The 72,089-nt window shown below is 23.5% G+C and overlaps 7 protein-coding genes across 10 annotated transcripts in view; 2 read left to right on the top strand and 5 right to left on the bottom strand.

Annotated features, from left to right (window-relative positions):
• The first annotated feature begins 10,028 nt into the window (after positions 1–10,028).
• On the top strand, positions 10,029–11,947 carry LOC122711707 (protein Peter pan). Its single transcript, XM_043930718.1, has 6 exons — positions 10,029–10,162; positions 10,345–10,625; positions 10,745–10,955; positions 11,047–11,373; positions 11,451–11,784; positions 11,859–11,947. The coding sequence occupies exons 1-6, from the start codon at positions 10,145–10,147 to the stop codon at positions 11,945–11,947; spliced, it is 1,260 nt and encodes a 419-aa protein (XP_043786653.1). The 5' UTR covers positions 10,029–10,144.
• A 429-nt stretch (positions 11,948–12,376) lies between these two features.
• LOC122711686 (centromere-associated protein E-like) lies at positions 12,377–23,091 on the bottom strand. The gene is made up of 12 exons (XM_043930694.1): positions 22,981–23,091; positions 22,711–22,873; positions 22,332–22,566; positions 22,011–22,245; positions 21,541–21,872; positions 21,317–21,434; positions 20,925–21,237; positions 20,589–20,805; positions 20,398–20,527; positions 13,104–20,318; positions 12,696–12,866; positions 12,377–12,621 (listed from the first exon to the last, which is right to left on the bottom strand). The coding sequence occupies exons 2-12, from the start codon at positions 22,862–22,864 to the stop codon at positions 12,397–12,399; spliced, it is 9,345 nt and encodes a 3,114-aa protein (XP_043786629.1). The 5' UTR covers positions 22,865–22,873; positions 22,981–23,091; the 3' UTR covers positions 12,377–12,396.
• A 2,469-nt stretch (positions 23,092–25,560) lies between these two features.
• On the bottom strand, positions 25,561–41,031 carry LOC122711629 (rootletin). 3 transcript variants are annotated; one of them, XM_043930608.1, is made up of 27 exons: positions 40,904–41,031; positions 34,349–34,441; positions 33,385–33,609; positions 33,116–33,318; positions 32,659–33,040; positions 32,446–32,598; positions 32,065–32,367; positions 31,700–31,936; positions 31,467–31,603; positions 31,244–31,404; positions 31,038–31,168; positions 30,612–30,974; positions 30,097–30,456; positions 29,831–30,023; positions 29,406–29,765; positions 29,141–29,326; positions 28,805–29,049; positions 28,529–28,744; positions 28,261–28,462; positions 28,071–28,183; positions 27,847–27,984; positions 27,643–27,750; positions 27,394–27,573; positions 27,091–27,303; positions 26,634–26,942; positions 26,178–26,558; positions 25,561–26,101 (listed from the first exon to the last, which is right to left on the bottom strand). In XM_043930608.1, exons 1-27 carry the CDS (start codon positions 40,910–40,912, stop codon positions 25,820–25,822), a joined length of 5,883 nt encoding a protein of 1,960 aa, XP_043786543.1. In that variant the 5' UTR covers positions 40,913–41,031; the 3' UTR covers positions 25,561–25,819. The 3 variants fall into 3 exon arrangements, with proteins under 3 accessions (XP_043786543.1, XP_043786542.1, XP_043786544.1); XM_043930607.1 differs by having other exon boundaries at positions 27,808–27,984; XM_043930609.1 differs by lacking the exons at positions 34,349–34,441; positions 40,904–41,031 and adding an exon at positions 33,693–33,735 and having other exon boundaries at positions 27,808–27,984.
• Positions 41,032–42,711: 1,680 nt separating this feature from the next.
• Positions 42,712–44,268, bottom strand: LOC122711708. Its single transcript, XM_043930719.1, has 2 exons — positions 43,693–44,268; positions 42,712–42,996 (listed from the first exon to the last, which is right to left on the bottom strand). Exons 1-2 carry the CDS (start codon positions 43,834–43,836, stop codon positions 42,778–42,780), a joined length of 363 nt encoding a protein of 120 aa, XP_043786654.1. The 5' UTR covers positions 43,837–44,268; the 3' UTR covers positions 42,712–42,777.
• Positions 44,269–49,468: 5,200 nt separating this feature from the next.
• On the bottom strand, positions 49,469–51,781 carry LOC122711703. The gene is made up of 2 exons (XM_043930715.1): positions 49,639–51,781; positions 49,469–49,541 (listed from the first exon to the last, which is right to left on the bottom strand). The coding sequence occupies exons 1-2, from the start codon at positions 51,363–51,365 to the stop codon at positions 49,469–49,471; spliced, it is 1,800 nt and encodes a 599-aa protein (XP_043786650.1). The 5' UTR covers positions 51,366–51,781.
• A 1,052-nt stretch (positions 51,782–52,833) lies between these two features.
• Positions 52,834–55,749, top strand: LOC122711706 (probable E3 ubiquitin-protein ligase bre1). The gene is made up of 6 exons (XM_043930717.1): positions 52,834–53,005; positions 53,307–53,670; positions 53,741–54,323; positions 54,393–54,529; positions 54,617–54,785; positions 54,932–55,749. The coding sequence occupies exons 1-6, from the start codon at positions 52,980–52,982 to the stop codon at positions 55,054–55,056; spliced, it is 1,404 nt and encodes a 467-aa protein (XP_043786652.1). The 5' UTR covers positions 52,834–52,979; the 3' UTR covers positions 55,057–55,749.
• A 2,241-nt stretch (positions 55,750–57,990) lies between these two features.
• The window catches only part of LOC122711649 (WD repeat and FYVE domain-containing protein 3), a 16,633-nt gene continuing 2,534 nt past the window's right edge, over positions 57,991–72,089 (bottom strand). The window contains exons 6-45 of one of the 2 annotated variants that reach the window (XM_043930651.1): positions 71,923–72,089; positions 71,661–71,842; positions 71,067–71,418; positions 70,868–70,959; positions 70,516–70,799; positions 70,181–70,447; positions 69,810–70,100; positions 69,343–69,716; positions 68,955–69,244; positions 68,660–68,875; positions 68,171–68,572; positions 67,530–67,666; positions 67,276–67,459; positions 66,917–67,188; positions 66,605–66,834; positions 66,306–66,473; positions 66,005–66,213; positions 65,732–65,919; positions 65,492–65,640; positions 65,192–65,390; positions 64,758–65,118; positions 64,475–64,679; positions 63,982–64,402; positions 63,696–63,905; positions 63,439–63,627; positions 63,052–63,345; positions 62,709–62,944; positions 62,364–62,619; positions 62,061–62,272; positions 61,841–61,973; positions 61,619–61,772; positions 61,298–61,532; positions 61,006–61,229; positions 60,669–60,922; positions 60,381–60,608; positions 60,122–60,313; positions 59,632–60,050; positions 59,296–59,550; positions 59,000–59,197; positions 57,991–58,841 (exon numbers count right to left, since the gene is read on the bottom strand). The exon at positions 71,923–72,089 is cut by the window's right edge and continues 20 nt beyond it. In XM_043930651.1, coding sequence (XP_043786586.1) covers positions 58,727–58,841; positions 59,000–59,197; positions 59,296–59,550; positions 59,632–60,050; positions 60,122–60,313; positions 60,381–60,608; positions 60,669–60,922; positions 61,006–61,229; positions 61,298–61,532; positions 61,619–61,772; positions 61,841–61,973; positions 62,061–62,272; positions 62,364–62,619; positions 62,709–62,944; positions 63,052–63,345; positions 63,439–63,627; positions 63,696–63,905; positions 63,982–64,402; positions 64,475–64,679; positions 64,758–65,118; positions 65,192–65,390; positions 65,492–65,640; positions 65,732–65,919; positions 66,005–66,213; positions 66,306–66,473; positions 66,605–66,834; positions 66,917–67,188; positions 67,276–67,459; positions 67,530–67,666; positions 68,171–68,572; positions 68,660–68,875; positions 68,955–69,244; positions 69,343–69,716; positions 69,810–70,100; positions 70,181–70,447; positions 70,516–70,799; positions 70,868–70,959; positions 71,067–71,418; positions 71,661–71,842; positions 71,923–72,089 — 9,444 coding nt within the window. In that variant the 3' untranslated portion in view covers positions 57,991–58,726. Of the gene's footprint in view, positions 58,842–58,999; positions 59,198–59,295; positions 59,551–59,631; positions 60,051–60,121; positions 60,314–60,380; positions 60,609–60,668; positions 60,923–61,005; positions 61,230–61,297; positions 61,533–61,618; positions 61,773–61,840; positions 61,974–62,060; positions 62,273–62,363; positions 62,620–62,708; positions 62,945–63,051; positions 63,346–63,438; positions 63,628–63,695; positions 63,906–63,981; positions 64,403–64,474; positions 64,680–64,757; positions 65,119–65,191; positions 65,391–65,491; positions 65,641–65,731; positions 65,920–66,004; positions 66,214–66,305; positions 66,474–66,604; positions 66,835–66,916; positions 67,189–67,275; positions 67,460–67,529; positions 67,667–68,170; positions 68,573–68,659; positions 68,876–68,954; positions 69,245–69,342; positions 69,717–69,809; positions 70,101–70,180; positions 70,448–70,515; positions 70,800–70,867; positions 70,990–71,066; positions 71,419–71,660; positions 71,843–71,922 lie in introns of both variants that reach the window. The other variant, XM_043930650.1, reaches the window with a different exon arrangement.

A 72,089-nucleotide genomic window follows, 5' to 3' on the forward strand; every position in this document is an offset into this window, starting at 1 on the left:
TGAATAATTAATTTCTGCTTTCATTTTCTTAATAAAATTACATTACAAGATTCAAAAGATTCAAATTCAAGATCGAAATCGAAATCAAAATCGTTCTATTTAATAGTAATGGTCCATCGTAAAAGATTCAAGAATAAATACATCATTCAGAATTTTATTATTCTCGTTCCCTCACAATATTCTTTACACGATCAGATTAATTCAATTTATATGATACACAGAAAAATGAAACTGAATTTATTCATGAGATTAAAAAAACAAAAGAAATTAAGCAAAAAATACCATATATGATATAAGATTGTCTTACCAATAAATTTTGCAGATCACTTATAAATAGTAACACATTAAGTTTATATTTTAAACAAATATACATCATTACATGATCATATATATATTTATGTAAATTTGTATAAACAATAACGTACAATATTAAAAAATAAAATAGAGATTTGATCTGAAATAGAAATTGATATGAATTATATCATATATATGGATATATATCACATATCTTAAATAATTTTTTATATCTTCTTATATATCATTCTGCAAATTTTTGTACATTTAAATTTTCCATAAACATATTATATTTTATATAATTTGTGCAATTTACACGAAAACTACATAAAATATAAAATATAATATAATAAATATAATAAATATAATAATATAATAATATAATAATATAATAAATATAATAAATAAAAAATAAAATTGTATAAATATCATTATATTATTAAAGTACTTCAATCGCTATTTTAAAAAATGAAATTCCAAAAATATTCTAGAAAAATGTGGAGATTTATATAATAAAAAAAAAAAATGAAAAGAAATAATCAATTTTACCATTATTATATAGTAATATATATAGTAAATATATGTATATTAATATATTATTACATACTATTATGATATTATTACTAATTAAATAAATATTATAAATTATTATGATATAATATATCAACCTTTTAATGTCATGAGTCACAGGTTAGAAATTCATAGAATATATAAATCTAGAAATATATCAAGATGCATCGTGATCTTCTTTCGATTACTTTCATCGGTCAACCATTCCACTTTCTCACTTTCGATTATTGCAGTGATGTCTGAGATGCAAAGTTAAAACGGCGAGAATAACGTTAGTGTAAACGGTACACCCATGAACTGTTATCCTTGCCGAGGTACTGATGAGGGGACCCACTGGCCCAACGATCAACTCGACTCTCAGTTCGCTCAACAATGTCGTTTCGTCAACACTTTCGAAAAGTATCTTTCATCGCTATATTAGTTGTCTTATTTTCAGGTATTTTTATTTTCTTTTTTTTTTTAAAGTCATATCGTGATTTAAAATAACTAATATAAGTAAATTTAATTAAAAGATAAAAAAAAATTCTTTCAAAAGATATTTTGTATAATAATATTAGTGAACAAAATTTATATCAGGATAGTCAAATTGCATTTTTATGAAAGTATCCAATCCTTTTGATGAATATAAAACTTCATTACAATTTTAAAATATTAAATATATATATTAATAAAAAATATATAAATATATAATTTTAAAATTATATTATATTATATGTTATATGTAATTTTAAATTTTAAAATGAATATTTATATTATAATGTACATATTTATATTTATTTTATATTATATATATCATATTTAAAATCTAAAAATTTTTAATACATATAAAAATTATAAATATATATATAATATATATTAAATAATATCTAAATAATATATAATTAAAATAACAATTGAACATCGAGGCTAATATAAAAATATTTTAGACATTTTTTAATTTTTGTAATATTTAAATGTTTTATGATATAATTATAAGAAAATAAAAAATCACTATAAGATAAAAAAAATTAAAAAAATTAACATAACTTTTTTTCAGAGAAAAAAATATAACAATATAATTATATTAAAATTAAATGTTAATCAAATATATTAAAATAAACTTAATTAATCCAAAAAATCATTAACCAAAAATATTAGTAATGATCTGCTAAAAAGAAATTCTTGTAAGTCATAATTCATAGGAAATAACTGCATAAAATCACATCTTATTTTAAAATAAGAAAAATAATTCCATGTCCAATATCTTTTCTAATATAACATAATAGTAATACAATAAAATATTTGACAAAATATAAATCTATAAATTAGTTAGATATCCTAAATTGCTTTCACGTTCATTAACATAGAGATGCAATTGAATCCTCTATACGAGATCTGTTGGCATTGGTAACCAGTAAAAGAGGCAGACGACAGCAGAGAATCAAGAATACCGGTCGGACGAACATAGAAGCGGGTGAGAGTGGGACAAAGATAAAAAAAGAAAAAGCAACAGCGAGAGGGAAAGGGAGGGAAAAGAGGAAGACAGAGAATAGTAACGCAGAATGCCCGGACAACGCTCCCGTGGAGCTGGGGCCAACTAACGGTCCACACCACCACCATTGGGACCATCGACTTCGATGGTCCTCATCCTTCTCCTTCTTCTCTTCCATTCGTCTTTCATTTATTCGTTTTTCTTTCCTCTTTTGCCTCTTTGATGTTTCCACAATATGCATTTTAAAAAGTGCGATAGTATTCATTGCATTACAACTTGAAATTTTCTCCTAAAGCTGATTGAATCAAATAAAAAAAATGTGTACATTAACATTTATAAGTATTCGCTTATAACAGAATAGATATTTGTAGATATTGTTTAAATAGATATATAAAATATTATAATATATATATACACATATATATATATATATATAAACTTTTTTATATATATATAGATTTATAGATTTATTAATTATATATTTATTAGTTATATATTATAGTTATATTACAAAGCAATATTTATTAACAAATGATATTGTAATAACAATATTATTGTAACAAATATTATAATAAAATTGATACAAGAAATGAGCAAAATTATTTTTAAAGATAAATATTTTTACTTATAAAAGTTATATATATTATATGAAGGTGTCTATAATATATATATATAATAAGAATATTTTTGTTGTGGATTCTTTCATATCAATGTTTTTATAATATAATAATAATTTCTTAATATAATAAAAATTTCTCATCTCTAAAAATAACAAAAATATTCAAAATAACTAAAATTATTTTAATGGACCAATCTCTATAGAAATAATAAATATAAAGACATCAAATTCCAAATGATTTAATTTCTATCCTTAAAAATAAGAAACAAATATTCAAAAATAGATATTTAAAAAGTTATTTAAAAAATTATTATTATTATATTTTATTGTATTATTATTATTATTTTTTATTATATATTAAATATTTAATAGATATTACTTAAAAAAAATTATAATGTAAATATATCATTTATCTTTATTTAAATGTCTGGATATTTATAATCGATAGTGTACATACATTAATCTTGTTATGACTGTTGACAATCATTTCGAACAAATCTCTTCTTTGTAAATACTTTTTTCTTCACTCTTCAGAGTTTCTATTGAAACGACAGATAAATAAATGGATTATTGCGCCATCTGGTATCAAATTAATAACTAAATTCAGTTATTAATGTAATACATTAGTCATAGCCACTCATCATGATTCATTTTCTTCCTCGATCCTTCAGATACTATTTATTTCTATTCAATTCCTTCGCTCCTCGTAGAGGTTCCCCGAATGCGTTGAAATGCACCTTACATTTATGTTAAATTTTGATATACATGATTGTTATTCAAAAAAAATACATATCGTTATTAATTTCTGTTTTATCTTTTCTTTTTCTTATTTTATATCTTTTTCGATTATTTTACCTTAGGATTAATCCTATATGAAAATTTTTCCGTGAGAATTTTCTAATAATTAATAATATGTTCTTCCATGTTTAATATTTAAATTTTTATTTTATAGGACATTTATACCGTTTTACTTTGCTTTTTAAATTACTTTCAGAATTTTTATGAAAACGAAGATTTTTATTTATTTTGTTTTTATTTTTCAATGTACTGAAAGTATAATTTAATATTTTTTTTATTAATAAATTTGTATACAAATCATTAATCATTAATTTAAAATGTTTATTACATTTTCTATCAGAAAATAAAGTGAATTTTGTATTTTGTACATGAATATATATATATATATATATATATATATATATAATTATATTCTTTAAAAAATAATCCTAAAAAAAAGTATCGATATATCCTGTGATCCATACAATTCATACAATTTCCAAATAAAGAAATTTTTCCTCTGCATAGTCAGATTCGAAAAATTCTCGTATTACGAAAGCTGTCTGATCTTCCACATATTCTAACTATTATTAATGTTCATTTTATAATCTCGTTCTATTCTTCTTGGTACCTGCTCTAGGTGCAAAAAAAAAATGGTTTTTGTCGAGCCGCAAAAGCACCGCAAGACAGTCTTCCTAAGATACTCGATGAGAATCCTTAGGTCTTCCCGAGACATTCCACCGGACTTTTTTTCTATCTCTTTTCCATCTTGCCTTTCTATCTTCTCTCCTTTCCTTTCTTCCTCTTCCCTTCTCTTTTCCTCCCTCTTTTTCTCTATCTTGTTTTCTCGCCGTTTCTGACAAGTGCGTACAAAGTATAGGTTATGACTTGTTGCTAAGAGCTATACAGACAGTGCACAGATGTACAAACTTGTATTTATCAAAATTATTTGCAAAATTTTCATTTTAATTCTTTTTCTTTCATAAAAAATTATAAATGTTAATTCTATTCAAAAATATATTTTTTTCTGGTTAAGTTTCTCATAAGATGATTTCAAAAAAATAATATAAATAAATCGACTATAATTGTATTTTATGTATACAATTTAGTAGAAATGATACTTTCAAACATTTAATTTTATATAATATATATAAAACGTATATTAAACGATTTAATAATATATTTTATTTATTAATTTATGTAATTTATCATAATTGTTATTATAGTTTTTTGTCTATATTATAGTTATATTTGTTTCGACTTAAATGATTAAACACAAAAATTTTAATAATAAATTGTAAGTAATTTTCCTGCTTCAGTATTCCTGTAAAAAAAATAACTAAAGTAAAAGACATATAATACAAGACCACATTTGTTACACTTTCATGGTCCAATTTACTTTTTGAGCACAAAAAACATCAAAAATACAACGAAATATAAAAAAGAAATATCAAGACCAGTTACGCAGTTATAAATTATGGGCATTCTTAAAACCTTTCAAAGAGATTATCTACGCAAGAATTCAACGTTGTCGCGCTGTAGGTGGTGCATCAATTTTTTCTATCTTAATAATGAAATTGAAAAGCTATTGAGTTTCACATATAGTATTTGTCAAATTATAATAAAACTATTAGATTACATTTAGTTTAATATTTTCTAAAAAATTGATATATTTTCATAAAAAATCTAAATGATTCAAGACATTATATATAATAATTATACATTAATATTATTAATTTTTTTTCATTAATATTATTAATGAAAATTTACGAATTAAACCATTTATCTATAATATTAATATATTAAGAAATTTTGTTATATAATTCTAAGTTTGATAACAAAAAAAATATATTTTAATAAATTTATCGATTATAAATAAATTATTTAAAATTATAAAATTTGTAATTATTAAATAATTTATAATTTATTCAATTCAATAATTAATCGATAAATTATAAAATTATACAAGAGAGTTCAAATATAATTTTTATATAGATATATAAAATATATTTCTCAATATAAATATTCTTGATAAATGATTATTAATATATATATATTATTAGTAAATTATTATATATTTTTTTTTCATTATTCGATAATAATAATTTGGTCATAGTTGCAATTTAAATAAATCATATTTATTTAAGATTAACTTATCTATTTTATATATGATGTATCATATAATATTATCATGATATTATCATTCTTAAATTTATTTTTTTGTTAATTATTCATTAGATATAAAAAATACAATATAATTTTTAATCGTGATAATGAATTAATAATAAGCTTAAGATACTAATTAAATAATTATTATGTATAAAAATATTCTAAACATAATTATAATTATATTTTATAATTAATTGAAATGAATTTTCAATAAATTTCATTGTCTATTATTAATTTAAGAAAAAAATTTTTATTTCTATATCTAAAAATATATATAAATATATTTAATACACTCAAAAATCTTAAGAAATTTAATATGAATAAATATACCATAATGTATACATACAATTAATCTTCATAAGATTAACCTTAAAAAAAATTAAAATTTCTCGGAAGAAATTTCTATAAAGAAAAATCTGCAAAGAACTTAGTTGAATATTGAACAAAAATTTGATGAAAAATTGGAAAAAAAATGGACTTCTAAAGTAATTCACTGTGCAAGTATCCAATGTACACATTCACAAAGATGCATTTATATATTATTATGTATTCAGTCGACGTTTTTTCCAAGAAAAGGTAAAAAAAAATTTTCAAAAACGGTTTCATTCGTGGCTGATCCGTCGTTGTAGCCATTTCACGAATATATAGCTAAGAGCAGATATTTTGAATTTTTGTATTACTCATATTGGATATCGAATTTGAATATACAACAAAAGTTTCGAAGACAGATTGTAAATAATCTATCCAGGTTAGCCAACTTATAAAATACATTTATTTATACATATTGAATATTTAAATATAATTTCAAATTTAAATATATAAACATATTCTGTTTGTTAAATAATACTTAATATTATGGAATAATCTCAATTATATAATTTTTTATAGTTCTATTAGTTGCATATATTAATTATATTATATCTTTTAATATATTGTTACATATTATTTCTTATCAACAAGTAATAATTTCATATTTAATTTCATATTTCATATTATAAAAGTTTTAAAAATTGTAATAAAAATGTAAATTTCTGTTGATTTTATTGAAATGAATAATATTTTTCAATGATTTAAATACATTTCATATTTTTCATTAACGAGATTTCAAAAATCATAAATTTATTGTATCAAATGAATATAATAAAATACGATATCAATAATATTTTATATTAATTTTTATATTTTAAATAAAAAATCATTTTATAGTAGAAAATTATTTCAAAGAAAAGATTTACAAAAATTTAGATTCGCAAATATCAAAATTCGATATTCCCACAATCGAATTATATAATATACCAAATATTTAACTAATAATTACAAATGAAAATAAGCAACTTATTAATGAAAATATGTTATTAATTAAATATATTTATTAATTCTATTTTTAATGTGCAAAATAAATTGTTAATAATTGTTTGCTAAAGAAAAAATTGCAAAAAAAAATGCATCAAAATCTAAAGAAAAAAATAAAATTGGAATCAACGATAATTATTAGTGAAATGTATGGTACTAAAACTATTAATTATGATCCCTTTCCACCAAAACTTCCGTCTCGAATAAAAACTACGAATCTTAATGATTTTAGCACAAATTCATCATTATGACAAATTGAAGATATCAATTCTTTTATCACAAACAATTTTAAAATTCCTAATTGATCTATCAAGTAAGTCGAATTCTTCTAGTTGTAGGTGTAGTTCTTCTAATTATTCGGTTTCAATAACAATAATACTATTACTTTGAATTCTACTAATATTTTCAAAAGAAAAGAATAAGATTTAACTCAGAAATAAGATTTAACTTAACATTATACTCAAGATTTAAAATACACGAAGAAATAAATATACTTTATATCCTAAAATTTAAACGAAATATTAATTTAAATACAAAAATTATTTTTAAGTAATAATATAATATTACTTAGATATATAATATATTTTATTAATGTAATAATTATATTTTTTAATAAAAAAGATTTAAAAAATATATATTTATGTTTTTCATTATATAAATAATTTATATTTAAAGAAAAAATTATAAAATATATATAACATGAATAAGTCAGATTATAATAATAATAAAATAACATATTAATAAAATATCAAATTAATTCTATTATTATCTTAAAATAAATATAATTACAGATTATGTTCTATATGAGAGATAAATGCATTTATTAACATTCCATAAATAATCATAAATTCACATAAATTCATTATCAATAAAGTAGAAGTACCAACTATTTTAGAATAGATAACTATGTGTCTTATGCTGACTTCAATCCTTTTACTTAAGTACAAAATTTATATTTTTATTCATTTTATTATATATTTATTCATTTTGTTAATACAAAAGCTTATTTATTATATAATAAAAGGATAGATAATAAACAATAATCTATAAAACATTTATACATATAAATATTAGTAGAAGTAATACTTCTTAAGAATAAATTATGTGTATATATATATATATATTCATAATTTATTTTCATTTTTAATTCCTTAATTTTTCAATGTGAAGAACTTTTATAATAAAAGAATAAAAAAAAATAGTTATAAAATATAAATTAAATATTTTTATTAAAAGATTTTCATTAATATTAAGAAAGTGAATCAATAATAATAATTTCAAATAAATATTAATATATATAATTATATATTCATAAATCTCGTATATATTAAATAGTGGAAGGGCAAGTTTCTATTTTTCGATTTCCTTAAGCAATGTTGGTAAAAATCACGGCCGGTTTCTAACTTGGCATATGGCAGACGTTACCTCGATGCAACCGATGCAATATACCGCGATTATTATTTGCGTCACCGTTAACAAATTATTATCCTCAAAATGTTACTGTCAAGAGATTAAGCTAAAATTAGAATAAAAAATTTGTTTTTTTCTTTAGAAATTTTGATTATTGAAAGATAAAATGCAAATTTTTCTATACATTAACTTTTCTAACCTTAAATTTTTCTACGATATCAAATAGTTTTTACAATTAAAATATTATTATAAAATTATTTATTTTGCTTTTATTTAATATTAATGTTTAATGTAATATTAATATTTTAATATATTATATTTCTATTTGATTAATCAATTAAGGTTATGGAATGGAAAAATAAAAAATCAAAAAATGTTAGAAAAATTTGAATTATAAATTTAAATATATTTATTCATACAGCAAATCGAGATGAATAATAGAAAAATAAATAAGTTTCTTAGTGATTTATTTTGCAATATAATGGATATCGTTAACATTATATCAGATCATAAATAAAAGATGTGAGATTGATAACGGACGTTACTAACGTTGAGAAAATTGCAGAGTAAAGAAAAGCAAAGACGTGGAAGTAAGATTATTAAAAGAGTTTATATCCTCATTATTGGCGACGTAATTTTAGTGTATAACAACTCAAGAGGTCCCCGGACATGACTAAATAGATAAAGATCGACGCACTAGCCATGAACTTTGCACCGTGAGAAGAGTTTTCTTCGCTTAACAAGTTACACCGAAGTTCCCGCGCTTTCAGACAATGAATCCTTCCACGCGGTGAACAACCGTAATCATTTCCAGGATTCATAATAGAATGAGAAGGGAAGTTGGATGATTTCGCGATCTTTTATTGTACTCTTTATATAACTTTAGATTTTAATAAGTTGAAAATAATAAAACATAAAATAAACGAAGAAAAAAGAAAATAGAAAAAAGCATATGTGTAAAAACTTATAAAAAATTATATTAAAAATATTATTTATATATATATATAATTTATATTAATAGAAATTTCTATATTTTATATGAAAATTATATAAAAGTGAACGATATTAATTATTATACTATCAAATTTTTATTAATAACTGCATAAAAATATTAATAAATATAATATAATTTTAACGAGAAAATATTATACATTAATATCTATTTAAAAAATATAAAAGTATTAATCATAATTTAATTATTAAAATATTTATTAATAATTTATTAATATTATAAAATTATTTATTAATAATTTAATTACTAAAATAAATTTCATTTTTTGACATTCAATAAATTTAAATATTTTTCAACAAATTTATTAGAAAGTAAAAAAGAGGAATAATAATTTTTTAATTTTCATTATAAGTTTTTATGTTGTGTCTAACCTGTTTTAAAATTGATAATTTCACAACATTGTGTTGTATATACACGTGATAATAAATATTCTAACCTTAATTTTAAAAAAAAGTAATTTTAAAAAATCATGGGACGCCATAAAAAGGTAATTAATTATTAATTATTTCATTTGAAAATTTTTTCAATATATAAATTAAAAAAATAATAATAAATTAAATAGCTGATAAATTTTCTATATAAATGTAAATATATTTTTCAATAAGATAATATAATTAATAGTATAAAGTTAATAAAAATTAGTCCTTTATTTAATTGTAAATTATTTAGGGTCGTTGTGTAAAAAGAAATAAGCAGATTAATACAGAAGAAAATCCAGATATAGTAAAAGCACCTCATTCATTTGTCATTCATCGTGGAATACCTGGAGAACATATTATTGAGCTTACAAAAAATTTTCGTAAAATTATGGAACCTTTTACAGCAATGTCTTTAAAAGAAAGAAAAAAGAATACAATTAAAGATTTTGTATCTATAGCTAGCATATTACATGTTACACATATGTGTATATTTTCAAAAACAGAACAAGGAATGTATTTTAAACTTTGCAGGTACCAAAATTAAATATAAATTAAATTTTTGTAAATTATATCATAAATAAATTATTAAATAATTAATTTTTAGAAAATATAATTATTAAATATATAATTAATTAATAAATGTAAAATAGGTTACCAAGAGGACCAACACTTACATTTAAAATACATAGTTTTTCATTATCACGTGATGTAATATCTTTAATAAAAAAACAAATGGTATATGAAGAATTATTTAACAATTCTCCGTTAGTAATATTAAATAATTTTAGTGGAGAAGGTATGCAACTAAAACTTATTGCTTCTATGTTTCAAAATATGTTTCCTACAATAAATTTGACTACAGTGAGTTTCATTCTAAACAATTTTATTTTAAATATTAAGTCAAATTAAATTATAATTTTATATTATAAAATATATTTTGATTTTTTTATAGGTTAATTTAAGTACCATTCGTAGATGTTTGTGTTTAAATTATAATACAACATCAAAAACTATTGATCTTAGGCATTATGCGATTAAAGTAATACCTGTTGGTTTGTCAAAAGGTGTTAAAAAACTAGTTCAAGCTAAAATACCAAATTTATCTAAATGTGAAGATTTTTCTGATTTTTTAACAAAAGAAACAGTTTCTGAAAGTGAAATTGAAGATGATCCTTTGAATCACGTTACATTACCACAAAAATTATCTTCACGTGGTAATCATGCAAATAATAAAAGTGCAATTAGACTTTCTGAATTGGGTCCTAGATTAACATTAGAGGTCAGAAATATTTCTTTTTATTAAATAACTTTAAAAAATATTATTACAGAAATTAATATTCTTTAAGATATTTTTAGTTAATAAAAGTTGAAGATGGACTTTTGGATGGTGAAGTACTTTATCATGAATATATTTATAAATCTGAAGAAGAAAAACTCTTAATAAAAAAAAAACGAGAAGAAAAAAAGAAATTGAAGGAAAAAAGAAAAAAAATACAAGAAGAAAATAAGAAGAGGAAAGAATTACAGAAACAAGAACATAAAGAAAAATCTTTAAAGGGAATGCAGAAAAAGAAAGAAAGTGAAATATTATTACAAAAAATTGCAAAAGAATCAGTTGAAGAAAATAATATAGAGGAAGATGATGATGCACAATATTATCGTGATGAAATAGGAGAAGAACCTGATAAAGGTAATTTCAATCTTATATATTTAAAACAATTTTGATTCATTGATATTTTATATATAATTTATTTTTTGTCATAGATTTATTTGAAAGAAAAGTTGGTAACAAAAGACTTAAAAAATTTACATCTAAACATAAGATAAAAAAACAAAAACTTAGCAAGTCATGAAATATTAAACGCTATGATAATTCAGCACAAATATATAATATCAATTTGTAAAAAACTTATATATATGAACTTATAATATAAATATTATTTAATAAATTTTATATAAAATTATAAATTCAATTTATATTTTTTATTTATTTATAAAAACAACAGTTATTATATTTTTATTATAATCCATTATAATTTTTTAATAGTTTCATTAATTATTTTGTCAATTATTAATCAAAATATTAATTTTATGACTAAATCAATTATCTTTTAATAAAACCATACATTTACAAAATTAAAGATATGATATGTATAATTCTCAATTCAGTCACTGTTATTTACAGTTTTTATAATATATACATATAATACAGAAAGAGAATAAAAAATTATACTTTTTACTTGTTGGTCGTTGATTAAAATACATTTAATGCACATCCTTATCCTTAAAAACGAAAATTAATTTATGGATTTTTTCTATCCAAATGTCTGTTCAATTTTGTAGCACTGCTATTCTGTTGATTAGATCTATCTTGCAATACTTCATGTGGTTTTAAAGAAAACGAACTTTGTATTTCTTCTAGTTCTTTTAAACGATCCTGCAATTCTCTTATTTGTCGAGCTCGAGAACGACATAAGTCTTTCATTAACATTTTTTCTTTTTCTAATTTTTCTATTTTCACATGATCCTATTTAAAAATTATAATCCAAAATAAGTATTGTAAATATTTTAAAAATTAATATATTAATATTTTTATATTACCTCGACAACTCCACTATTAGTACCACAAAAACGCACAGTGTTATTAGGTATTGTTTGACAAGCTTGATCTTTTCTATTTATACGCCATCGTCTACAAATGTCACATTCCCATGCATTAATATCATTCACAGTCCTTTGTAATTTCTTTACTTCATTATTTAATTCTGCATTCTGTTATATAAAATATATAAAGTTAAATATTTTTAATAATTGTTATAATTTGAGATTTTTGAGACTAAACTATATTCAATAAGTTATAATATTCATCAGTATTGCAATTAGCTTCTTCAAAAACTTGAATTAAATCAAAGGAAATTTCAAATTATATAAAACTATATAAAATTACCATTCCTATACATTTATAAACTAAATATCAATCTTTAATTATTTTTATATTTTATAACATACCTTATTACGAAACGCAAGTACAAGTTCTTCTAATTCTTTACATTTTCTTTGATATGGAAAATTCTCACTTTGAATTTGTATTTCTAATGTTGCAATTTTTCCATTTTTTGATACTAATTGTAATTCTAATTCATGAATTTTTTTCTTCAATTCTTCATATTTATTCTCGTATATTCCAACGTCTCTATCAGATATATTAGTTTTATATTGATTCTTTTTACTATCTTTGAGTATGCTATTTTCATGTACTTCGATTCTTAATTTCGTTTGAAGTTTCCTAATTTCATCTTTAAGTTTTCTATTCTCTAGTATGAAAAATTCTAATTTTTGTTTTATATCATTATTTGATTCATCTTTTGTTGAATGTAAATCTAAATTAGATAAATTTGAAATTTCTCGACTATGAATGGATTCTATTTCATTATCAAACTCATTTCTATTGTATTGTATTTGTATTAAACTCTTATTTTTTATTGTTAAATCTTGTACTTTATTTATGTATTCTTTAATTTCTTTATCTTTTTGGTTCAATAATAATTTATGTTCTTCTAATTTTTTTATTATTTTATTTTTTTCTTCTTCAAGTTCTTTTATACGATGGTTTGCATCTCTTAAATCATTCTGTAATTTTTTATTCAAATTTTGTAATTGTTCCATATGTATTTCTTTAAATTTATTATCATCTATCTGTTTCTTATAAAAACTTAATTTTGTTTGCAATTCCAAATTTTGCTTTATTAAGTCGCGAACAATATTTTCATTTTGCGATTTGATACTTTCTTCTACATTCATTTGTAATCTCATTCTAAGCGCATCAACTTGATCACGAAGTTTTTCATTTTCTTCATTACAATATTTTAATTTCTCTTCTAATTCATTAATAAGAACATTTTCAGAAAAACGAGAATACAATTTTTCTTCTAATTTTGAAATTTCAATATCTCGTTCTCTAATTACTGCTGCATATTCTTCTAATTCATCATCCAATTCCTTATTTTTATCAATTAATTTTTGTATTTGTGTGACATGTTCTTTTATATCTTTATCTTTTTGATTTAATAATATCTTTTTATCTTCCAATTCTAATGCAATTTTATTCTTCTCTAAAAGAAGTGCATCATATTTACTTTCGTCTATTAATGAATTTGAAGTTATATGTTTCAAATTGTATAATGAAAACGTTTTCTTCAATTCATTATTTTCTTGTAATATAAGTTCATATTTACCTTTAATATCAATCAAATCTTTTAAAGTCTGATTTTTAATTTCTTGAAATTCCGCGACGCGATTACTTGCGCCTTCCAAATTGTTCTGCAATCTTTTATTTAATTCTTTTAATTCTTCTATTTCCGCTTCTGCTTTAATTTTGCTGGTACTATTTCTAATTTTTCTCTCTAACTTTATATTTGTTTCTTGAAGTTCTTTGAATCTTTCTTTCAAACTATTCAATTCTTCTATTATTGAAATATTCTTATTATTCAATTCATTTAAGTGTTTACTTAAGCTAGCATTTTTTATTTCTTCCATATTCAATTTATCTTTGATAATTTCCAATTGCTCTTCTCTTTCTTTTCTTAATACTTCTATTTCTTCTTTACATTGTTCTATGGTCAATTTTTGATCTTTAATATGCTCCTTTAACATTTCATATTCAGGTAAAATTGTTTCAAGTTTTATTTTATATTCAGATAACAAATCACATTTGTTTTTTAAAATTGTTGTAATTTCTTCAATATGCGAATTCTTTTGTCTCATCTCTTGATTTATTTCATTATAAACTTGTGTAAGTTGTTCAAATTCTGCATTTATTTTTTCTATATTTTCATTTTTCTTTTTTATTTCAGACGAATTTGCTTCTATGATATTTTTCAATTGTTTTTCATTTATTTCAAGTCCTTCAATAGTGTTATTTAATTCAAAATTTTTTGTTTTGTAACATTCTATAGTTTGAATGAAATTGTTTATTTTTTTTTCATACATTTCTTTTTCAGATTTAAGTTTCAACTGTAATTCTACTTCTTTATTTTTAAACATTTCTTGTGCTTCTTTTTCTCTTTTCTGAGCTTCAAAAATTGCCTCTTCTTGTTGATTGTCAACTTTATATTGTTTATCAAATTCTGCTTGTAAATATATAAAATCTGTTTCTAATGTCTTCATTTTTTCTTTCAACATTTCATTTTCATGATTACTTTCTTTTAGAAAATGCTCTAATTGAAATATTTTATTTTGATATTCTTTATGAGAACGTTCTTCTTCTGTTAAATCTGTTTGAAGTTTTTCAATTTCTGCTTCTAATTCTTTGGCCCACATAACGGTACGTCTTTCTGTATCTATACATTGTTGTTTTTCTTCTTCTACTTTTTGTTTTTCCTTTTCATATGTTTCTCGTACAGTTTTAATTACTTCTTCTTCTTTAGATAAAAGCGTTTGTAAGAAAATTACAAAAATTTCATTTGCAGATTTATTTGAAAAATTTGGTAAATTTACATTACATTTAAGTGAACTGAGTTCTTTAATTATACATTTTTTAACATCATTTAATTCCTCATAAAATTGTTCCTTATCATTAATCAATTTTTTTTGTTCATCAAATAAATGTTCTTTTTCTATTGTTATTTCATTTAATTTTTCTTTGATATTTTGTAGACTAGTGAGCTCTTGTGTTAAATTTAAATTTTCATCAATATATTTATTTAATGTGTCATTTAATTTTTTTATATTGTTATCATTTTCTTTGATATATTGTTGATATTGCAGGACCATTGAATCTAATTCATTTTTATATTTCATTTCTAAATTATTCTTCATGTCAATTATTTCTGTTTCATTTGCTTGTAATTTTTCTATCAGATTATGTTTTTCTTCCTCTTTTTCTTGCAAAAGTTTTTCGAAATTAATATTTTTTTCTTGATATTCTTTAAAGATGTTTTCTTGATTTGTTATATTTCTTTGAAGATCGTTTACACATATTTCTAATTCTTTAATCTTTAATATATTATGATGTTCCAATTCTTTATTTTGTAATTTTTCTTTTTCGAATTTCTCACATTGTTCTTTTAAATATTTTAACTCTTCTTCTTTGCATTTAATTGTAGTTGAATTAATTAACTCATTTTTCTGGCTTGTAATTAAATCTAATTCATTTTTGAGAGAAAAAATATGTTCATTTAATTCATTAATCAAAATATTTTTCTTCTCTTCTTCGACTTTCAAACCTTCTAATTCTACTTCTAACATAATTCTTTGTGTTTCCAATTTTTTTTCTTGTGTAGTAAATCGATCAATTTCTTTATTCATATTAATTAATTCATTTTCAAGAATTTGTATTTTATTTATTGCTGTGCTCTCGTTATTTAATATTTTTTGTTCTAATTCTCCATTAACATTTTTTAGATTATTAATTTCATCTAACAAATTAATTTTCTCAGATTTAAATTCATTAAGTATAGCAGTAAAATTTATACTATTTTCTTTTATTTTATCTATATCATTTCTTATATGATCAATATAATTTTGAATTTGTTCTATTCTATTTTCACTTTTGTTTTTCTTTGATTGAGACTCTTGAGTATTGGATGCATTTACAGTCATATCGCTTTGAAGTAATTTTGAGTCAGTATACTTATTTTCATACAGAATCAAGAGTTTATCATGTTCGGTTTTTAAAGTTTGTAGCTCGTCATTCAAATTTTGAATCTTTTTTTCAACAAAACTGACATTCATTTCATCAACAAAAATAACATTTGAAGATAGATCATGTTCACTTGAATTGAACTCCTGATTTACTTTATTTTTTAGAATATCAGTGTCCATACACTTACGATCGTATTTTATTTGTAAATCTTTTAACTTTTGGTTTAGAATTTTTGTTTCAAGTTTCAAAGTTCTGTAACTTTCGTTCATATTTCTTAAATGTGCACATTGATTACAAGAAGTTAATTTTAAATCACTAAGCCTTTTATTTAGACGCGTCAAATGATCGATTTTGTTTTGCAATGTTATCACTTTATTTTCTAATTTTTCGTCAGTTTCTAATATTTCTTGTTCAATTTCATTAATATCCGTAGTATCATTAAATATCTTTGATAAATGTAAGGAATTATTACATGATTTTTCATTTTGGACAGAATCAAGATTATCTATACTTTCTAACAAGCTAGTGGAGAATTTTTCATTTTCTTCAGATAATATTATTACTTTTGTTTTTAATTCTGCAATTTCTAGTTTTAAATTATTATTTTCCGTCTTTAAATGTTCTATGTCATTTTCAGCAACATTTTCATTTAGTACTAATGATTGTTCTATTTTGATTTTTAATATATCGCATTGTTCCTTTAACATATCATTTTCTTCAATCTTGTCTATTAATTCTGTAGAAAGTTCATTATTCTCCATTTGCAAACACTCATTTTGTTCTTTAAGAGTAACTACTTCTTTTTTATAAATGCAATCATGATCATATAAAAGTGATTTACTTTCTTTGATATTTTCAAGCTCTATATTTTTTTCTGCAATAGAAGCTGATAATTCAATGTTTTCTGTTGTTAATTTATCAATTTTATTTTGATATGATTCAAATAATTCTTTTTCATTATATACTGTTGGTATTTTAGAATGCACAGATTCTAATTGATCATTCAAGGCCGCTAAATCACTTTGTAAAGAAATTTTTTCATTTGTAACTTGAGAAATGCGCGCATAAAGTTCATCAATTGTTTTCTGAAGATTAATTTCTGTTTGTTTCGCATTCTCTTGTTCTATAGTTAATTTAGTAGTCATTTCCATATTTTCAGTTGTTAATAAATAAATGGTTTCTTGCAAATTCTTTATATCTGTTTTAAGGCTTTGAACATCGTTTTTGATATCTTCCAACTCTTGACTTTTTAGTTGAAGAGTTTCTTCTAAATAGCTTTTCTCTGCTTCTATATTTAGGGTTAAATGTAAATTATCTGTATTAGTTTCATTCATTGTCAAGAAAGATAGACTAGATTCATTTTTTAGTTGATCTTTTAAATCTTGATTTGTAGTTTGAATATCTTGTAAAACTTCTTTATTTTCTGTATAATGAAATTCAACAACATTTTCAAGTTCACTATTTTTTAAATTAGTATTTTCTATTTGTTTTTCTAATTCAGAAATTGCTTTCATATCTTCTTTACATGTAATTTGTTTTAACATAATTCTCGATTCTAGTTCAGAAGATTTTTCTTCAAGTTCTAGATTTAAATGATTAAGATTTTCATTTTGTTCTGACATAATACATTCAATTTTCTTATTTAATTCAGAAATCTTTCTTGTTGTTTTTTGATTTTTGATTTGCTCTGATTCTAATGTAAAAGTTTTTTTACCTAAATCAAAATATAATTGAGTAATAATATGTTCAATTTCATCATTTTTGGATATTATATTTTCAATTTCTATTTCTAATTCATCAATTATTTCTTTTACTTTCTGATTTTCAATTTTTTCTGTTACAACTTTTGTCTTTAAAGCAGAAATTTTTTTAGCCAATTTAATGCATAAATCTTTATTAATATAGCACTGTTCATTCTTTTCAAATTTCATACTTGTATTTTGATATTCAGTTTCTTTTACTATATATTTAGTCTTTAAGTCATTAGTTGTTTGATTCAATTTTGTATATAATTCATCATTGACATATTTTAGTTCAATTTCTTCAGAAGTCATCTTTACATCAGTTTGATTATCAATTTCATTTGATATTACATGTAAATTCAATTCAGAAATCTTTGCATTCAATTCAGCACGTAATTCAATATTAATACGCTTATATTCTTCTTTTTCAGACGTTAAATTATCAATTTGTGTTTCTAATTCAAAAATCTTTTCCATAATTTTCAAATTTTTAGTTTCTTCTGTTTTCTCTTTTAGTTCAAAATTTTTTTGTTCTAATTCACTGCTTAATTCATTATTGATTCGTTCGAGTTCATTTTTTTCAAATGCTGTATTCATAATCTGTTTCTCAATTTCCGAAATCTTTTCCATTGCTATAAGATTTTCTTTTTCCTTTGATATTATTGTTAATTCAAATTCAGAACATTTTTTATCTAATTCAGCATGTAGTTCAATGTTAATACGCTGGAATTCATTTTTCTCTGATATTGTGTTTTCTAATTTTTCTTCCAATTCAGAAATTTTATCATTTGCTTTTTGATAAACAATCTGTTGCGATGTAATCATAGATTTTAATTCTGTAGCATTCTTACTAAATTCAGTATTCATAAGTTCTAATTCATTTTTTTCAGAAATAATATTTTCGATTTTTTTTTCTAATTTAGAAATTTTTTCCACTGCTTCTTGATTTAAAGCTTGCTCGATTTCAATTTTTGATTCCAAATCTATAATTTTTTTATCTAATTCATTTTTTAATTCAATACTAAAGTTTTCATTTTTGTTTGAAATAATTTCTTCAATATGTTTTTCTAATTCAGATACTTTTTCGATTACTTTTTGTTTTTCTGTTTGTTCTGAAGCAATTTGTAATGCGAATTCTGCCGAAATTCGATTTAATTCAGCATGTAAGTCATCATTTATATATTTAAATTTATTTTTTTCAGTTGTAATATTTTCAATTATTGTCTCTAACTCTATTATTCTGTTACTTATTGTTTCAATATTTTCTGAATTATTTTTCATTTTCTCTAATTCTATAGATTTTTTATTTAATTCTATATGTAATTCTCGACGCATATGCTCAAATTCATTTTTTTCAGAAATAATATTTTCAAGTTGCTTTTGTAATTCTGTAATTTTTTTTTCTGAATCATTATGTAAATTAATATTAATGCATTCCAGTTTATTTTTTTCTGAAATAATGTCTTCAATTTTTTTTTCTAAATCTGATATTTTTGATGTTTCCTTTTGTCTTATATTTTCTTCGGACATAATTTTCAAATCCAATTCTACTGTTTTGTTCTTCAATTCTGCACGTAATTCACGACTAATATATTCAAATTCATTTTTTTCAGAAGTAATGTCCTTAATTTTTTTTTCTAATAATTTTTTTTCAGAAATATTTTGTTTTTGAATTTGATTCAGTTTAATACATAATTCAGAAATTATATATTCTGAATTTGTTTCTTCTGCAAGATTAAGAGTCATAAGTTGTTCTTTCACTTCTGAATTATATTCTGGTTTATAATATTTCAGAGTTGACTTTATTTGTTCTGGTTGTTTTATTTCTGTTTGTAAATCCTAAAATGAAAGATTTAATATTATATATAAAAAAAATATAACGAATATATTATTATATCATATAATTGATTATATTTACTTGTGTATGGCATTGGCATATTAATTGCCTTTCTAAAGTTGTAAATTCACGAAGTTCTACAAATTCTTTTGTTAAATCTGTGATATATCGTCGTAAAACATGTTTTGGCGTAGAAGGAGAAATCTGATAACTGTTACAATTTTAAAAAATAAAGATATGAAAGTTTTATAATTTATTAATTTTTATCTTACCTTACAGTTTGAGTATAACTATTAGATTTTTCTGGTGTTACATCAAAACTATTGTTTTTAGGTTTTATATTCACAACATCATCTCTAAAAGTAACTCGGTTTTTATGTTTTATTACAAATGATTCTTCGTCACTATCACTTATATTTTCTCTAGATTCACGTTCTCTTTCAGTTTCAAATAATTCTAACTCAAAATCAGTAAAAGCAGTTTGAAATGCTATAAAAAATAAAAAACAATATATTATTTATTATTTATACAAATATCATTTATATTATTATAAATATGTAATATATAATATGTAATATATAAATTTAAAAGTAATATAATAAATTTACTTTGATTCATTATATCCATAGATTGAATTATACTTTTCCTATTTGGTATTTCAGATATTTCTTTTATAGTTGGTAAACCAGTTTTAGATTGAAAAACTGCTAAATGATGATTAAACATTCCAGGACCTCCCCACGTTTGTCTTCTTTTAAATTCATATTTCAAAGAATCTTTTTGATTTGTATTATCTCCAGAAACAATACGAGTTTTTAATAATTCTATACGTTCTTCTAATAATTGATTAATACGATCTTTTTCTTGTAATTTAGATTCCATTTCTTTAACTTCTTCAGATCGATTTTCATTTTTTATTTTCTAAAATAACATTAATAAAAATAGAACTTTAGACGAAATGAATCTTAGATAATTTCTCAAAATAATTCAAATAAGAAACCTCTAATTCTTGTTGAAGTTTAGCCAATTGCTTTGCGTAACGTTTCAAAAGTGCTCCATCAGACATAACTTCGTTAATTTGTGGTTTATTCTTTACACTTTTTGCCCGATATGCGAAACTAAAAATGAATAAAATAAAATTTAAATAATAAAATAACAATAATATATGAACAATAAATGATATAAATATACATCACATGTATATTAAAATAGCAATATACTAACGATAAAGTACACTGAGTCTCCTCTAAAGCAACAGGAGTCACTGCACATATTATTGCTGTCATAGCATTGCCACCTAGTGAATTCTGAAGTAATCTTGTTAATTTACTATCACGAAAATTAACATGTTTTTGATTATCCTGAGATTCACTTAATTGTTTGATTACTAAACCTAATGTTGATAAAGATAAATTAATATGTCTTCCTTCTTTGAATCTTTCTCCAGTAGCTCCTGTTTGTCTTGCTCTTTCAGAACCAGCAAGATCTATTAAGTTCAATTGTGATACTTGTATAGCACTATCTGAATCTCCTCCAGCTTCTCTACTTTCAATTGTCTGAATAGAATTATAGAATTTATGTTAAGTTATGTTATGTTATATATATATATAATATATATAATTATAATAATTATAATAATATATTATATATATATATATATATATATATGTATAAAATTATTGATATAAACTTACAATTCTAAATATAGTATGACTTCTACTACTACGTTCATTCATATTAGTTTCTCCTGTTCTTCTATTTTTATTCCCTTTTTTCATAATGGACAATACATTTTCAGGACTATTGGTGATTTCTTCTTTACATAGCAAAATTACTTGCCCATTGCCATCTTCTTTTAACTTCAAATCAGTCCCATTTTTATTCAAAAGATCATTAACTCTTTCATTGTAAATTTCTAAATAAGATACTCTAAAAAATAAGTTATTGTTTATATATATAATTATATTAAATTTAGCAATATTATTATTATAAGTTATTAAGAAAAACATATAAACCTTAATAAAAATTCACGTCCCATAGTATTAGCAATAGTGTCAAACATATATTGTATAGCAAGTGGTATAATTCCTAATTCTTCTGTACCACCCATCATAGTGTATGTTTTACCAGAACTTGTTTGACCATATGCAAATACTGTACCATTAAAGCCATTTACAGCAGCATTAACAATAGGTTTTACAACAACATTAAATACATCTGAATTAGATGCATTTACATCAAAAATATGATCTATAAATATATTAAAAACAACTGAATTTGTATAATTCATTGCATCTAATAATTACATCATATAATTTAGTAATTTAGTAACATCAGTAATTTAAATAAATAATGATAAATACAAAAAAACATTATATATATCTGCATATATACCAAAAATAAATCTTCCATCTCCTCGCTTTTTCATTTCTAAATCTGTAGAAACAATAGAATTTTCCTGAACTATCCATTGTATTGATAAATTATCATCCTTTTCACGTTTAATCAAAGGTCTCACTTTAATGGCAACTTTAATACTGTCTGACATTTTTATGAACTATTTTTTTAAATTAATGAATAATTAATAATATTTATTTATTATTAGATAATTTTTTAATTTATATTTATTTATTCTGTTTGTATACTATAACGGTTGATACTTACATAGTGAAGACGCCATTTGAAAAATTGACTCTTTCAACTTTCGTTTGAATTTGAATTTTCTGTAATTTGATTGGTTCATTAAAGCATATAGTTACTATTAATAAGATAGATAACAAATAGCCTACTTCAGATATAAATCGTGATTTTCAATGCAACAATACTATTTTTATAAACATTGGGAATAAATTTTGATTAATACAGAATGACAGTAAATACATATATATATATATATATAAGGTACTAAACATAAATATACTAAATATAAATATAATTTTTTTTCACTATAATTATGAACTTCGAAATTATCATCGCTTGTAACAATATTTTTATTGCATTATAATAGAAAATACAAATATAATTTTTAATTTATGAATATTTCAATTCATATATGAGTCGAAAAATTTATAAATATAATTCAATACATATAATGCATAAGAACATTTAAAAAAAGATTCAAAATGTCAAAGAAATTATTTTTGAAATTTGTTGCCTACTAATGTTTATGATTGAATTGAATATAATTTCTGCATTCATTATTCTATTGTAGAGAACATACATTCTGATTTTTTATGATCAGAATATGAAATAGTATTATATTTGTTTATATTTTGTTTTTAATTATAGCATAAAATATAAAATTTAATTAATGAAAAAAAAAAATTTTTTAAATTTACAAAAAGATATATTCATTTTATATTTTTTATTATTTTTATTAATTCCGAATCGTCAAAATCATTTACTTAATATTATTCTTGAGTTTTTATCTTTATGATTATATATATAATAAACTGTTTGTCATTGGACAATTGCAATCTAAGTAAAAATTAAAAATGTAGTATTAATTAGCTTTCTTATTAGCTAATTTTAACCAATTTTTAAATTTTTAATTCAAAAGAATGGCATTTTATTAACTTTTTATGATCTAAAATTTAGGATTTAAATTTAAGATTAATATTAAAATCAGAAACAATATCATTAGGATTTGATATTTGAATATGTAGATCTGCTAATAAAATCTTTTAACTATATAGATTGACTATTATAATCAATATATATATATTATATATATATATATATATTATCATTTTGAAATGAAAAATCTTTGGAATGAAATTATGATTGCATTATAATATTAAATTTCTCATGAATATGTTATCATTATATTATCATTATTTTTTAATAATATTTTGTAATAATAAATTTTGTAATAAAAAAGCTGATAAATAAATTTTTGTACTTTTTAATAATTAAGTGAAATTTATATAATTTTGCATACTACATAAGTTTTTATAATATTTATAATAATATGTATAATAATTCTTTAATATTAATATCATTAATGTTTTAAATTAATTAATATATCAATAATATATCAATAATTTAATATTATTTAATATTCAATATTTAATATTGTTTTCAAAATATTATTTAAAAAATTATAACTATTAATTTTCCAATAATTTATTATATATATACGAATATACATATATCTCTACAAAAATGAACATTAATTAATACATTATATAATTATTATATACATATAAAAAGAATAATTATATTTCATGACTAGCATTATTTAAGCTCTTTTTGATATAATTTATCAGTTCAAAAGTACAAATTTTTTATTTCGATATTTTTTTTGAATATATTAAATTTACAATAATAATATTTGTAAAAATACAAGTTTTAAAAAATATATTATGCATTACGAATTAATAACAAAATAATTTATTTGAATGTTTTTTTTAACATTCATTAATTCTTCATCATTCAATTATTAAAAATTTTTTGATATAAATACTAAAATATAAACAATAATATAAATATAAACAATAATTTTTAAATTGTTAGAAAGATACAATAAATAATAATTTACATAAATACTTTTTCTTTTTCTGACTTGCAAGCACAACAGTTCAATTGCTAAATACTTTGGTTGGATTAGTTGTCTATATTCTTATCAATAAAGAATAGACACAATCCATTATTTGCCAACTATGCATGTTATTTTTACTATTTTTTATATAACAATATTGTCTACATTCTATGTTGTGTTAAATTTCAATATCTATGAAATCATCAGAAGCATATCTCTACAATGCTTTTGTTTGGTGATTCTCTTTGGTCTCGAGACGAGACTAAAGATAGCATTATTTTTATCATTATATTTTGAAAGTGCTTTCCATTATATCATATATATCATAAATATATTTGATAATCCAAATATATATTCTTGAAATAATAATGTAATATAATACTATAATAAATTAACAAATGTATAACTTATTAATAAATATACATATAAATTACAATCAAAGTTAAAATTATTGTAATTTATGGACAGATTAGGAATGATTTTCTATCATAAACTTTCATTTTTATAAAATTTTGTAAAGTATGATAATACTATATAATATATAGAAATGAAAAAAGAAAATTAACAAAATTATTTTGATATCAGAATAATTTGGAGAAATATAGAAATAAGAATAGAATATTATTAAATATTATAATAAATATTATAAGTATTATAATAATATACATTACAATTTAAAATATAGAATAAGTTTCTAAATAATCAGTTCAAATTTGTATGAAAAATTTGCATGTAAAAGTTGCAAAATACTAAAATGCTACTCATTATATTTAAAATATTATATCAATTAGTAGTCTTGAAATAATTTATTATAATGAATTTCAAATACGTGATTAAAGTTAATACATTAATCAAATTATGTTCCCATATATATGGAAGAACTATTGTATACTACTTATTTTGTATCATTGAACATACATTGGCAGTTACCACATTTGATTCAGTCTGAAACAATATTATAACTCATTTGAGTTGTGCTGGCGTGGAAGATCTATCATAAGACGGTGGCGCAGGTAAAGCTAATGATGGCGGTAAACTGGTAGTACTTGTCAGAGTAGAATCCAATTTTCGAGCTTCATGTTCTAATAATACTGCGTCTAATGATGGATCTTGCGCTACAGTTCTTAAAGAATCGCCTAAGGCTTGTCTTAATTGTTGCATTTCTCTACCTGCCCTTGAACTTCGTAAAACATATAATTGTCGACGTTTTATTTCTTGATTAAGTTGTTCGCGTAACAATTGTATCTATTATTATAATTTTATTTATAAATATAACTATTTATAAAAATTATAGATATAAAAATAAAAAAAATATTAATACCTGATTTTCCAAACGCAAAACTTGTTGACGATGACTTTGTTCTCTTGCTTCTAACAATTTTTCAGCTTGTAATTGAGCTGCTCTAAGTCTTTCAATTTCGCCCGTTCTATCTCGATTAAAATCAAATACGGAATGTGTATGAGTGTAACTTGATTTCAATCTTATAAGTTCAGCTTCCTTCTCTGCAAGTTGTGTTTCTAATCTACGAACTTTCAATCTTAATTCTCTATTTTCTTGTTCATAATGATCTATATCGAAACTTGTGCCTAATAATTCTGTATGTGCTTTCTCATAACGTTCATAACTTTTGCTACGATTAGTTGATTTAAATAACGATAGTTGTCGTTCTAAATTACGTTTATCAGCTTCCAATAATTTCATCTAAAATATATAAAATTATTTTATTATATTAATATTTAATATCAAATTATATTTTCATTATAAATATATATTTACTTTATCATTAAGTGCTTCCATTTTTCCTCTCATTTCACTTCTCTCTCTTTGTGCTATTTGTAATTGTCGTAATAATTCTTCATCCTTATTTGTATTTTCTTCTTGTGTTGGATAAGCAACTATTCTTAATTGAGATTCTAAGGCACAACGTTGTACTTCATTATTTGCCAATTCATTTTGAAGACGTGTAATTTGATCTGTTAATATTTGATTTGTATGTTTGAGATCATTTAAAGATTGTTGCATTGATTCTATACGTTCAGATAAGATTCTACGTTCATTTTCAGCATTTGAAATTTGTTTTTGTAACTATAATTAAAAAGTTAAGTTAATAAATTAAATAGTTAGTAGTAATATTCAAATATAATGCTTTGTCTTTATAAATAATTTTTATAAAAATTTTTATTTATAAAAGATAAAATCTTATCTTTTATAAATAATTTTTTTATGTCAATACCTGTTTGTTCTTTTCATTAGAAGTTTGCAAATTAGTTGTTAATTCCATGATATTATGCTGCATTGAATTAATTTCATTCTTTAATTCGTTTTCTGTGGTAGATGCCTTTTCCAATGCAAGATTTAATTGTTCCACCATAGATTTCAACGAAGCACAACGTTCTTCTAAAGTTGTCATTGTTCGATTTTGTGTATCATTTCGTTCTTGTAGTTTCTAAAAAAATATAATAAATGAGAAATAATTAATATAAATTAATTTAATATTTTGAAATTAAACATTGTTATTAACATGTATTTAACATACATGAATATTTGCATCTTTTTCTTGGAACATCATTTGCAATCTTTGAAGGTCACCTTCTAATGACATTCTTTGTAATTCTAATTTCGTAGCACGGGATTCGCTTTTACTAAGTTCCTCTTGTAAATTACGTTTTTCATTTTCTATTTTGTTTAAAACTTGTTTTAATTTATCTAGCTTTTCCTGCATAATTATTAATTATATAATAATAATAATGAACTAGAAATATCTAATATTCAAGAATTTTCTCACCTCAAGTTGTATTTTTTCTTCAGAATTATTACTAATTATTAATTCAAGATTGATAATCTTTTCGCGTAATTGCTCGCATTCTTCTGATTTTAGTTGTAAAGCATTTAACTAAAATAAACTTATGAGTAATGAAATAAATAATCAAAATAATATAAATGAATTTACCTGCATTTCATAGCCACTTTGTTTTTGAGAAAATTTTACCTCCAATGAATTCTTTTCATCCTGAAGCATTCTTATATTTGTTAATAAAGTGTTTATTTGTATATCAGATCTATTCTGAATCTCTTGATTTTCATCTAATTGTTTTTTCAAATTACACAATTCAGTTTTATAGTCATCCTAAAATTTTAATAAATGTATTTTATTTTTATAAAATTAAACATTTTAAAGTACAGATGATAATTATAATTTTTTTTATTAATTACTCTTTCACGTTCGATTTGTGCTACTTGTTGCATAAGAGATCGTACACCCTTTCTAATAATCTCAGGATCAACATCAAGAATCACATCTCTAGTAGAATCAATATGATCTTGAGCTGAATCATAAAAAAAATTATAAATATATAAATTAATTTTTCAAGTTATTCATATTGATATATGTAAATACATATACCTCTTGCTGGACTCCACCTTCTTGATGGACTCAATAATTTAAAAGGTATATTAACACTTCCATCCATTTGAATACCTGCAATTCGGCGTAAAGTCGATCCCACGCTACTTAATTTTTGTTCGATTTCTTTTTTTGCTATTTCTAATTGCGATAATTGTGCATCTAAAGCTCGAACTCGTCCTTCGGAACCTCCAAGACGTGCCTAATTAATTTAATAAATTATGTCTTTCATTTTATTATTTTATTGTTTTTTATTGTTTTTCGTTACCTTCAGTTCTTGAATTTGTTGAGAAGCATCAGCTAAACAAACTTCTAAGTTATGTTTTTGATCCTCGAGTTTTCTTTCACGACATCGACTATCCTCAAGACGAACTACTAATTCTTGTTCTCTAACTCTCCACCGTTCATTCTCTTCATCTGCACGTGACCGCAATCTTCCAAGTTCTTGTCTTGTTACTTTTAGACTATTGTCAACATCCATTAACTGTTCAAAAAATAAACATGAAGAAAAATATCATTTTAGTTAAAATATTTCATATTTTACCTGTTTTTTTACTTGATGTAACTGCAATTGTAAACGTTCTCTTTCTTCTGTTTCGTTAGTTAGTCGAGCTTGCAATTCTTTTTCATCATTTTGTGCTTGAGTATTACTTTGATGTGATTTTTGTAATTCATCCTGAGTAAAATGAAGTTGTTTTTGTAATTGCAACATTTCTTTCTCCATATCACGAATTTGAGTTTGAAGACGAGATCTCTCTGCATCTACATTTACTTTCATATCTTCCAGTGCTAAAATTTATATATAAAAATATAAATCAATATAAATAATAATAAAATTTATATTATTATGATTTATATATTATTTATATTATTATGTTACCTGAAATTTTTTGATATGATTCTTCTAATATTCTATTTTGTTCTCTTTTTTCGCTTTCAATGCGTTTTACATGCTCGCGTAATTCTTTATTGCTACTATTATATTTTTCTTTTTCATATGTGGAATCACCTAATTGTCTTCTAATATCTACTAATTCTTTGCGTAATGTTTCGTTAAGATTTTCGGCTATAAATATATATTTAATTATTTATATATTATATAAATATATATATAAATAAAATTTTATATAAATATGTAAATATACCATCTTTAAGTTTTCTAATAGTTTCATGTAATTGATTTTGTAAACTATCAACTTTATCTTCTGTCATATGTAATTGAACTTGCAATTCTTCGGATTCTCTTTGTGCTAATTCACGTTCTTTCCAGAGTTCTTCTATTTTTAGATCGAGTTTTATTTTTTCTTCATCAGTTTTTAATCTAGTTTCATCTAATTTTGTTTTAAGACGATTTAATTCATCACGTAATTGATTTATATTGTTACGTTCTTGTTCAGTTTTTACTGCAGCTTCTCGTTTGACTCGTTCTACATTATTTTTCTCTTCTTCCATTTCATGCAAAACAGTTTCAAGTTTTTCCATTAATGCTTGCTGATCATGATGAGCTACAAGCAAAAAAAATTGCACCTAAGATTTTAATTTTTTTATATTTTATTACATATTTTATTACCTATAAGAAGAGCTTGTTGTTTATCATTTTCTGCTCTAAGAAGAACTTCTTCATGTTGCTGACACAAATTTTCTATATGTTGTTGCATTTCATCTATTCTTTGCTGCAATTGATTTATTTCATTATCTTTTTCTCCAGTAACTTGCAAAAGAGATTGCTGAAGTCGTTTCTCTAAATTTATCTTTATTTGTTCCTGAAAATGAAAATTCGATTAACTTAATTGCATGTATACTATGACGTAAATGTCTTTATTATAACTATTATACTTTTTCTTCATTTAATTTTTTTATGTTTTCTTCACTATGTTTTTTCATGTTAGAAATAATTTGTTGAAATTCGGTTTCTTGATCGCCACTTTGTTGCGTTAAAGTTTGCTTTATTTCATGAATTCGTTTCTCGCTATTCTCCAGATCTTTCATTAATCTTTCTACTTGTCCTTTCAAACTTTCTTGTTTTATTAAAAGCTCTTTCTGTTCTTTTTCTAATTGAGTCTTTTTCACATGCATATTTTCTAGACTAGTTTGTGTATCAAATAAAACACCTTCTAATGTTTCTTTCTCACTACGCATTGAAGCAAGTTGCTCTTGTAATCTTTGTACTTCCTTTTCATTAGTTTCTAAGAGAACCTATAATAATAAACAATAATAATTGTAATAATAATAATTATTTACAAAAAATAATGCAATTTTTTAAAAATAATTATAATATATATAATATAATATATTATATTGTATTATATATATATTATATATATATATATAATTATTTTTATAATTTTTACTTGTTTTTCTTCATTATCTTTTACGAGATCTTCTAAATTCCGATTTATTCTCCCATTCATTTCGTTTGCCTGTTCTAATCTTTGTTTGAGTCTCATCAATTCTTCGTTTAATGTTTCTTTTTTTCGTGCTAAAACTGATAATTGATTATTGAAATCTCCACGTTCGCGCGAAACTTGTGCCAATTCTATTTCAATCTTCTCCTTTTCGATCTCCAGAAATTTCACTTTTTCATTCAAAGTTACTTTTTCTGATTCTAAATCAAGTCTAGTTTGTTCTGCTTGAAGTAATTCTTTTCTTAAAGAACCCAGATCACCTTGTTGATCCGTACATTGACTTGCTAACTTATTTTTTTCTTCTGTTATCTAAAATTGATAAAAAGTTCTCAATAGTAGATAAAATTTTGATAAAATTTTATTGAATTTTACCTTTTTTAATTCTTCTTGTAATCGCTGTTTCTCTTGTTCGTGATTGCTGCAAACTGTTTCTAATTTCATTAAAACTTCTTGCACATCTGATTTTTCTAATAATACGCGTTCCAATTCTAATTCTAAATCACCTAAATAATAATAAAATTCAAAAAAATATTAATCTATATTAAATATATAGATTATAAAAAATTATATTGAGATACCTTTGCTTTTTTCAATTTGTGAAATTAATCCATCTGTTTCTAACTTTTGTTGTTCTAACATATCTTTAGTGAGATATGTTTTATTTAATTCTTCACGTAGAGTTAATAATTCCTCTCTCATTTTACTGCATCTATCTTCTTCTGAACGCAAATTTAATTCCCTAGTAATTTAATTTATAAGTAGAACAATTGAATAAAATACATATTTTTTTATTTATCATACCTTAATTCTACATCTTTAGATAATCTATTGAGTTCACTTTGAAGATATAATTTTTCATCTTCTAGATTGTCGCAAATTTTTTGTAATTTATTGTTAGCTTTTTGCAATTTTTCGCAATCACTATTTAAATTCTCCATCTGAATATAAATTTTTTGTATTAATATGAATGAAATATGAATGTAAGTAAAATATTATCTATTGAAATATATCTATGGAAAAAATATGTATTATACCATATTATTAAGTTCTATCCTGCTTTTTTCAAGAGCATTTTTTTCAATTCTTATAGTATCAAGTCCTTTTTGTAACATATCTTTCTCTTGATTAAGTTGTGAACAGTGTAATCGAACTGCATCTAATTCAATAATCAATTCTTCCGCTTTTTTCTCTAAAGTTTTAACATTTTCTTCCGCATTTTCGCATTGTTTACGAGTATTTTGTAGTTGTTCTTTGTTAGTTTGCAATTTCACCTAATACAATAAATTATACTATAATATAATACATTAATTTTATAAATTAAATTTAGTATTTTTAAAATTTACCAAAACATATGTGTATATATTTTATGTATATACATATATACATAAAATTTTTATACCTGAAGTTCATGTATAGTCAATTGATATTTATGGAGAGCTGCTTGTACAGCACTTATAGTACTTTCAGCAAAAGCTGGAATGGTGTTGCTTCTTGTACCTCTTTTCGGTGATTTTTGAGGAATTGGTCCAGTAGGTGATAAATGAAGATGAGGAGGTGCTTGAGTAGATTCAATCTCGCGACTTTCTGCATCTTGAATTACAGCATGTGCTATATCTCTCAATGCAGATTGTAAAATTTCTATATCATCTTGTAAACGTGTATTACGATGAATTTCCGTTTCTGCTTCTCCACATCTTTCTTCCTAAAATATAATCATTACTATTTTATATAAATAGTTTATAATTATTATTCTATCTAAATATATTATTTAAATAATTACCAAATTGTGAACATCACGAATAAGTTGATTGATTTTTTCTTCCTTTATACGAATTTCATTTTGGGCTATATCATACTGTTGTTTAAGTGTTATTAATTCTGTTTTTAAATCAGTTGTTACCTGTTCCTGTGCCTGTTGAACTTGTTGAGATATCTAAAATATGATAAAATCATAACACAAATATTGAAACAAATTAGAAAATAATATATATACCATTGGATGCATAGCTGCTTGCATTCTCATAGTAAATCCTGTATTATTACAAGCTGACGAAACATCATTAAAAGTAGAAATAATGTTATTTTTCATTTTTAATAGATCTCTTTCTGTACTAGATTTTATCTCTGCAAATAATCGTTTAACAGAAACAACGTCACGCCAAAGAATTAATAATCTGTTATGTTCTGAAGTATAATAATCATTAAAAGCTTGTTCTTCTTCTCTCCATTCTTCTTCTTTGATAGCTAATTCTTCTCTTAAAATATCCCAATCATTACTTAATTTTTGTAGATCATTTGTAAGTGCTTCATTCGTTTGATGAGATTCTTCTAACTGATCTTTCAATGTTGTATTTAATTGCAGCAATTTTTCACATCTTAAATAAGAAAAGAATAATTAAATATTTATTCTAATAATTTTCTCTCAGATATTTAAAAGAAAAAAGTAGTACCTTTTACGTTCTTCACTTAGCTTTTTTAAAGCAGTATCTAAATCATATATTTGTTCTTCACGTATTTCTCTTAGTGTCTGATGAGCTGCATCTAAAACAGAAGTTGTTGGAGGTGCAGAACTTACAACTTTATTAGAATCATATACTATAGATTCTGCCATTTGATTTTCTAATTCTGAACATTTTTGTTTATATTGCAATACCTAAAAATATTAAATCATTAATATATATTATATTGTACAATTTATTTAAAAATTTACAATATCTACTTTGGCTTGTAAACGTGAAACCAGAGCAGCCTGATGTTGTTGTGCTTGTCTATATGTATCCAAACGTCTTTTATAATTAGCTGCTTCTTCTTCAAGACGATGACGTAATTCATAGTTTTGTCTAACCAATGCATCTGGTGAAAGATCTTCTTCACTTAAATAATCTCCAGTTCCACTTAATGTACTTCCTGTAGAATCCATTTTACTGCCTATGCCTCTCTCTATCTTTTTTGTAAAATTACATTATTGAAAAATTTAAATGAAAAATTTAAAATTTAAATTTATTAAAACATTTTTCAAATCGATACCTTATAAAATTTTTTAAATTTTTAAAAATTTTATATTATATTTACAAATCATAATTGCATAATAAGTTTATTATCACATCTTTATATAATTATAAAAACATATTATCTGTAACACAAAATTAAAAAATTAATTAAAAATTAATTAAATTTTAATAGATAATATTTATTACCATATTTATTAAATATTATTTTTTTTAATTACATCATTAAAAGATTGCATAAATTTTTAATAAAATATAATATAATATATTTATTTCTCATTTAGGTTATCTTTCTGTTTACTATTGCTTAGTATATGTATATATATTTATGAAGATATATAAAATCATGAACGTACATAATGTCTGAAATTTCAATTTTTTTGAATTGATTATATTTACAATTATTTCATGTATAAAAATTTAACTTATAAAATATAAATTAAATAGTGATCATAATAAAATCAATATTTTTTTTATTTTATTTCAATCCCAAATTATAATTTTTTAAATAATTGCTTAAAGAATTAAAATTATACTTTGTTACTTAAAATTATTTATTTTTAATTTTTAATTATAAATTTCTCCAAGTTTTCATTCAAGTTTCTTCAATTAACAATTTTCTATTTTAATTTTGTATATTGAAAATAAAATATTTAATGTTAATAAAAAAAATACCTCTCTCATTCTACTAGGGCCTCTGAGAAACGGTGGTCGCCGCCTCTCCATCTGTCCTCTTGTTGGTAATTGAGAAATATTTTTAGGCAATGGCTAGAACATATTTTTATATTATTTAAAATATTATCATCTTCCATTATTATATATTTATGTTTATTTTTTCATAATTAAAGTTTATAAAACAGATTTGTTACATTAAATAAGAAAAATATTAATATATATTACTGAAACAAAGCAAAATAATTTATATATGATATTTTTGATGTGACTTTTTTTTAACATGTGCATTAATGAGAGAATAGTAAAAAAAAAAAATATATATATATATATGAAATATAAATAATGAAATAATTTTATATTAAATCCGCTTGATTTTCTTATAAATTTCTAATAAATAAAATATTTTTACTAATACAAAAAAATGCATTTCTTACTCTTTCTAATTTCCTATTATATCATGTTTTGATTTCTTTAAATGATTTCGAAAAATTGATATAATTCGCGCGAAAGATATAATCTCCAATAGATTTTAAATTTTAAAATTCCCTAAACAGAATTTAGGGTATTTTAATTGCTCAAGGGATTGATAAAAAAACGAGTTGCATATAATCATACTTTCTGATTTTTTTTTTTTTTTAAAGCTTTGTCGTATTCGATATCTGTGAGAAATAGAAGTAGAAGCAGAACTGCCAGGCACCGAATGGCACCAATCGATATGTATATGACCGAACTAACTTCTTGCGAGGATATCATCCTCTGAATATGTTATTTTAACTTTTTTATGACTTCATACACATAACTTTGCTCACGAATTTGTTTCTAAAAGATTTTGAAGTGATCGGAACTAGTAATATCAAAAATTTGACTGATGGATCAGAAAATATTTCTTAGATAATGTTTCTCTTTTAATTTAAAGGTAATTTCGTTTTTCTTTCATATTATTTCACTTTTTGCAATCCTTTAATACAATATTTAGTAACCAATGTCTTACCAATCTGAAAATTTTATTAAATATAAAAATATTTATAAGTGATGACAATGCGATAATCAAAAATTTCATTAGTTACAAAATGTTATTTCTATGAAATTGGATTAAAAAGTTAATATTTTTTTACATTTAATAATATTTCTTAAATAAATAATTAACTATATTAATTATATTAAAATATGTTGTTATTTTAAATAAATACAAATTTTTATTTTAGAAATTACATTGCAAAAAACTAACTAGTTTTAAATTAGAAACTTCTTTTATTTTTAAATTCTTTTCTTTTTAAACATATCGCTAAACATATCGCCAAAAAAGGTTAGAAAACATTATTCTAATAGAATATACAATATACATTCAATTAAACAAGATAACAATCATTTTTCGAATTATTAGCATATGTTTTATTATATGTAATAAATATTATATATAATAAATATGTATATATAATAAAAAAACAATTTTTCACTTAAAACAAATTATTATTTGATTCATTATTACTTTTTTTATCTTGTTACAAATAATATTAAATAAAAATAAAATCGATAATAATATAATATAAAAAAAACTTACTCATTTATCATAGCTATAAACAAAATATATGTAATTTAGACAATCTACAAAATACTATTTAAGATTACAATTACAAGATATAACAATACCACAAAGATTACTGTTATCTGTTATATATATAAATTTCATTATTTTTTTACTATTTTAAATAAAAACATAAAATCTCATTTAATTACTAAACTTGTATCTATTGAAATCTAAGTCCACAATTAAGATTTTGATCGGTGATTATTTGGAAAATTGTATTATTGATATTAATGATATAAATCATTTGGAACTCACTTTAAACTATATATTTGTAGCTAATGATAAACAGTAATCGATTTTAATAGTGATTAATATTAATAATAATTTAGAAAAGGATAATAATTTAATATGATCAATCTCATATGCAAATCAGTTTGAAAAATTCAATGTATTGTACGCAGCATAAAAAGTCATTGTTTGAGCAACTCTTCCTGAGAAGTTCGCAACTGGACTAATAATCACAAGATAAATCGCTTTGAGTACATTCGATTTTCCTTGTCGATAGTAATAAATTAGATTGTGCTCGCACGTTGAACGATATTTAAAAATTTTTGAACCACGACAATTTGTTTGATCATGTATCCTAGCTTGAAGGATGATATTGATATTCAGTTTGAAACTCGGGATAATTACTCGTCATAATCACAAGATATCAGGAAACAAAAAAATGAAATTTATGGAATTTAATGACGGTTTATTTTAAATAAAATTATTGTAATTTTCGATTATATTCAATACGATATCGATGTTTTCAATTATTAATATTAGAAGTATGATTACATATATGTATTATTTCAAAAAATTAAAAATGGATAAAAATTGAAAGACTTTTTTTGTACAATTTAAAAAAATTGATTTGAATTAAAAAAAAAAGTCTCAGTTTAGCTAAAAATTTAATCAAAAGAAGTTTCTAATTTAATTAGAAGAAAAAGTCTAGTTTGATATTAGATACTTTGATACATCCTACAAATATGACATTTATAGTATTATCACTTTTGTATATAAAAACATAAAATAAAAATAATAAAACATTAATAAAACATTTTCATCGTTAATAGAAATAGTTTTGTTGGAATAATTATATATGGTATAAAAACTTATGTTATCCGATTATTACAAAATCAAATCTGTAATCGGTACATGATTGTTGAAGTTTGAACTATGTCAGACGAAGAAAATGAGTGAACCGGATTAAACTACACACTTGCATATCTGAATAAGTTTTTACAGACAGTGGTTCCGTGGGTCATTGAGATTTCACCTCTTCCATCATATTCTTCTCTTTTTCTTCATTTATCCCACTACTGATAATATTGTATGTATACATATGTATGTAGCTGTTGTTCTTCCATGGAGGGATAGGTTAGGATTCATTTTCTTCTTTGTCTCTCTTTTTTCTTTTTTCTCTCAGTCAATATTATATATAATATTAAAATCGTTATATTTTTCTCCTTAATGTTATTACCATATATTATTATGTATTTGTTGTTTAAAATATGATAATGAAGAATATCAAATATCGACAAAAAAAATAAGAACGTTTTGGTAATTGAAAAGATACAAAAGTATTGGTATTTTTTTTAGTACTATCGATATCCCGATAATGACGTATTTTGAATCATTCGATTTATTTTAATAATTCTTTCTTCTTTCGTAAGAAATATCAATTGATTATTGTATTTTTATTTATGATGCAATTTTGAAAAGAAAAAAAAAATAATAATTCTAGAACAATTAGATATCTGATATCAAAGAATCAGATACTAAATGATGATTAAAATACAATTGAACAATTTTAAATATATATTATCGAAAAATTAATTACTGCATATGAGAATGGTGTGAAAATAATATAACAAAATTTTCTTCAAACTTTGCGGGTAAATGCATCGAATGAGCATAGCGTGAGAGAATTCAGGCTTGTTGCACGAAAATTCACGGTCACATAGTTTCACAAAGAGACACTTATGATTGTCCTTGACCATATGTGAATGAATTTCAATTACATTTGAATACCGAATTGATTCATAATTCATTACATTAATGACAAAAAAAATTCGTAGAATTAAAAAGAGAATAAAAATTTGTTTCTTTATTTTTGACATTTAATCTTAGCAGATTCAAAAGAAATTTTCTAATATTGTAAGAATACAATAAGTAAAATTGCAATATAAATAAAATATATGTTATTGCTTATTTTATTAATAACATTAATAAAAAATAACAAAAATGAGAAGAAAAATGTTTAAATAAATATGTATCACTAATCGATATTTTAATAATGACAATTTATTGTATAATTTATATAATCTTATTGTCAACTTATTCTTATTAAGTCTTTACATATACATATATATATATATACTTCTAAAAGTAATCACAATTTCTATTTATTTTTCTATTTTTTAATAGTATAATCCATATCTGGATTATACTATTAAAAGAGTTATCAACGAATAATTGTAGAATTTAATAAAAAATGTATGAAAATATTATCGAACGCGGTTTCGTTCTAAACGCAGACATAATGATAAATAATGATTTACAAATGAAAAAAAAAAATGATAAAATGTATATACTAAGATTAGCAATGGTCAATGTACAAATAAATATTAGATTTCGTGCATGAATTCATATTTGGACTATTATCAAGGCGTCATCTCGAACTTTTCTAATATTATTCAGATAATTGCATTATTCCAAAGATCGAAAATTACGTCTTCTTATTTCTTTGTTGCATCTTCGTTATGGATCATTAAAGAAACAAGCGTACAAATGCAGGTTATATTTATAACACGTCATCGGATAAAATTAATATACCACTATATCAAAAACTCATTAACTAATAAGAACAGGGAGACGTGACGAAGCGAACGTTTTGCCGGGGAAATTACCACGGTCAATGTTCATCGTTCGTCCGGTTCACGTGCTAAGCGATACGATTCACGCAATGTGAAGAAACTATTGCGATATTTAATCAAAAAATATGAACCGATTACATGTGATTAATTCTTTTCAAATTGATTTAAATTTTTTTCGATTTTTTTCTTCTTCCTTACTACCATTCTTCTCATTTTTTTCTATTTGAACTCCATCTGAAATAGAATAATAGTGATAAAATATAAAAAAAGATTAAAAATATAAAATTACTGTATTAAAAGGCTATAAGTTATTAATACAAGTGAGAGATAATAAGTTTTATTTATATATTATATATATATATATATATATATATATATATCAGTTTCTTTTTTTATTTCGATTTTAATTTATTTCGAATGAAATGTCCAAACATAAGAAAAATAAAAACTGTTTATGATAAAATGTTACAATGATTACGTTAAGTAATATCGATTACTTTTTAAAGACGACATATTATTGATTGCATGTATAAAGCATATTTTATATTCATATTTTATTTATTGATGAGAATCTTTTTTATGGCACACAATATCATGTATGCAATTTTGAATTATTATATTTATTATATTATATTTTCCGATAACAATTTCTTAGAATTTTTTTTGATTATTCAAGAATATTCGAGATAGACACATGTTTGTAAGGAAAACAAAAATATAGCTTTAAGAAATATGTGATACGAAGTCTCGATAAACCAATCGGCACGTGGTAAACTAGTGAATTTCTGTGACACATGATAGAACCAACCCTAATCATGAAGTCCGGGCAAATTATTATAATCGAACACGTGTCACCCCTTCACCAATGCGTCATACTTCTGCGAAACTGGCCACTGGTCAAACCATAAAAAAATCATTATTTATTCCTACGTAAACTAGAAATAGTATTTTTAATCATTTTATAACTTCACCACCATTAAAAATATAAATAACATGTAAAAGATTTGACAAATTAAATAAATTTAATAATCAAACAAAATTTGACAAATTAAATAAATTTAATAATCAAACAAAATTAATGATAAAAGTTTGAAATTAATTTATACTTAAATTCCAAATTCAAATTTTTTAATTTAAATTTTTACAATTATCAATTTAAATAGTTAATTTAGACAAAGATAGAAAAAATCAGAGATCATTATCTATGAAACGATGGAGTTCATTTATTCAATTCTATATAGTTCGTTTACTCAATTCTATATAGTATCGACCAATGCACTATATTTTAGTTAATGGAAGGAATCAATCAATTCTTGCCGCCTACAAAACCAGTAACGCTAATTATCTCATTTCTCCGATGCCGAGTTTATTGCACCTGGAAATCCTTTGAAACGATCGAAGATTTTGTTGATTAATTGCGTGGCAAACGCTATCGAGACTACACTTCAGAATTAATTTCACTTTGTGCAACGCAATCAAGTTACAATGTAGGATTTAACTCATTTTCCATAGTAACATGTATTACGTATTAGTGTTTAAATTTATTTTTTTTTTATTTTTATAAAAATAATATATATTATTCATGAACGTGTTTTATAAATAATAAAAAAATAAAACAAAAAATAAAATTTTATACAAAATTTCGTAAGAAAAATAATTAATTAAATATAAAAAGTATATCGGGAAAAAATTAAAACAGAATTATAAAATCAATATTTGATTAATTAATGATTTTTTTTCATTTTTCAAAATTAAATTTTTTCAATTATTAAAAATATGATACGAAAAATAAAAATATAAAAAAAAAATCCTGAAAAATATGAAAATAAAAAAAAAAGTAAAAAAATATACTAAAATTTACTGTTACTTACCAATAAAAAAAACATTTAATATTCACTTGTTTAATATTTTAATATATACTGTGTTGATTATAACATTGAGGAATGAAGGATTAATTGCATGATATACATTTAAACCTGGATCAATTCGCTAATAAATCATCGAAGAAAACAACATAAATAAATATAAAGATCTTAATGGACGTCCATATATAGGCAAATAAAATTGTATGTTCTAATCTCGATTATTTTTCCCGCAACAACTCACCCGTGACATCTTGGCTTAGCAATAAGATGACGAATATCAACGATAACGGCCGTTGGACGGAGGATGGCTGGCGGCGATACAGTTTCTCCAGGGCCTCTTAGCACCCGACGAGGTTAGGTTTGGACGCGTTCGACGCGGGCGAATGGCTGGCCTTCACTGAACCACCGACGACGCCGACCTCGATGTCGGCATTGGTAAAACGGCGTCGGCGTCGGCGTTGCGATGCTTCTACCGATCTCGATTGCGTGTGATCGCGTGCTTAAACCATGTCCATGCAATTCTGCCTCAATCTAAAGACTAAGTTGGTTTCGCTCAGGTACGACGTTATTTCGGTAGTATCGTAAACTTAGTTTTGTCGATTAACAACATACAGTTAACCGTTCTCGTGATAACGTACTTGACATGTAATGTCGCGCAATTTAAGAGAGGCGAAATTTTATAGATAATATATATTTTCCAACCTATGGATTTCGTTTATACACTTTATTTTGAGTACTTAGGAAGAAATGGATTATAATATCGGTACAATTAATTAGTGGTGTAATAGTCTAACTGATCTATACTGTGGATTAATTGAATGTTAATTTTTTTCTTAACAAAAATTGTAATTTTATATTTTATAATTTAAGCGTTTTTATTTCAATTATTCTAACAATTTTCACATTTATGCAACTTGCAGTCACAACATTATATTCAGTTATTCTTTATTGTTTTATATTGTATTCTTTATTATTAATTATTCTATATTCGATTTCATTCTAAAATATTTTGTTATTATTTTTCTCGTCATAAATCGGTTTTTTGATAGAAATATTGTCAATATCATCTTATTTGGTATCATTTACTCATTTTATTTTTAAAAATTAGATTAAATAGCTTGAAATTACATAAAACAGTATTTAATTAATCAAAAGCTTGAAAATCGAAATTATCTATTATATATTTAGAAAAATTTTAATCGCATTTATTGTATTTGCGAAAAATGTTCGAAATCTATCATTTACATCGATATATCATCATTTGTGATTAAAAAAATTATTGGATTTTTTATTTATTAGAAATTAATCTAATTTATTAATTTCCTCTATTGTTAAATTCTTCTATTTTAGCATTAACATATATTCCAAAAAATGAGATCAACGATTCTTGAATGATAAATTTTTTCACATAACTATTTAATAAACCAGGAAGTTCCAGTTTGCATGGGCCATTGTACTATCGTTTCGTGCACGCAGGAGAAAATATATTTCTACCGATTTGTTATTCGTCAAACTTGTCAGAGGAAGAAATCTGTGGCTGGTACCCTTGGAATAATAATTTCTTGATCTTTGTATACTTTTTATTTTGGGAAAAACTTTTATCCAATCATTTTATCCGGTCACGATACTCAAGCTTTACGAAATTGTGACAAGTTGAAGATTTATGATTAACAATGTCATCGAACAGAATTAGCAATTATCATTCATCTTTAATAGTCATTAATTTTTAATAGATAAATTAAAATTATAAGATAAATTTATAATAGTAAATTATTTAATATAATATTTAATATAATATAATAGCAAGGAATAAAATATAAAAATAAGATTTTTTTTTATTATTAATGAATTCTAATAATAAACAAAATAATAATATTTAATCTGTTAGAAATCTGAATTTAATTAATTTTAATTTTTTTTTAAACGCCATAAAACTACATAAAAATTATTTTTATTGGTTCTATAAATTTATAAATTTTATAAATTTTTATTCATTGATTTGTATAAGATTTGAAAAAATAATATGAAATAAATATATCAGAAAAAGAATTTTATCAAAATACGTTCTTAATTGTTATTGATAACACATTTTACAAGGAATTATTGTTACGAACATTACAATAAATTAAAGTTATTTATTCGATGTGGTTTTCCATAAACATAAACTCGATAATGAAATCCTCTAGAATATTTCGATTTGAATTTGATTTTAATGAAATTATATCCTATTCCACCGGATGTCACCCACATGGCTCCATTGTTCTCGTCAGATAGAGAATCTACTCCTATACACGTGATTGTCACATCGACTGGTCCATACTCTGCCTCCACTTCCTGTAACCAAGTAAGGAAAAAATCAGTAATAGACGTTTAAAAGTAGTCCCACGACTTTTACATCTTTTTGTTTAATTTATATTTGTTAATTGAACGATAACTTTATATTAAAACATTGATAAAATTTCGGATCTTTTTTTTTTTTGATTATTCTCTGTTGAAAAATATTTAAATTTTACATTATTATACTTTGATATGATAATAAAAATAATTCAATATTTTAATCGATTAATTTTAATATAAAAAATTTATACATATGCTAATACATTATAAATATATTATAAATACTATAATACTTTAAAGAACAATGTTAATTATAGATTTCTGTATAAAAATTATCTTATATTTAAATAATTTTTAGTTGCAAATCAAATTTCAAATAAAAATTCTTATTAAAAATTTCAAACATTTGAAATTTAATGAAAAAAAATTTAAAAATATTCAAAAATGGTTAAAATTTTTATTTTTTTTACTTTTTTGTTTTACAGATAATTTCCATACATTCTAATATTTTAAAATGCTTTCTGTTTATGTTGTCTATTTCATTTGTAATGTTCACATAAGCTTAGATATTAATTTATCGAAATAATATTTAATTTATATATATACATTGATAAATGTCAATGATATTCGCGTGTCATAGACATCGGGTTATCGACGTCACTTTCAATTATAGAGTAAGAGTAGTATACATACTTGATATGCACCGATCCTGTATGGTCTTCTGACGTCATATTCCCAGATAAGTTCTTCGCCTGTTCTTCGTTGACACTGCTCTTTTTTATATGCAACAACGATGATTAGTAAATTGAACAGAAGAAAAAATTCGACGAATTTCATTCTCTCGTTTTAGATTTTAAACACACGAATATAGCACTTGATTTCCATTAAAATATTTTCACCATCTGACTAATCGAACAAGGCAATTGTGTCGTCAATTATTCGAAATTTTCAATAACGATCATCACGATTGACGAACAGATGGAAAACACCGTTTATTATCGAAGAAACTGATGCTGCGTATAGCACTAACAACCGGTCTGTATTAATAGCCGACCATCGATACACCGAAAGTTCCCCCTTCTGGTTACAATATTTGTTCTTGTTGCACTCTGCCGGACGCTTCTTCGACGTCGCAGAGATTAGATACAACCATGGTATCTTACATCATGTTTCTCGCGCTTGTTATTTCGACTCTATCAATTTTATATCAATACGATTCAACTATATATCTACTATTTAATGATGTTAGAAATTATACTAAATTTTTTTTTTTTTTAGAAATATTTGAGAAATATTAAATTTAAGAATTAAACATAAGCATATATAACTTGAATTAATCTAATATAATTGCATAAAAAGAAAAGAATAGTACATGTTTATTTTAGTTGATATCAACAATTTTGTCAAATTCATTTTTCTTTCCTTAATTATTTGAGCTCAAAAATAAATCGCACAATCTCATTTACGATTTCTTTTACATATTTCTTATTATATCACTGAAATTAAGAATTATTTTTAAAAATTTTGCATAAAAAAAATAATAGAGCTGGTAATTTTTATATGATATATGATTGGAATTAAACAATATGATTTCTAAGTTGTAAAGAATAAATTGAAACTACTCTTTTATATTTACGTAAGTTATGAATGAAACTATGCGTCTTAAGTAGAATAAAATCGCAATGATCAGACATCGAACAAAGTTTCGCATTGCTTCACGATAAGACAAAATTCATATCAATTTAAAATATAAAATATTCTATTTTGATGAGTAAAAAATGTCGCAAGATTTTCTATATCTTCTTCCTAATCGGAAAAACTATTTTTCTTGCCCATTATGAAACAAAAAATTATATATTATTTTAGTCGCTGTTTTAATATGATTAAAATATGTCTTCTTATTATGCAATATGATTATACATGATTTTCAATATAATATCAATGTGTTTTTTTTTTTTAAAGTTTTATACAACACGAATAAACTATTTTATTCTGATTCATCTCATTCAGTTTAGTGTACTCTAATATGTCATGATAACGCTATAATTAATTTTCATAAGAATTATTCCTAAATTTGTAGAAATTATAAATTATTACATTATTTAATTATCTCTCTTTTTATAATAATATGAATCTTAATAATCTATCGATAGATAATCGATAGATAAAATGTTAGAGAAATATAACCGCATCGTTGCATTAAATTTTTTTCTCAGTGAAAATTGGCAGTAAGGTGTAAGTGGTGGCAATAAGCGAACCATTGGTATGTAAGTCAGGTGAATTTGTTCTCACAGAGAACCGTACCTGGAACCACGTGGTACGCGTTGGCTAAGAAAATAACTTTCTTTCTTGTTATTTCTAGTCAAATCAAGTTAAGGGCTTTTAAGTTTTCTTTTATCATATTTTTCAGCTATAATGAGACCATATCATAACATTTCAATAAATTTCTATGAAAAAAAAAAAAAAAACAAAGAAAAATAATATTTAAAATAGTTTAAAATATCTTTTAAACTCTATATATATATTTTGAATATATGTTAATATATATGTATATAGATATATGTAATATTAATATAGTATAATAAATATAATATATAATAAAAATTTAAAAATATATGTTTTTAATTAATTAAAAATATAGGTGTATACAGTTTATAAGTGCAAATATATACCTATATTAATAATATAATTATAAAAATATATACCTATAATAAATATATACCTATTTTTCGGTATATATATATATATATATATATTAGTCGTATATTTCATATATCTCTTCAAATATGATTGTACACATATGTATATTTTCAGTGTATATAAGATGAACAGTATGTAGAATGATGATTCCATTAAAAGAAAAAAATAAATTTAATATTCATATATTTTTATACATCAATTTACAAAAAATATTCATATTAAATTGTCTGTTTCTAAATTATTTAACTTTTATCATATTTTTCATTAAAATTACTCATGGAATAATCAAAGTGATATGATTTTATATATATATAATTTTTTTTTTGTGCATTTTGAATGATTAAATCTTTCTGTGAATGATAAATTGTGTCTCAAAATTCAAAAATTAAAATCTAAATTATTTTTAGAGAAAGAAGAAATTTTATTATGTATTATTTTCGGATGAAATATATATATATATATATAAAAAGAATTATTTGCGTATTGATTTATTTCACGTCCGTCGTCAAGGAACTGCATTTCAATATTATCGCATGATAAGATTGCGTTACACATTTGGTACACTGTATCTTCTGATCTGCTTTTATCCCATTTCATTCTAATATAACATTTATTTTATCTATAATTTGTACAAGTTATTAATAATATTTCCAATGATTGTTAATTTTTTAAAATTGTTATTTTCTTGTGAGAAAAGAATATCACGTAATTACAAAAATCTACGATATCCTTAATATTTAATTGATTCACGTTACAAAAAGTTTCATAACTCATTTATTTCATTTTGATTGGTTAAGTTATTTAAATTCATCAAATTTAAAAAAGTCATATAACTTTTTAATATGAATTTATTATTTTGATTTTTTTGTTTATTTGTCATAAAATATATAAGAATATATTTATAATCTGGAATATTATTATTAATTTCAATAAATCTGGAAGAAACAGAATGTATAAATAAGATAGATCATTTACATAATTTCTAACTGTTTGATATTATAATTTTTAATTTATTTCAATTCTATACGTGTTCATTCACAAATTTATTAAATAAATCACATTTATCTAATATATATAAATATTTCTTTTTTTTAATTTGTTCTTTAATTAATTTATTAAATGTAGCAATTTCTTGTTTATAATTTCATTTTTGTAAAATCTAAAAATATATTTTATTAAATTTTCATAATCAATTCATATCAATCAATTCATATCAATTTAAAAAAAAAATATTAATTAAAATTATTTTTAATAATTTCCAATCTTTGTTCCAATCTAATTCCAATCTAATGTGTAATTTCCAATCTAATTTCCAAAATTTGTTATATTATATAATTTCAGAATGGTTCCTTTTTCCTTTAAAAATAGGATATTTGAACTTGTTGATAAGAACAAGTTAGTTGAATAATATTTCTAAATGAAAAACATTTTATGTTATGTATCTTCAATATTATAATATATAATATATATATATATAAATTTCTTTCTCTATATTTTTTTATATAGAATATATACTATAATTTTTTTAATTATGCGAAATAGAAAAAAATTGTTTCATATAAATGTATCATATAAATTATATCTTTATTTCTATTGGAAAAAATAATTTTGAAATAATTATTCTTGAATATCAAATAATTTTAAAATATAGAAAAATACAAGTTAATTCAGTAAATTTTTTATATTATTTTATATTAATGTATAATTTGTAAAAATTTGAAAAATATTGATTAAAACTAAGTTAACAAATTCTTATCATACTAAAAAAAAAAAAATAATCTTATCATTTTAAAAAAGAAAAAAATTAGCAATAAAGTTATATATTTAAATCGACAACAGTTGACAATAATTGATAAAGATTTGCCGAGAAAGAAAAGGAAAGAAAAGATGAGACAAGGAAAAAGGAAAGCAGATGACTGATAATACCGACATTTCTCAAACTGAGTGACCTCTGTCTCTCAAAGTCCATTAAGTGCTCTCGAATCACCCTATCATACATAGAATATTATTTATCAGCAAATATAATTAAACAATTCAATTAAACTTGTAGACAAGTTATTGTTATTAGTGCATCAGATATATTTATGTATTAATCGATAAATATCAATAATTATCGATTAATATTCAATAATTACTGTAAGACAATAATTTTAATATTTATTGAACTTTGGTCGTTTCTACTATTTCGATAATATATAATTCATTATCTTTTATTTCATCTTAATTATTTGGAAATTAAATCAATGATTTAAAATTTTTAGTAATTTCATTAGTTATAAAAATTTTTTTTTTAATCCTAATATTCTTTGAAAAATAAGTTAAATTAAATTTAAAATAATTAAATAAAAAGAAATATATTAAAAAATATTACATTCTGAATAAATTTTATTTGTTAACTATTTTTATAATATATTCACGAATATTTACACGAATTTTAACTATGGATCGAGTTCTTATAAAATATTTTAAATACTATAAATATTATAAAAATTTTATTTCGCATTCGTGCGGTATTTATGAGAATTTCGCACTTAAATGAGAATCATTATAACATTCGCTTAATATCTGTAATATGAATAATTAATTAACATTATTTACAATTTGTCAAACATAATACGAAGTATAATGAATTAAATATATCATTTTATAATGTTTGTGTGTAGAGATGGATATATATATATATATATATATATATATATATATATATATATATATTGTGCGTGTCTTTTATTTACTAGCTAAAATTCAAATTGAATTATTCATACAAAAATGAATAAAAAAATAAAAAAACTTAATTAAACATTACATGAAAAACAAACAAGTATGAAAAATGAAAAAAAATGATAATATTATTAAATAAATTGCACAAAAATGATACATAAAAAATAATATATAAAATCACATGCTTATAAATTTTGCTTTTCATTTTGTTAACATTGTATTATTTTACAATACAGATTCACGAAAATAGGAACAAGTATAGTTAATTGAAACATTTAAAAATGTATGATTAATGATAATAACATGTGATTTGAACATGTACATTTTCTTCTGTACATTTTTTTCTTTTTAATTTTCTTTTTCATTTTTAATATAAAATTGTAATTTCATAAGTATTTATCATTAATAAAAATGAACTTGGCCTTTAAAATCTATTTATATGTTTTTTGAATTTATCCTTTTATATTATATCATTTGATTTATCTTTTTCTTTTATTTCAGTTCATTCGATCGATGTTTTCGAATACTAGCTGTCTTCGTAAAAATGTTTGAAGTCATTTATATTTATTTCTTAATCAACTAATTTTGATTTTTTTTTTTCGTTCGACAATATTTATCCGTTTATAACTCGAGATCGGCTGCGAATATACAGTTGCTAGGAATAAGAAATTTTAATCTTATTTCATCATGTAATGATCAACGTAAACAATTTGATAATGACTCTATTATACAATCTAATTTAAAAATTTTATAGTATAAATATTTAAATCACATGAGAAATTATATTACGTAATTTTAAATTTATATTATATTACGTAATAAAAAAAGATTAAGAAATATTGAGTTAAAACTGTAATTTTGTTATTTTTCTATTATTATATATTATTTATATATATATATATATTATTTCTATTACATATTATTATTTTTCTATATTATATATTATTATTTAATATAATAATATCTTGCATTCTGATCGAAATTTCATCTTTGATCAAATTGATCATTGCTATTTTTATTATTTTTTCAAAACGCAAATTATATTATTTCAGTCTGTTTCTCTATTCATCTGTTCAAGCTGAAAGAATTCCTCATAACCTAGCTTTAAAAATTTTCTCGATCTATGATCATATTATTGTATTGAAATTATTTAAAAAAAATGGATTTTAATAATATTCATTAAAAACAAGTTTATATAATCTTAGTTAAGATTACTACTGTACTACTGCTAATGGTGGATTATGTTGTACTGGCTGTGCTCGAATCATGCCTGCCAGGCGCCTAAATGGCAGTTGAAGATGATAATAGGCACAGTATGGCAACGGATCCCAATAAGCGAAAAGTGCTTCTCGTTTGTCAAGCACATTACTCAATAAATGAGAAATTGTTTCTCCTGTTGATTGTTTTAATGCATAATTCATTGTATCTGACGATAAATGTCTTTCCAACGTAGTCAGCATTCCAGAATTTTGCCTGGAAAAATGTCTACATGATCTCCATACCAACCGAGGATGAATTTCCGTATAACAAATATAAGGCAAGCTAACGCCTACACGACATCCGATCGGCACTAATTCTCCTTCCTTTGTTAAAGCCAATCTGAAGCTTAAGTGTCCATTGATTTTAGTACTAAATGCACGAACAAAAAACTTGTCGAGCCATTTTACTATTTCTGGTCTTTCTTCAGGTATGAAACCTCGTCCTTCGTCTACCAAGCAGGTTACATTAGCCACTATCTTCGATTCTTTCACAGTGGTGCAAGTGATATAATGTTTCCCACTAGGATCATGAATTACTATCCAAGGTTTATTCTTACTAATCTCGTATTGTTGATTTCTCAATTCTCTCAATGTTGGAGGCAGTACTATTTTACTTCGATCTCTCATTCCAACCGGACCCGCGGCCAACATCAAATATCTTTCGGTAGCAAATGCATTTTGTTCGTACATTCTTGATACATCTTGTATAGAACGTAAAACATTATAACTGGGTGCTGGTAAATTTAATGCACGACATCTTTGTAAAAGTTCTAAAGGATCTTCGAGGATTGTCACTTCACTAACACTGGGCACAAAACATTCACAACCCATAACCTCCAAATAAGGTTTTGCCAAAGCATCGTAATAAGCTGTATTGGTAGCACTTACCGGGATATAATAAATAATCTTTTCTTTCTGGACGATATTTTTTAAAGCTTTAATATATTCGATCACATTTTCAGGTCCAGGTTTTGGAATTGTATAGAATTTGGAACACGCGGTTGAAAACTTGGCCAAACCAAACAATCCTTCCAATTCGCAAATCACCACTTTAGCTCCTGCCTTATGAAAATTTCGTGCTAGATGAACTGTCTGCACTGTGCTGCCACCACTGATAAGGATACACCGTTTGTAGCGAGTCCTTTCCGAAATTGGAATATAAAATACTGTCAAAAACCATTTGAAAATAGTTAAGGGAAATTGAAAAATTACCCATAACATATAAATCCAAATAGATGCCCAAAGTGCTGGTGCCCAGATAACGTAACTTATTACGCTAATGATACCTTGAAGTGTTCTGAATAGTAAATCTATATATGCAGTGAAAATCTTCAACAATAATGAATTGTTCCGATTGTGATTTTGTCCTTGTGTCAATTGAGTTTGGTAACTTAACTGTAATTTCTGTTGTTGCTGTTGTTGCTGTCGTCTCGATGAAAATATCACAGTAGGAGTGCTTGAATTGTTTGATGATCGAGAAACATTTGATGACTGGGAAGTATTCGATGCATAAGAAGAATTAGAAATATTCGATATAGATCGTTTCAAAGTTAATATCGGTGATATCAAGGGTGGTGAAGTAGATAGAGGTGAACTAGGAATAGGAGGTGATACGCTATTGCTTCTGGAATTCGATGGACTTGAAGACCAAATTCTTGAAACGTTTTCGCTGGTGCAGGCTGGCATTCTTAATTCCTTCTTTCTTTTATTTTCTTGATCAGATATAAAAAAATTACATTCAATCCGACTCCGTCTTATAAACGGATTTTTTTTTCGAAAACAAAATCATAGCTTAATTTGAAAAGAATGTGAACTTAAACTTTTAATCAAAAAAACATCAATATTGAAACAAATATCTTCGATATGATTAGATTTGATTTGATGAATAACAATATGTGACTATTCACACAGAATCCGATCGAGAAAAAATTTATGAAGCATGTGTACGCTACTTATGAGACGCACACTGATCTTTTAACTCAAAAACTTTCTTATTATTTGCTAACGAATTTGCCGATATGCACACACAGTTTTAACTGAGGCCGGTCTTTCGGTCTCTTGGTCTCTTATGCGTTCTGCATCTCGATCGCACTATGAACCGAGGTCTTATCTAATCATATAGCCTCAGACACTATACTGAAAGAAACGAAGGAATCGAGTCCTCGTTCTGATCATGTTTCATATTTTTTTTTATTTTTTATTTTTTTTATTTTTTAATTCATTGCTAGAAAATGCATCGCAATTTATTAAATTAGAGATAGAGTTACGCACAATATAACAATATTAGAAAACACTAAAATATTAAATTTTTACATGTTTTCAAATAACAATGATAAATATCAAGTATAAATTTTAAGTATTACAAAATTTTATATTATTCTTTTTTTGCGTTTATATATTTTTTATGTATTCGAATATAATGAAATTTAACGCGTAATAATAATCGTGCACAAATAATATATGCATATTATTAGTATATATTATAGTTATGTATATATATAATATATATGTATATATATAAAATTATTGTTATATATTTTTATATATTAATTGTATAGATTATTTATGCAATTATTATATTATAATAAAAATATAAAAATATTATATATCATAATACAAAATGAAAATAATGTTTTTTCTTAAGTTATTATAATGTTTACTGAAAAAAAATTAACTGAAAACTTTCATACTTTTTATTTGTAATTATTTTATCTTTTTAATAATTTTTTATTTAGATACTTTTATTTAAATACTATAAAAAAAATTTACATTTTAATTATTATTTTGTTTACATAAATTTCTTAATAAATATAAAAAAATCTAATCAAATTTTTTATATGTTTATATTTAATATCTATTATAAAAAATTATAATCTACAAAATTGATAATATTTTATATTTTAATCATGTTATGTTTATACTTATATATTATGACTGTCATTATTGTTTACCTTCTATAAACTACAAATGCGCCATCTTTAATGATGAAAAGTTGTATTTCAAAATGTATGATGTCCATAAAATTGTTAAAATTTTAATTATAAAACATATATATTATTGAAATTAAATATTTTTATTAAGAAATTGAAATATAATCTTTAATTTTTCAAGACAAAGAAAACAACAAAAAACGACTTATATGATTATATATCTGTTCTACTTCTATGGTTGGAATTTAAACATGGATCAACTGTCACATTGTCAGCACTTAAACGCCATAACGTGTGTAGTATAACATTGAATCTTGATTTTCTTTTTCAAATAATTTCAAGATTGTTCGACATTTTCAATTTATGTAAAATGTCTCAAATAATAGAGATTAAAACGTATGTAATTTATTCACTTTAATCTTTTTTGTATCTTTGAAATTATATGAATTCCATTTAAATTTGACATTTGTATATTTACAATTTTATCTTTATTAATAATCATTTTATCTTAATTAAAATCAAAGAAAATTAATTTTTTATTAATAGATAATTATTAATTTATATTAGTATTATAATTTAGTATTATAAAATATTAATATTAATATTATAAAAAAATATTATAAAAAAAATTGATATTTTCTCTTGTTTGTTATGTTTCTCGTAAAATTTAAATGTGAAAAAATTATTTTTTTTTTAGTGAAAAAAAAAATGTTGCAACTCAAACTCGTGAAATTGATACTATGTTAGAAATAGCACGCTTGCAGGAACAAGTGAAACTTCTAACTATTGAAATTAATCATTTGAGGAAATATTCTGTTGAAAATTGTTCGATGATTCAAACACCTGAAAAAAATTCTAATAATATAGTTGAATCTCCTATAGATAATGAAACATTACAAAAAAATTCACAAAGTGAAAAAATAGAGAGAAAAAATAGTAAAATAATATCACGTGGTTGTAATTGTAAAGGAAAATGTTCTTCCAAAATCTGTGGTTGTGTAAAAAAAAACAACCAATGTCAAGAATGGTGTAAATGTAGTAATGATATTTGTCAAAATCAGGTAGAATTTTATTTTCATATTTTATAAAATTTATATTATATTATGTTATAATTAAAATGTAATTTTTTAGGAACATAAAGATAAAGATCAAAACAAAGAAAATTTAAAACATAATGAATCATATGAACATATGGAAAATCAAATAATAAATAAAAATACATCACATATTAATGCACATAAAAGTCTGTTTAGTCCAAATATTACAATACAAGAAGTAGCTTTTAATGTAGATCAATATAAACCTCCAGTACTTTATTTTGGAGATCCAAAAGAATTAAAATTTATATCAGATGAAGAAGAACAAAAAGAAAAAAAAAATGAAAAACTAAAAAAAATAGAAAATAAAAATGAGAAAAAGAAAATTAAAACTAAAAAAAACAATTTTGATATAAATAATTCTGAGAATATACAAAGATCTAAATCTATTTCTAATGAAAAAAAACAAGGAGAAAATAATATAGAAATAAGAAAACGTGCATTAAGAAGTTGTACTTCTAATGAAATTCAAATAAATAAAGAATTTAAACATATAAAAAAACAAACAAATAATTATGTTCAAAACGTAATGAATGGTATGATAACTTTGCGACATAAAAAGAAAAGAGCTGAAGATAAAAATATAAAAAAAACAATAAATACTGATATTTCAAAAGGTAGGAAATATGATTAAAAAAGAAATTATTATTATAAATAATTATTCAATCAAAAATTTATGTTTTCAGAAGAAGTTACTCCTTTCTCAGTAGAAGATATGAAAGAAATATCTAGCAATAAAACAAATGAAATTTCAAACTTATTTGTAGAAGAAATAAATTCTTATGAAATAGATATTTGTAATGAAAATAAATCACATGATAAAGTATTATATCTAAAAAAAAAAATATATATATATATATATATATATATTTAATTTGATAAATATATCATTGAATATTCTTTTTTTTAGGATAGTGATAATGATTTTAATCCTATGAAACCTAAGCATGAAATACCTAGAACACCAATTCATAGTCCAAATCAAAATATGACAATACCTTGTAACATTTCTGATACATCATTAGTCATATCTACTAATTGTACAATTAAAGAACAAGAACAATATCAAGATCCTGTAGGTAAGTTAACTTATAATGTATTTAAAAATTAATTCATTTACTAGTGAATATTAAATATAATAATATATATATTAGAAATGAGAATTCTCTCTATTTTTATATAATATTGTATCTTGTTTATTTTAATTTTAACATCTTTGTTTTAGAATTCAGTTATGCTCAAGTAGATTGGGAGGAATATCAATCTCAGCTTGTTACATGTAATAAATGTAAAAGAAAATTTCATCCATTAAGAATTAAAAAACATGAATCCTGTTGTAAAAAATTGTGAAGTATAATTTTTTTAGTCAATATGCCTTCTATGTTAAGATTTATAATATGACTAATACATTTTTTTATATTTACAAATTAGACAGGTTTAATAATAAAATAAATTTTTTACAACTTTGGCCCATTTAATATAATTATACTATCAGAATCTACTATACAATGTTTCTCAAATATCAACTAACAATACAATAGAACTACTCACACACAATATAATATATATATATATATATATATATATATATATATATATATGAGAATGATAATATGTATACATGTATGTAATTCTTATGTACGAGTGAGAAACGCATATACACCTGAATCGCACGCCTTTAAAGCCATATATCAGTATCCACTGATTATTAGAATTTTTCACATATTATTTTCTACATTTATTTATCGTACATTTCTATTTAATTCATATTTTTTCAGTATCTTTTATACATTTCTATGTATGTACAATTTAGGATCAAATTATATGCATATATGCTTCATTCTAGTAAAATTATGAAAACACTAATTTGAAACATCAATTTTTGTTACATTGTAAAATTAGCATCAATCCGCTTTCTTTTAATGTTTAAGAAAATATAATTTGGTATATTGTAACAAAATGGTATTTTCTAACAGTCTCTTAAAAAGTTTTGTGATTATTACAATTTTATGTATATTAAATAATATTTTTTTTATAAAATTAATAAAAAAATGGTGTTAAAGAGAAGTTTAAGATGTAGTATTATTGAGAAGATAAAATCATTATACATATGAGAAAAGTAAATCGTAAAAAATTGAGATTAATTATATTTTTCTATATGAGGATGATAATTTAATTAATAATATGTTATTTCAGTATGTAAATATGAATATATGTAAGTTTAATTCCTCTTTTTAAGTATTATGTAGCATAATAACAATATAATTTAAAATTTGTTTCGAAGTAAAAAGATATCTCTGATATCTTATAATAAAATACACAATAAATTATACGTAAGGATCTATTTTATAATATATATGGTATACAAACACTAACGCAGTTTAATATGATTTTATTATATATATATATATATTATATATATGATTTTATTATATATATATATATAATACTGTTTAAAATTATAAAATAAAAATTTTATATATTTTATAATAATAATAATCAAAACTAATAAATATTGTATATGACTAGAAGTTATACTTATTTTTTTATATAACGAAATAATGACTTTGTTTCAATTACACATAATTATATTGTAATTTTTTTTAACAAAATAGTATATCTTTTGTTATAAGATTTGTCTTGCTTTTAATAATTTTAGTTCTTTAGAACTATTTTTATATATAACTTGTAGTTATTTTAAAGAGATAAATAACAGTAAAAAACTCTTTTTAAAATTAATATCTACATTTGTAAATTAAAATTAATTGCAAGCATTCCAATTCCATTGTAAAACTAAATATAAGCTTTGTTTTTTGCATATATAAGTAGAAGTACAAAAGTAAAGTTGGCAATGTTTTATTAGAACTGGCATGTAATAATGACACACAGATATTATTTGCATAAGATACGCTGTAATTCTCTTTATGCAACTGCATAATTGAGAAATTTAAATAATTCATTTACATTATTTCCATCATTATCTATTTTTAACTTTTATATCAAAAACATTCTTTCTGAAAGAACGCTTGATAACATTGTGCTGACATTATATTTGACTAGTAACAATAGTACTTAATTAGTACCACGTTAAAACAATATTTTACGATGTATTGAAGTTGCGTTTATCTCATTCTTGGTTTTTAATTGTCGCACTATCTTTTATTCTTGTTCCTTATAAAATTTGTGCCTTTAGAAAAATGGAAGTGTATTGATAGAATATAAATAGTAGAATTCATTATTCATACAAGGAAACAATTTTTTTTATAATATAGCAATTATTATATTTATACACATCTTTATATGTTTTGTCAATATTCTCTGATTCTTTCTAATCGATAAATAAATTTAATTTTTCTGAAAGTTGCATTTATAATTTTTTATCATTTTCGAAACTCTACAAAACATTTATCCAAGAACACGTTTTTAATTCATCTTTTTTTTTTACTATTAATTTTACAGATACGTTCATGATATATCAATTTATGAACAAACAATCGTATTCCACATTTATGACATTGCTTAAAATATTACTGTTGTAGTTATTTTACTTGTTTTAGAGTCTATGGTTTCATAACCGCCTTAGAGTTAATAACACTTTAATGTAATTAAGGTATTGTCTATGATAAAGTTATGAATTTTTTCAATTTTTTTATCAATAGGCAGCAGTCACAAAAGGTGCACTGCAATTGCATTTTTTTTTTCTTTGAATTGTAATACATATATTCTTGAATTTCAAGATTATTAATGTTTTCAGTTCTAAAGAATGGAAAAATAAAAGACCTGTTTGATACAGTAATGTATCTGTATGATACAGTAATAAATTATACATTGACAATTTTTAGAATATTAACCACCGCGTATTATTATCATATTATATACATGATAATTTGTATTATAAGAAATGAAATAAAAACATTTTATAAATAGCACTTAGATAAAATAATATAATATAAAGAAAGCAATATCAATAATACACGGTATAGATATTTTTGGTTTATCTAGTATTATTAAATCTAATATTTTTCCATTAACAATATTGACATCTTGTATTATCTCTTTGTTATAATTTAAAATAAATATTAACAATAATTATTTAATATATTCAAATATGAGAAACGATGTAAGCGTTATAATAGAAAAATTAATCATATAAATAATATAATATTCTATTATTATTATTATTATTATTATTATTATTATTATTATTATTGTTGTTGTTATTATTATTAATATTATTATTATTATTATTATTAACTATTATTTTTGAAATTTACTAATCATAAATTCATTAAATTAAAGTAGGAAAAGAAATCACAGATTATTAAACAAATGCTGCTATACATAATCTTGTATGTAAACTCTGTTATTAAAAGTAAATGCAACATATAAATTAAATATATAATAATTATACACATTGATTTTTGATATATAAAATATAAACATATATGACATATAAAAGTAAATGATTAAGATTTGAATATAGAAATAAAAGACATATTTGTGACTTACAATATGTGTTTCATAAATTAGAGACTTAAATATCATGTAATTTTCAAATACTGTCTTTTAAAAATTTTTCAGTACAAACCTGTCGATAATGTGAAACAGGCCGATTATCATTAGGAAATAGCTTAGTTCATTATAACAGTAAAAAGTATACACAATAATATATTATAAAATCGACAGGAATGTATTGTAATATATTAAGCGTTTGATTCATGAAAAAAAGATTTAAAATAGTTTCAATTTATGTAATATAAAATTATTGTAACTAAAAATATGAATTATAAATACAGCGATCGATTTTCCTACTTCTTTCGTAGAAATGCAAGAATTTTTTAAAATTAAGATATTGCATAAGATATGAAATAAGAACAAAATGCACACTTCGTTTCTCTTGTACAAAAATTCGAATAAAAACATAAAGGGCTACATCGCGATGAGATTATGTACATTCTCGCAATATCCCGTTTTAAAATTAATAATATATGAAACAATGTAATATATTATTTTATATTATTTAAGTGCTACTCTCAGCGGAATGCTGAGAGCGTAATGATGAATAACAACCTTGACAAACTCTAACAGGCTTTAAAATCCCAAGTCTCGATATTTTCGATTCAAATCGGCTGCATCTGTATATAAAACATATAAAGTATTAACAAAATATTTAAAATAATAATATAATAAAAAAAATTCTTGAATCTTTATCTATATAATTTATATAAAATATTTATATAAAAAAATTATTTAAGATAATTTTTAAAATAATTATGGTATAATAGTAACTTACTTTGAACAAAATACTTGTCCACAGTTACGACAGTGATGTCTCCTCTCATAAAGGTTAAATCTAACTCCACAACCAACACATGAATCCGCTCCTTCATCTTTAAGCCAATGATCAGCTACCGTACGTCCCGGCTGTTCACATACACTCCACGAGAATACTCTTCCCCTTGTGTCTCCAACATACACTGTTCTATGATCTCTGTAATTATTATAACTTATTTTAATATAATTAATTTTATATTTTATATATTTTTCATTTTTAATATTTCTCAAATAATAAATAAATTATAAATATACCTTGATACTGCAAGAGCTGTTATAGATGCAGGTTCTGCATTATCCTTACGATCGTATGCAGTATGCATCGTTAATTTACTTCTAAATACTAATTGCCGTTGCCATTTAAAACCTTCTCTTAAGATATTCTGTGGATTAATTTTTTTAGGTTTCGTATCAGCTTCGGTAACCATAACAAAACTATCCGTTAAACTAGTATCACTTTTACTAGCTCGTAGAGCTCCTTCAGAATCTCCAGGATTATTCGATGATTCACTAAATTTATTTAATTGATAATATTATAATAAAAATTGAAAATATATCTTTTAAGAATATAAATAAACTATATTTCATTACCTTGTTTGAGTACCTTCGCTATCTGCACGTCCACCGCCTTCGCTTTTGCGAAACATTGGATTTCCACGACTTTTTCTTCGGAGTACAATAGTAGGAGTATTATTATTTTGCGGCGATGGTTTATTACTAGAACCATTGCTCGATTCATTATCCGAACATTCTTCTTTTTCTTCATGCAATCTTGATGCTTCTTTAGCATTTTCAGGTTCTGAAAGACTACTTTCTGAACCACTTTTTGCAAGCAAACTCGACCCTTCAGCAGAAATGCTCATTTGTTTAACTAATTCATGTACTCGCTTTTTTGTATTTTCATTTTGACTTTCATTTTTATTCGACTTCGTATGTTTTTCTTTGGTAGTAGTAACTTCCTCTAGTTTCTCTTCTTCTGCAGGCACTTGTACATAATCCATTGACCACATCTATAAAATATATAATTTTTTCTTATATATACAATACATTTTAAATATTACAAATTTTGTATTATTCTTACTCGAGCTACACCATCTGTCGAACCAGTCATAATAACATTTTGGGAATCCCATTCATGAGTTTGACTGAAAGCAACGCATAAAATTTGTTGCATTCTATCAGCACGACCAACACAAGTATTAACACTAGCAAGTTCTTCACCATTAATACTCCATACATGTAACCAAGTAGCTGCACAGGTAGCTATATCTCCCTATAAATAATATTATTTTTACATATTAAATTTCCATTTTTTTCTTATACAATTTAAAAAAACATACTGTCAATTCATTTATGGCTACAGCAGCTACTGGTCCTGCATGTCCACGAAGTTGACGAACAAATAAGCAACGAGATAAATCCCATATAATTGCAGTACCATCTCGAGATCCTGATACAATTACATTATATGCTGGACTAGATGATAAACATGTAACAGCATCCGTATGACCATATAAACATTGTTTAATGGAAAGTTGTCTTTTGGTGTATTCCCAAACAGTTACAACCTATCAAAATATTTTAATTTTAAAAAACTGCTAGATAATTAAATTGAAATCATAACTTACAGAACTTGTGCCAGCAGTTACTATCAATTTGGAAGACGGACAAACGCACGCAACTATTTCTCCGCCACTTTGTATCATAGCTTCGCATACAAATATTGCTTTATCACTATCATAATTTCCTATTCTAAGGGAATGATCTGCAAAACCCCATGCAACATACTTGTTATATGTCGGGGGAATAAGAGTTTTATTTTGTTCTACAGCTAACACAGCTTTATCAACATGAAGTATTTGTCCAACTGGACCTTTTAATTCTAAAAAATAAATAATAATATTAAAATAATATTAATTATAATTTGTAATTTGGTAAGTAAATTTTAATAATAACTGTATGGACCTTTTATAGGTTGAAGTGATGGTTTTAAATTATCAAGATTATGGAAGAACAATTTGTCAGATGTAGTAATACTTAAACCTGGAGTAATAGGTCCTGGATCAATAACACTAGTTCTTTGTGTCATTTTTTTAGCTGGATGTGGTTTTTTAAACAATTGTTTTGGTATTTGACCAAAATTATTAATGAATCCGATAGTAGCATTTTTTTTTAAAGGATCATCAATGCTAAAAATATATTAAAAATAATAAAAATCATCCATATTAATAAAAAATTAATATTAAATAAATCTTACTTATAAATATCAACATTCCCTTCATAAAATAAATGATGAAATACATTAACAGCTTCAACTGCAGAAGGACCATTTTGTTTACATCCAAATATTAAATCAATCCATTGATGAAGATGTTGTGATACGTAATCACATTCTAAAGCGAGTCGATGCACACGTATAAACTCTCGAGGATCTTGTTTTGCCCATGGAGGTAATACAATATCTCCTAATTGTACACCACTCTGCTTAGAACCTAAAAAATAATGGACAATATTATTGATTAATGATACAATTAATGATAAAATTAAAACATAAGTTTCTTTGATAAATAATATTCACCTAAATCAAAATGATTTGAATTAACAAGAAATTCTGGAAGATAAAAAAATTCTGGTATAAGTTCTTTCACATCAGCCATATTATGCTTAGATGCGGAAAGCCATGCTTCTTTTATACTATTAAACATTCTATCTGCTAGATCAAAATGTCCACCCTAAAAGTATTTTTCATAATTAGTGTCACAATTAATTTTGTGTTTTTGTTTAAAAAATCTTTATAAACCTGTAACCGAAGAAAATGTTGTGTAAATGGTTCCATTCTTACTAAATATGAACAAACTATCATTGCAGAAGAATAATGAGTTCCATAATGATAAGGGGGTGTTTCTCCATGTGGATCATCCCATTCTTTATATCTGAAGTAATTAATAATTAAATTACTTATTTATTTATATTAAATTATTTTTATGTTATATTAAATTATTTTAAATTAGTTTCATTACCTCTTTTTAAACTGTAATAATCGTTCTGGACTTTGTGCACCCATAGGTTTACTAAAATCTCTAAATGTTCCTGGATCAGTAAGATCTAACTCTTCGCTATCATAATCAGCTAAGATCCATGGAAATATTGGATATTGCATCAAATCATTATAACTACGTCCCGCTAAAGTATTAAGATGCATCAAATACTGAAAATTAGATATCTCACCCCTCTAAAGAAACAAGATAAGTTGTAAAAAAACAAGTTTTTATAAATAATTATAATATAAACAATGTAAATTAAATATTACTTAAAATACCAACCACCCATCGTTGTGTAACAGAAGTTTCACCTATTAAATTCGAAAGTAAACCTGTAGCCTGTTCTACATTTGCTGTTCTTTTCTGACCAGCAACAGATTGTTGTGCACTGTCAGCAATTGCTGTTGCAAATGTCATAAATCTTTGATAAACTTTATTCCTTACTTTACGCGGAAATGCTAATAAATAATTTCTGCCATCTCCACTAAATACTTCTAATGCCATTGGTTGTAATAGATATCTTCTTTTATGTACTTCTCTACAAAATAAATAAATAAATAAAAATGTATTTTATTGTATTAAAATTAGATATAATCATTTAATTACGTAAATATAAAGATTTATTACCTAATATCTTCATAATTAAATTTTGAACATTGTCTCATAGCTCTGGATCTTCTAGGAGATCCTGGCGATGGTAAAATTGGTTCATAAGCTTCGGGCAAACTTTCTATATCTCTTATTTCTCTAGATTTTAAGAGTGTGAATCCATCAACTACATAAAAATGTTCTTTCCCAAACAACAACAAACCTTCAGTTGTATCTAAACCTTGAATTCTAGCACATCTGAACATATGACTTATCTAAAAATAGAAAAATGTTTAAATTACATATATTGAATATTATTATAAATTACATATATTGAATATTATTTATTTATAATAAAATTATTTATATTAAAAGAACTAACTTTTTCATGTTCCTCTAATAATCGTATTAAAGTTTGATTGTCTGGAACAGTCTGATTATTTTCTTCTTCTTGTTCATTGTCTTCTGGTGCTTCGTCTGGTTCACTAGCATGACGTTCTAAGGTACATGGTACCATGGGAGGTTCACTCTCTGTAGAAGTATCATTAACATTTAACGGTGTATCATCGATAACAGGATCACGTTCGCGTTCGAACATTCCAGATGAATTACCAAGTTGCTTTAAGTAATATTCTTTACTATCAGTGCTGGTTGCAACTTTGTACTTTAATTGTTTCTACATAAAATAAAAAGAATGAAATATTAAGTTAATAAATATTCGTCAATAAAAATTAATTCAGTTTTTTGTAAAATGAATTTCTGAATTTACATTATCAGGATGCTCTAGTTCAGGTCGATAAGGATAATGTATATAAAAAAGTTCATTTTTCATCATTTTTTTTCTCATTCTGCATGGACCTTCTGTCATATCTAACATCCATTTATCGAGTTTAGTAGGTATTGGAGGTCCCCATAAACCTCGCTCTCTTGTTAATTCAGTTTCAGTTTGCAACCATTCCTATATAACATATTATTAATATAATTATTGATTTTTTTTCTTCTTTTTTTTTTTATTAATATTCTTACTTGATATACATATCGCTGAGTATGTTGATTAGTTTGTATATATTGCAAACGTTTAGCAGTAGCGAGTTCTCGGACTAATACAATATGCTGTTCTGTCCATTGTGCAACAGTATTCTGATGTAATCTTAATCTTACGCGTACAGATTCTTCTTTTCGAACTTTTGTTCGACTAGCTAATCTTGTTAAGCCTCCTGTTACTTTTTGAATTTTCTAAAATACAATATAATTCTGTATACATTTCATTCTATTAAATTTTTATTAAAATCTGCCTTAATCAAATATTTACCGATTGTATTTGATTATGAAGTTCCCAAGGAACTCTATATGAAGCTTTTCTTTCCATAACAACGTAATTCAACCAAAGTTTAGTTGCGGCTTCATGTACTTGATCTCTTACTATTGATAGTTCAGGAGCACGTTCATTACCTATAGGTACTGGAAGAGTAATTTTAAAAACCTCTTCTATAGCAGGCTTTTTACAAACATATAATTCTTCCCAAACTCTTGTAGCAGCAACAGCCATCAAATTATGACCTTGATGAGACGTTAATCTATCATCACTAGCTTCAACTTGTGGATTAACATGCCATGTTGTTTTTGTATTTGTATCGAGCATAATTTTTATATCAGCTGTCAATTGTAATAAGCAATAAGTTAAGCAACCAATAAATTCCAATTCATGATTACCAGCACCAAAAACTAACAATCTATAGAAGAACATTTTTAAATTAAATTTTAATTATAATTTATAATTTTATTTTAGAAAATGTAAACTTTACCTGTGAGTAGTAAGCTTATGTAATGCTTCTAATACAGCCATTTGATCAGCTATCGAATCTGTTGCTCGTGATAATAAAAATAAAATTGTTCTGTTTAGACAATGATGAAGACCTTCCATACTAACAACACCTGGTCGTCTTTTTGCTTGACCGATTAATTTTACAATGAAATCAAAAACTTCATGTGGATCTTTTGTTAAAGCACCTATGTTAAAAAGAAAATTATAAAAAAAAAATATATATATTTATATTTAAAAATAAATACAAAAATCTCTTGATTTACCTTGCCATAATTTATCAACTATTCTTGCTGCAACATAACATACATTACTAATTATATTATTGACTGATCCACCAGGAACGACAGGTAACGCTGCTTGTTCCCCAATTAGAACATCTGCAGCCAATAAATGCTCCATAAGAATAGATAAAATTTCTGTTTGATAACGCGTCTGTTGTCCTGTAGATGCATGTTCTGGCCATGCTTCCAAAACTAAATCAATAGCTGGTGGAGATTTTGCAGTAACAGGCAAAGAGAGGGAATCTACTACAATAACTCGTAAAAAGTCCATGACAAATTTTTTTGCTGGGTGATTTGTTAAACCAACATCCTTTGATGGAGATCTTACTAATACTGGTTCTTGCTGAAAATAATATAATTTATTATCAAATTTTTCATTAATTATTAAAAACTTATCACTACTATGTAAGATTTACCTCATCTGCTGGAGTACTAGCTCCACTACTATCTTGGCTAGAACTTGAAGGTTTTGGAAATAAAGTACCAGCTAATGCACCCAATACTTCCGCAGACATAAATACTTGCATAAAATCAGTAAAATTATGATAAAGAAAAAAGAGAAACTGTATTATTGTCACTGGATAATCACTTAACCAATCGGGCAAAGATTCTGGGCTATTAAATAAAAATTTTATGAATTAATTTATTATTTTGTACAATATCTAATATAATTGAAACAATTCTTGAAGAAAAAATAAATAAATTATAAAACTTACTTAATTGAATAATTATTTAACATTGTTCGTACCATCGCTAATAGTGTTACCACAGCTTCTGGACAAAGATTAATTCTACTTGCAAAAGAAGATAATGTATGATTTGCAGGAACACCAAACAAAAAGTTCCATACATTGTCCAAATCGAGCTATTATTCAAAATATAAACATTTTTATATTTATATATAATTTAAATATTATAAATTAAAAATAAAGAACATATAAAAAACGTTACAGAACTTTTAAAATGACTTTTGAATCAGTAGGCAATAATTTTACAGGTTGTCCCATCATAAGAGCAATAAAAAGAAAATATAATTCAGGAACAAGATCTACATGTTGTGGTAATAACCATCCTAAATGTTGAAATCCTGGTACATGAAGACCAGATGGTTTAGTTTCACCACCTGTAATTTGCTGATGACAACCTAAAAATAATATAAAATATAAAATATAAAATATAATTAATATATTAATTAAATCTTATATATTTAATATCTCATATGTACATACCGAGTGCTAATGCCATTTTATTATGATCTGTATGACGTAACCAACTACCATTACTAGTTCCTTCTTTAAATTTTTGTAATATTGATTGCACAGAACAAATGGCAACTAAAATTCTTAATCCCCATATTACGGTTGTACTATGAAGACCAAACTGAAGAAATAATAATATCCAATCTAAACCTAATACTTTGGCTAATTCTTCACACATACTGAAAAATATTATTAAATTTTAACAATAATGAAATTTTTATTTATATATTTATATTTTTATTTATATATTTAATTTTCTAATTTTACTTACTTTATATTTATTTTGGGACCATTAAATAATAAAGAATGTAAAAGTTGCAAACAACGATTTCGTAAAAGTATATGTTCCCCTTCTCCTTCTTTATTTCCTTCACTTTCTCGAAGAATTAAATGTTTTTCTGGATTTTGTGGTAACGTAGCAACTATAAATTGACCGAACCTATAAAAATATAATATTATTAATATCTAATAATAATAATATTATATAATAAATTTAATACTAATATTATGAATATCATATAATGCATATATATGTTTGTAAAACAAAATAAATTAAACAAAACAATTTACCAAAGCAAATCAGCTTGTCTTGGCTGACTTAATAATATACTAAGTAGTGCGAGCAAAATCTGTCTTGTACTACTTTGTTTTACATCACTTAAAATATGTAACAATTTGTGTACTAATTGCAAATCTCGCATTAAACGTAAATTTGTTCTTTTTTCACTTGATTCTGCTATTAATTCATACAAATGTTCTAAAAGTGATCTTAAGAGTTCGCCTGGTGCTTCATGCCAAATCTAAAAATAGTTTGATATCTTCATAATATTTATGAATATTTTCTAAAGATAAACTATTTGTGGAAATAAAAAAAGATCATACTTGCAAGTCACATAGAAGATCTTGAAATGCCATAATGTTAGGTATTGCACTAGTTTCTCTACCACTATCAACTGTACCTACAAGACTGAATGTAAGATGCAAGATATGACTATTTAAAAGAGGACATTTCCTCCTTAATAACATTGCCAATGTTTGATATCCTCTTCTACGATCCATTTCTTGTTGAGCAACTTGATTTGATCTCACAACACAAACTAATGCTTTAACAGCAGCGTATAAAGATTCTACATCTTGAGCCATAGCTATTAAACCTATGAAATAAATAATTATTTAAAAAAAATTTTTTAAACAAATATTTAAATATATATTTAAAAATTCAGAATTCTAAAAAATTTTACCTAATAACACTGAACATCCTCCCACATTATCAATCATAGTAGCTACAGGTCGAGGACTAAAGACACGAACACCAAGATATCCAACGACTACACCTCCAAGTGCTCTTGCTGGTCCACTTAAATGTCCTGCTGAATTATGAAGAACTCTAATAGGAGTAGCATTTTCATGTGATGACATACCAAGCTGTCAAGTAATAATAATACAATTTAATGAATACATATAAAAAATACAAGATAAAAATAATTATATATACCTGTTTAGCAATTGATTTATTATCAGCTCGACTATAAACTTTTCTAATTTTAGCTAATGTTAATTGAGACATTGCTTTAGAATTTAATCCAAATACAACTTTTTCTTCTGCAACAAGAGGCATTAAAGGTTCTTGACCTGCAAAAAAATATATTTTTATTTAAATAATAGTCAAAATTATTATAGGAATATTTAGTAACGGTATTTAAAATTTTATAAGAATTTTTAATAAAATAATTTAAAACTATATTAGTAAATTATAATATAAAAAATTATATTATATTATAATATAAAAAATGATTCAACAATGATTTTCAATTAAAATTACTTTAAAAAATATTAAGAGATTTTTCAATTGTATTACAATTGTATCTGTAAAATTCACAGTATATAAATGTAATGTATATAACATATTTTTATTACATATAAAAATAGAACAATTTACATTACTCCTCATTCAATACTATAATACAAACATAATATAATACTTGTTCAATCCTCATCTTTCATATTATAATTATGTATATTTTATATTTAAAAAATATAAATATTTATATATTATTATATATAATAATTTATATATCATATATAAATTATTTATATATATTTTATATTTAAAAAAAATCTGACAAATTCTAATACCTGATAATAGTGGAGCTTGTAAACTTCCCATATAATGTGGGCCTAATTTAAATAATGTTGTTATATTTTGCGAGTTAAATACTTCTTCTACTAAATGGCATGGCCCCTGTTTCCATGTAAGTCTAGAATATCGTCGCCAACAAGGTGGTGTACCTATATACCCATATACTGGAGATGCTACTGTTAAATTTGCTGCTCCTCCTCCAGGGACTTGTGTAATATAATGAAGTTTCTGACTATGAATATGTTGACCATCCAAATATAATGAAAAACTTGAATTTTTTAAAACAGCACGATTTAGTACAATAACTATATGATGCCATTGGCCTTCCTGAAGCAAATCTGGACACCAAACTCTTGCGCCACATTCACCAGTTCCTTCTGGTTCCCATTCACCTACATCTGAATTTTTTATTTAATAAATTATATTTAAAATAAATTTAAAATAAATTGATTGATAACGAATATGAAGATATCAATAATACTTACTTTGCGGTAATGGTGTTTCCTGTGTAGATACAATAATCGCTTTATCTCTTGCACTAAGCACAGCAGTTAAGCAAATTAAATCTTTTGTTGATTGCGGAGTACGAACTAATGTTAATAATCGTACGCAATGAGCATCAGTTCTAGGATCACTAAATTTATCAACACATATCCATGTACTATAAGTTAAACCAGTTTGTGGAGGAAATAATCTATCACCTAAAAATTAATATAAGTGCATTTAAAAAAAATATAAATTTTTTGAGATTTAAATCAATTAATTATATTTAAGATTTACCAGAACCAATTCCACCAAGTACACTACTATCAGCAGCTACTACCGTAGGTGGAGTTGTACTTTGTGGTGCCACACTAGGTAAGTATAAACATGCAAATCCTTCCGCACTCATATCAAGTTCTACAAAAGGTGGTAAAGTACAAGAACCATGTGCTCGAAAATCTTTTGGTGTTGTCATAGATACTAAAGTTTTAATACGCGTTAATGGTACAGGTCCACCTCGAACTTTATTTGGTTCAATATCATCAAGTGAAATACAACACAATGGATCACCCAAACGCAAAAATTCTCTACAATCACAAAAATAATAACTCATATAAATATTATATATGATATACAAATATTATATATGATAATCGAATTTTTGAAATTTTATTTTATATCTTACCTTAAATCACGGGGTTCTAAAGATTGTGCTGCAAGTCTTTCTATAATATATTGTAATGGTTGATGTAAAGGATGTGTTTCATCCTGTAAAGCAATTCTACCAACAGATAACAATTCACCTGCCATTCCAGCGTCACACATGATTTGTTGGTTTCTTTCAGATCGCACTAGACTTTTAATGATTTCAGCAACATATAATTGTAAAGCTAAAGCCATTTGTGGAGTAGATGGTTCTGAGATTGATGGAAGTAAATGTAGCATTCCAACTACAATACCAGGATGAACTACAATTGGTTCAGGACTAGGTGGATTCAAATTTAAAGAATTTATAATACTTCTCTTGCCACCTCCTGGAGAATCAAAAGATTTTTGTTGCTAAAAATAAAATAATATTTAGTTGTTAATTTAATAATAAATTTATTATAATAATAATATTATATTTTATAAAATTAACATATTAAAAATTACCTCAACACTATTTTGTTTATGGTTTGGTGATCTCATTCCTAAACCCACCAAATTCGGCTTATCAAAAGAATCGAGCGCTACATCATAAAGAAGTCTTAATAATAAGCATGCATATGTTAATGTTTTTGGTATAACTTCTGGAAATACAGGTTCTAATACACTTCCAGTAAATAGTGATGATAACATATTATGATAATTTGTAATTGATATTATATCTATTTCAGTAAGTTTTGTCTGTGTTGAGAAACACCCAAGCAATCGTAAAGTATCACACAAGCTTGATTGACATATCTATAGAAGAAATATTATATAAATATATTATAATATTAACAATCACTATACTTTATAAACATTAATATATAAATATTTACTTCATGATGGAAAAATTTTGCATTTGCAGGTTCAAATCTCATAGCTGTACTTATAGTGTGAAATACGACATGTAAAAGAGTTAATAACTGTGCTTCTTCCTGTGGCGTTCTTTTTATAATATCATTACAAGGTTCTGTATTCTCCGATCTTTGCATGCCTAATTGACCTTCCAAAGATACTAAAACGGACATCACATATACGAAACCTCCTACTTTTCGAAAGACAGTCCTAGTTCGATGAGATTCTCGTAAACAAGCCAGTAAAGACTAAAAAATAATAATATCTTAAAACAGAGTATTAAAAGATATAAAAATTATTATTAGTATCAACTAACTTTTAATATATGTGTCTTTAAGACTAAGGCATTAGAAGGTGCTGAATGCATAACACCTAATAACGTAGCCATATCATCATCTCCTCCCGCACTAAGTATTAATTCTCTAACAATACCAAGAGCTTGATATCGGCAGTCCATATAGGGTACGAGATTATGAGCACAACGTGCTCCACCACATTCCCTAAAAACATTAGCATTTTGAACGTTACTTGCCAATAATGTTGTCAAAGCTTCCATTACTAAGGCACCCAATCGCTCATCTTCTGGGCAAATTTTACATTCTGAAAAAGTAATATTTATTTATTTCTATACATATTAAATGAAAATAAAAGTATAAAAATATTATTACCTAATCCTTGATCATATGCAGCCTGTTTATCTTTCAGTAAAGTTGCATAACGATGAAGACACGTAACAAAGACTTCTAACATACCTACTTCCCTATATACATCTTTAAATATATTATTATGTCTAAAAAATCAATATAAAATGTAATCATATATATTAGATAATAAATATATATTTAAATAAGAAGTGTTGCTTATTACCTGAGTATATTAAGTAATGTTTCCATACATAAGATACTACAACTAGTTGAATTATTTGTTTTGAGTAATATAGATAATGATATAAGTTCTTTACAAGGCACAAAATTAAGTTGAAACACTATAAATTCTAATAGCTGAAAAAACTTTTCTTGTATTTCTCGATTTTTTAAGTAAATTTTTTCTGCAAATTGGGATAATGTATTTTGTCCTTCAAGTATAAAATAATTGGCATTGTCACTATGATATACACTCGATATTGCATCGAGAATTGTACAACACAAAAGTGGTGAATTAGATTTTACAAATACAGACTGTAATACTTGGAATGCTTGAATATTTCGAACGCTTCCTCCTATAAAAAACAATTAATATTTTATCAATTATAAAAAATAATAGTATTTTAACAAATTATATATTTAATATATTTTCAATATATTATATTGAAATAATAATAATATATATTTTATACATAATATGTTCTAGTTATATATAATATTTATTTTATTAATATTATTATATTTATTTTATTTATTAATATTTATTTTATTAATATTTATTTTATTAATTTAAAATTGTATATTGAAATATTCATACCTCTATTACTTGGTTGAGGTAAAGTAAAACCAAGCATTTGAAATAAAGATCCCATACTAGCTTGACTTGGTTTTAATTCTGTATGTCCACACATTGTTAAAGATGCCAACATAAGCACTAAATTTCGAATAGCATCTTGTGCTTCTGCTCTACTATCTTGTTCTAATCTTGATGGAGCATGTCTACAGTATAAATATTTTTAAAATTTATAATCTACCATAATTATATTAACTAATATTATTAAGATTAAAAAAATTCTTACTTTAATAAAAATTCTGATAAAAAGATATATCCTTGACAAGCACGAAAATCATCTAGGAGTGTTTGAGATACTTCACTAGAATCTTTTAAAAAACAAAATACAGTAACAAACATTTCTACTACTTCCAATGGTGCCAACTCAGGTACACGTTGCATATTATCAACACA

Source organism: Apis laboriosa, unplaced genomic scaffold, assembly GCF_014066325.1.
Source record: "Apis laboriosa isolate Shangri-la unplaced genomic scaffold, ASM1406632v1 scaffold17_cov146, whole genome shotgun sequence".
Lineage (NCBI taxonomy): Eukaryota > Metazoa > Arthropoda > Insecta > Hymenoptera > Apidae > Apis > Apis laboriosa.

Coding starts and splice junctions, on each gene's coding strand:
- LOC122711708 (XM_043930719.1), bottom strand. CDS start 43,836: ATGAAATTCGTCGAATTTTTTCTTCTGTTCAATTTACTAATCATCGTT. Junction 42,997..43,692: donor ACAGGATCGGTGCATATCAA/GTATGTATACTA, acceptor ACTTGGTTACAG/GAAGTGGAGGCAGAGTATGG.
- LOC122711629 (XM_043930607.1), bottom strand. Junction 33,041..33,115: donor CTAAGTGAAGAACGTAAAAG/GTACTACTTTTT, acceptor TTCTTATTTAAG/ATGTGAAAAATTGCTGCAAT. Junction 28,745..28,804: donor TACATCAAGTAAAAAAACAG/GTAAAATATGAA, acceptor TTTTTTGAACAG/TTAATGGATGTTGACAATAG.
- LOC122711707 (XM_043930718.1), top strand. Junction 10,956..11,046: donor CTACAATAAATTTGACTACA/GTGAGTTTCATT, acceptor ATTTTTTTATAG/GTTAATTTAAGTACCATTCG. Junction 11,374..11,450: donor GTCCTAGATTAACATTAGAG/GTCAGAAATATT, acceptor AGATATTTTTAG/TTAATAAAAGTTGAAGATGG.
- LOC122711703 (XM_043930715.1), bottom strand. CDS start 51,365: ATGCCAGCCTGCACCAGCGAAAACGTTTCAAGAATTTGGTCTTCAAGT. Junction 49,542..49,638: donor CCACCATTAGCAGTAGTACA/GTAGTAATCTTA, acceptor ATATGATCATAG/ATCGAGAAAATTTTTAAAGC.
- LOC122711706 (XM_043930717.1), top strand. CDS start 52,980: ATGTCTCAAATAATAGAGATTAAAAC. Junction 53,671..53,740: donor ATGATATTTGTCAAAATCAG/GTAGAATTTTAT, acceptor GTAATTTTTTAG/GAACATAAAGATAAAGATCA. Junction 54,530..54,616: donor AAAATAAATCACATGATAAA/GTATTATATCTA, acceptor TCTTTTTTTTAG/GATAGTGATAATGATTTTAA.
- LOC122711686 (XM_043930694.1), bottom strand. CDS start 22,864: ATGTCAGACAGTATTAAAGTTGCCATTAAAGTGAGACCTTTGATTAAA. Junction 22,567..22,710: donor AGATGGAAGATTTATTTTTG/GTATATATGCAG, acceptor ATATATTTATAG/ATCATATTTTTGATGTAAAT. Junction 22,246..22,331: donor GGACGTGAATTTTTATTAAG/GTTTATATGTTT, acceptor CTTATTTTTTAG/AGTATCTTATTTAGAAATTT.